Raw genomic sequence first — 72,089 nt, 5'->3', positions numbered from 1 at the left:
AGAAAATGATACTTGATGACTTATGGAGGGGAGAGCTGGACTCTGACAGAAAGACAAAAAGACCGTGTTAGATCTGTGGAAATGGATGGACTAAGAAGGAGTGTATGCATATCCCGCCTCCAGAGGGTCAGAAATGACACGATTTTGGAAAAGTGAAACATGCTAGAAGATGTGATCGACTGTTTGGAATGTCGAAAACTTCAATGATTTGGACATGTTCAGAGGATGCTCGAGGACAGATGGCCTAAAAAAGTTTTGAATTTGTCACCCCTAGGGAGGAGAAGAAAAGGACGGCCTCGACTGACATGGAGAGGAGGAGTTGCTGAGGCCATGGAAGCTAGAGGGTTGGAAAATAGATCTTGGGATGACCGACAACAATGGAAAAGGGGAATAAAAGGCAACCGCTGAAAGTGGAAACGCCTATAAAAGTAAAAAGTGAAAATATTACGTATTACTCTGAAGTTTACGTTCTTATTTTACTTTCAATATGGCAACATATTTGGTGGTATTTAAGGCAACGTAATATTTTATTATACAAAATCACAGAGTCTTTGATATGGACGTAAAAGAAAAATGTCGGAATGAAAATGGTAAAGACAAACACATTACTCTGAGATATATTTCCCTGAAACTACTTTGTCTATCATACATATATCTCAAAAGATTTGAAGTAAATTCCCAAAGGAATTATTTATCAAGGGAACATTTCACAACATTAGCTGAAAGTCAGTGTTCGGAGTATGTACAGAGAAAATGTAAATGAAAAGTGATCTTCAAGAACGTGATTGCCAATACAAACTGTAAGACTGTAACCGACATTTGAACTGCAAAGTTCATTCAGAATCAAAATTCAACGTTGGTGAAATATGGCTGTTAATTTTTTTCTTAGGGTCCTCTATGAGAACTTTACGTCCCTTCCAGAGCAAGCCATATTATGAATTTTGTCATCCTTTAAAATTTCTCGTCCTCAACCGGGTTTGAATTCGTGAAAATCATACTCGTGGGATAGCATAGCAACCTAACCTAAACCACTGTAGACTTGGCGTTAGTGATGCTTGACATCTTACTATACATTACAGTAAATGCGGATGTGTATAATTTATAAACAGGGCCGGATTAGCAATAGACGCGAAATGTGACTGAAAGATGCACCAAGAAATATAATATGCAGGTTTTATCGTAAATGTGATTGGTATATTGTAACAATAAATTTGTAGCGAATTTTCAAAAAAAATTGTTTCTGCGAAAAATAATTTTCTTCAGTAAAAAGGAAAACAGGATTTTTTAAAAATTATTTTAAAGAAATACAGTACAGTCTTAGAAAAAGGTTTTGTCGCACAGATACTTTGTAAGTTCCAGAAAGGAGGCAGTGCGCATGATCAGACATACAACGAAACAGAACTAATTTTATTGTCTCAACTAGTCCTCCACTTGTGAACCAGGTCGCTCGTCCCCTGATCATGCGCACTGCCTCATTTCTGGGACTTACAAAGTATCTGTGCGACAAAACTTTTTTCTAAGACTGTGTATTAGTTTTGAAAATGTTAGTTGCAAAAAATAGGGAGACAAATCTTTGGAAATTCTATTCTCGTTAATGGCCCACAAAACCATAAAGATTGACTGGATTTTTGTATAAAACACAGTTTAGTAAAAATAAGGCCGATTTACAAAGAGTACATTTGTTATTATTATTATTATTTTTATTATTATTATTATTATTATTATTACTTACTTACTTACTTACTTACTTACTTACTTACGGCTTTTAAGGAACCCGAAGGCTAATTGCAGCACTCACATAAGCTCGCCATCGGTCCCTATCCTGAGCAAGATTAATCCAGTCTCTACAATCATATCCCACCCCCCTCAAATACAGTTTTATATTATCCTCCCATCTACGTCTCGGTCTCCCCGCAGGTCTTTTTCATTCTGGCCTCCCAACTAATACTCTATATGCATTTCTGGATTCGCCCATACGTGTTACATGTCCTGCCCATGTCAGACGTCTGGATTAAGTGTTCCTAATTATGTCAGGTGAAGAATACAATGCGTGCAGTTCTGCGTTATGTAACTTTCTCCATTCTCCTGCAACTTCATTTATCTTAGCTCCCAAATACGTTCCTAAGCACCTTATTCTCAAACACCATTAACCTCTGTTCCTCTCTCGAAATGAGATTCCAAGTTTCACAACCATACAGAACAACCTGTAATATAACTGTTTTATAAATTCTAACTCTCTGTAGCCGATGGTAGGCGATAATAATGATTGGGACGATTAAATGTCAACGTGAGCTAGTAGTCCCAATAAATTTGTGTAGAGCACTCTCATTTAGCAAGAGTTCTTTCAGGAGTGTAAATCAATAGTATAGACATCTCAACTTTATTGCCTTTCGAGGAAAACCATGTTAAATACTTAATGCTCTTTGAACCATCGGACTTGGCATAGTTTGAACCCACGAATTTCGGACTTATCTTCAAGTATGATAGCCACTCCACTTCAGAATAAGTTTCGATGTCAATTTTCGCGTTTACGATTTAATTTTTTTCCTCGTGTACCTATCTTCTTTGATGGGACGGAGTGAAACTTCAGACACATTGCTAGGATTGTGCTCCGACCGTTTTATGACTGAGAAAATGATTTCCATTACCCATTCACAAGAGAATGTACAGTTAAAATAAATTTCTTCATACATTCTTGCGAAACAGCAGTTAAAATGCAATAGGCATTCCTCTCCTATTACTTAACTTGAAGTTCAGTATTTATTAGCTTTGTCACGACTGAGTATTCTGGAATTTTATTACAGGCTCATACTGAACATTAATGGTCTGAACTTAGAGTCCTGTTTTAGGAAATGACACAATTACACAGCCGATATCAGTTTGATGACGTTTCTACAACTGTATTACGGGAATAATGCTTTAAATGGTGCTGAAATCTGGAGTGCATATTTTAGCCATTCCGTTTAATACTCTGTGAGTCATACAAACTAAGTGGAAGTTAAGTAAAATTCTTACGAATATTTTATCTCGATTTGTGAGGATTACATAAGTTATGAGTATGGCCATCCATGTTTACAAATGCTAAATAATTATCATAGCGTGCCCATTGCTGCGAATAAATACCGATTTTGTGAAAGATAACTTACTACATCAGGCTTTAACATGGGATAAAATGGATTCTAATAGTGTCAGATCATAAGAATGGAATTTGTTATAGCGAGGCTATAAAACTCCAGAAATATCTTATTTTAACTTCTCTAAAGGCACAACTAACAAAGTTTTAGCAATTATATTGAAAGTTTATAAAATATATGTTAATATTATATACATAATGTGTTTACTCTGGTATGTCTTTACTTTTATAAGAATGAATTCACCAATTAAAAATCTGGAGTTGGAAAAATGAATACTGGTATAGAAATCGCTTGTGGGACTAATAAATTATTAATTTTATTTATTTATTGAAGACTTCCTACGATTGTAGGATGCCTACAAAGACAAAAATATAAAATAACAAGGAATACGATAATTTACTATGGAATTATTCAATATACGTATATACAAGTATTCTGACAATTTTTTATAAAAATGAAAAGTAATAACACAAATCAATTTATCTTTAGAATATTAAACTTAAAAAATACAAATAAACTAACTCAAGTATTCGAAAACTGATAACAGTTCTCAAAACAATAGGAAAAAAAGAAAACAATATATTATAATAATTCTTATAAATTTGGAGCGATCCTTTTATGACTAACAGAACTATAGTTCTTAGTTCCTGGAGGTATAGGTAGAAAAGTTTCCAAATCTTGACCAGGTGTTTCGTCTCTCGCTCCAGTTAACATCTCGTAGATATGAATCCTTCTTAGTGATATGTTTCAAGATAATATGGAGTTGTAGGCTCATATATTTGCTCGTGACATAGTTTTGTATCCTATTTAAAAATTACGACACTGAGATAGAAAGAATAATTGGACTGGCCTGGAGAAAATTCTGGAGCTTAAAGGAAATTTGGTAAGATAAAGGACTCAGCTTGAAACTAAAATCTCAAGTAATAAAAGGACATGTTATTCCAATACATATATGGATTCCAGATATGGTGCCCCACAGCAAGATAGACAAAAACCATACAAACATTCCAGAGAAAAATAGAAAAACAGATCTTGAACATCAAATTAAGGGATAGAGAAAGAATGAGGATATCAGAAGAAAAATGGACATGGAGGACGTAGCAGCACGATCAAATCAGCTAAAATGGAAATGGAGAAGGCAGTTGACAAGGATAGACCAAGGAGGATGTGCATACGCATTAACAATGTGGGATAACCGACTGGGGAAGAGAGGAAGAGGGCGTTCACGTTGAATATGGTCAGACAAATTTGTAAACTCAGTGAGGAAAAGGTGAACAATACCAGCCAGAGCTGTGCATGATGGAAACACAGGGGAATGATCTAATCATATACCGTACACAGTGCTGTAGAAGAGAAAACTATGCGTAAAGCGAGAAATGTTATAGTAAACAGTGTATAGGAAGTGATGTCAAAGACATTAATGTTAATAATAGTTTCATAGCCAATGTGTGTGTGTGTGTGTGTCTCTAATGCCTACCTACTTCACTTTGCATGATTCGGGTTCCGCATACTGCGGATAAATGGCAGGATTGTGACTAATTTTCAAATTGTACATCACTTCGGCGGTCCACGTTATGCATGATGTGTATCTGTGAAGAGTTAATGTCGTGTACTAGGGTGAGTGCATGTAACTGTTCGTGTAAGTGTAGTGTAGGGAATGGGTGAGAATGATGATGGTGAGGAAAGGGAGAAGGGGAAACCCGGTGCCGGCACGTAGCCTACTCCTGTCGAATAGCACCAAGGGGGCCGCCAGGCTTAACGTTCCCATCCGACGGCCGAATCACTATCAACAGTGATATATGCCTTCCCTTCATATGCACTGCGGAGAGATTTGGGATTTAATCCAGGCATATTGGTGCACAATTTGGTGATTAGAAGTTGTGTACCGCCATCGCTCCTAGTTCCGAGGCAGAAATTTTAAAAGAAAAATTTCTGATCCGTCGGGAATCGAATCTGGGCCGGCTAATCTGGAAGCAGACACGCTACCATAGAGTTAACTCGGCGCATTTCATAGCCAATGTTAATAGATTAAAAGAGTAGACAGCACCTTCCATGAATTGGCTCACCATGGGAGATCAAGGAGCCACCCTACCTGAGCAGGAGGCCATTGTCCAGTAGGAATCAGATCATATCTCGTTTAACGACGCTATATCAACTGCGAGGTTGTATAATGTCTCATAATAAGATGGTATATTATCGAGATGATTCCATGAATTACTAGACATTCACTTTACAGTTGGAAGAAGCGCCGAAAAAATTCACTCGTGTAATGAACCCAAGTTGGATTCGACATATATTAACCTCGAAACACGAGTCCCGCTGCTGATCGTGCATCTTATTATATCAGCAGTAAGATCAGATTCTATACTTGTGACCCGTTGCGAGAAAAGGGACCTAAGGTCGTGAAAGGAAATTTTACAGGACAACAAAATAACGAATTTGCGGTGTAAAAACTGCATTTCTAGTTTTGACATTTGCGCTACCTGTAGGCTTTTTTTACATACTAAACTAGGACGTAGTTTTAGATAGCGTTTCTTAAATACCTAAATCTTTCTTATAGTTGCTAAGAAAACAAATGAAAACTTTAATTTGCATTTTTCTCGAAAAGTACATAATGTAATATCAATATTCAATAATTAATATATTAAAACTATAGCGCCTAGAACCATGAATTTTTTTAAATGCTCAGTATTTCATCCTTTTTTGAAACCACAAAAAACAAAAAAATGAAAAATCTGACTTTAGGTCCCATTTCCTGCAACTAGTCACATTTCAAGATATTTTCTAAAATAAAAAAAAAAACTATTCAAAGTAGATGAAAAGATTGCAATGGCATAATGGAGCAACGGTTGCATGAGAAGCGAAGGAAAATGCAAGTAGGCATTCATAAATTCCTATCGTACAGTTGCTTAGTCAGCCGTAAGTCTCGCATGCTTTACAGAAATCGAACATCGATTGTCTTTAGCGAAAGCTGTCAATGCGGCTAGTTCTTCATTTTTATAGACCTGAATAGTCTGTAGGCATTAAAGAAATTGCAGTGAAGTAAAAGTTTCTCTTCTTCCTGTGAAAACTCCTTTTCTTTTTATCTTTGTTTTGTCACGAAATGGAAAGTCCTTCTCCATTGTGATCGTACGGCCTGCTCTGCTTACTACCCCCACTCAGCGGATCCTCCAAATTCGCAGCCACTCACCGAGGTTATCTTGTAAATGGGAACAGTATTAAATTCTGAAACAAGATATCTAAATATAAATTTAGTTAAAATTCTCTTTACGTCCTTCGAAAAGATTCTTGTCTGACGTCATAGAATTTAACAATCAGCTCCCCTGCATGCGTGACGTTCCGTCCAGTGATACAGTATTCCTAGTGGATTTTTACAGCTTTGGATGCAGTGATGTATTCCTTGCTGTGTCACGCTACCTTTGACGAACATCTTACATAATGACCTTATTTTGGAACGATTCTTTGAGGTCGTAATCGATTTTGACTGGACATCGTCTACTGACAGTGAGGTGAAATGAATACGTTGATACTCAACATTCTTTCACTCGCAAAGTGAAGATAGTACATACATTTAACAAGCAAGGGAAACAGCATTTATGTGATTGTTGTTTATTGTTAGTAAAATAACATGTACAAAAATACAATCTTAGTTCTTCCCTGAAGGAGTAAAAACTCGTGCTCAGGGAGATATCTAAACACAAAGATAAACACAAACAAAGATAATTATTTGACACAAACTGGGTCAAGAAAAAAAATACAGGAATAGATTAAATTTAAAAATACAATTTAAATTTTAACAATTTAAGTCATACAAATACATATACATATCAAATCAATATATATATTCTTTAAAAATTAAATTCCTAACGCTATTTTTTAAATTTCTGATACTAAAGTTTTCCAAATTTGGGTATTTATCAATTATTTTATTGTATAGCCTTGGACCAAAGTAGGTACCATGACTCAGACCTGTGCTTGTGAAACACTTTGGTTCCTCTAGTCGTATAAAATGGGATCTTTTAGTTCCATATTTATTATGATACAATTTGAATTTATTACGGTTTTTATGTATGAAGATTAATAAGGCAATATAATAAATCTGTTTAATTTTCAAAACATTAAAATCAGTGAACAAAAGCTCGGATGAGTAATCAGTTGGTTTATTAAAGCATATTTTAATTATTATTTTCTGAATAAATATTAGTGGAGTGAGATTAGAAATACATGCATGTCCCCACCCTAAAATTCCATACTGGAGAATGGATTGAAATAAAACTAAATTAATGAGACGTAAAATATTCATTGGTAAATATGACCGAAGTATAACAAAGATATAAATTGTTGTACGTAATCTATTGCATAAATATGTAATGTTTATTCCATCGTAAGTGTTGGTCGATTGTAATGCCTAAATACTTAACTTCTGAGGATTCGGTTAATATGGGACATTCACAATTTTGAGAAGAACAATCTGAATGATAAATTTTGAGCCTAAAAAAAGATTGAGGAGATTGAAGACCATTGGACCTTGGTGAAAATGGAACAACAGTTGTTTTGGATGTGTTTAAGGAAAGACCGTTTGAATCAAACCACTCTTTAATTACCTGTAATCCATTATTCGCATTAATATACAGTGAAACCTGTCTAAAGCGGCCAGTTACCTTGTAAAATGGCCGTTTTGTCAGGTGGCCGCTGGATTAAAGTTGCGGTTTTTTTATGAATCAGCAAGAAAATACTGAATTTTACTGACTTTTTAGGACTGTGCGCGTACAACAATCATGCATATTAATGTCAGCCTCTTCCATTCTTGCAACTAGCCTTTTCATAACTCGCTTGCGGTACCTCAGTTTAAATGACTGGATAATACCTTGATCAAGGGACTGGAGGTGTGATGACGTATTTGGAAGAAGAAACACCAATTTCACGGATCACATTGCGATTTTGTTGTTTAATCTCAGAATTGAAATCGCATAGCTAATTCTCAAACAATGATGATGTCATCCAAGTTTTATTGTTGGCAGTCCACTTCACTCCCAATAAGCCCATGTCAGTATTTTTCAAACATCTCGGTTTTAATGATTTCCCTATCATTAAGAGTGGTTCTATTTCTCCTGCAGCAATAAAACAAAAGAGTAGGGTTATTCTGTCTTTTGCTAACTTCCCCCCTTTATACTCTTTTTTTCTTAAAACTTAAGTTTTGTTAGGGAGGGTCCTGAATAAAAATCTGTTTCGTCAACATTGTGAATGTCTCTGAGTTCATATTCCGCAAGAATTGAAGGCAGTCTATTTTTTCCATTCTTCAATAACATTGGTTGCATTGTTACCTCCTTCAACCACACACAGAGCGAAATTCAATGTTATGCCATTTTCTAAAGCACTCTAACCACCCATTACTAGCAACAAAATTTCTTACATTAAGTTCTTTGGCAATTTCAAGAGCTTTCTCTTGAATCATAAGCCCACTTATTGCTAATTTCTTCGCCCTTGCACATTTGAACCATTCGTAAACGAAATCATTCACATTACTAAACACAGATTCTCTCTTCCTCCCACTCTTTTAATATTTAATCTTTATTCTTAATTATACCGTTTATTTGTGTCCTTCCACATTTGAATATTTCTGCAATTTTTCTTGCAGATGTTCCCTTCTCACTTCCTTCAATCATTTTTCGTCTCACCTCTAAACTTAATACCACTCTAAATTTATTGTTAGATATGATTTCTCTCTCAAACTAACTTCACAGTTCCTCTGAATCAAGTGAATGAAAAGAAAAATTCGTAAAAGCTGGTCCATATAGAGAAAGATAGAAAGAGGAAAAAAATATATAAAAAAATTCGAATGGTTAACTACCTAAAACATATTGTGACATTTTCGATACAAAAAGTCCGTGTTTCAATCCTTAAAAAAGAGTAAGAATTTATAGCTGTGCAGGATCGGAGTGGAAAGTGACAAAAGAGTCATAAAACAGTAACCAACTAACCCCAAGGTATGGAGGGTGTACTGTTGTACACTTAGCTGTTGTCCCCTGTCCTCTAACCATCGAAAAAATAGGTCAGACAGTATCCGTGAAAAGATTTTTTGTTGGACAGTGACCGTTATAGTCAGGTTCCAATCGAAATAGACCCCGGGCGCTGGCCGGCGCATGAGGTGGCCGCTGAATAAAGAGAGAATTTGTATCGATCTTATGGAAAATCCAATTGGTTCCAGAGAAATTGGCCTTTTGGCCAGGTGGCCGTTTAAATGAAGTGACCGCAAAGGCAGGTTTCACTGTAAGTGTCTTTCCAAGATTTTTCACCAAAACGAATTACGGTATCATCCGCATATGAATATATAACCCCATTATATTTGCGTAAATCAGTTAATAACAAATCATTTATATAAGTCAAGAATAAAATTGGACCAAGAACAGTGCCCTGAGAGTCCCCTACTTTTATGTTTTGAGTAAAACTAAATTCATTATCAATTTTAGTTACATGATTTCTGTTATTCAAATATGACTCAAATAAAGTTAGAACATGAACATTAATGCCTAACAAGTTTAATTTCTCTAATAAAATATCATTGTTAACGGTATCAAATGCTTTTCGAATATCCAAAAATATACCCAAGCATTTATTCCCTCGGTCTAACTCACATATGATTTTGTTTGTAACACATGAAATAGCATCATCTGTGCCAAGTTTATTTATAAAACCGAATTGATTTGAAGAAAGTACGTTGCATTTGTCCAAATAATTTAATAGACGACTTTCTATGCATTTTTCTAAGAGTTTAGATATACATAAGAGTAAAGATATTGGTCGGTAATTGTTCATGCATTTTTTATCTCCTGATTTGAAAAGAGGGACAATTATAGCATTTTTCAATTTATCTGGAAATTTAGCATATAAGAAGCACAAATTAAATACATGAACAAGCGGTTTAGCCAACAAAATACTGAACAGTTTAAATAAAGAATGACTTATGAGTTGTATTGATTATTTCGATTTTTAAATTATGGAAATGATTCCTTCACTCTACGCGGTTTTTTTCCTAGATTTCTGAATATGAAAATATCTAATCTCCAATTTTTTCTAAGCCTTTACCTTTTTCCTTTATTTCTGATAAAACCAATATACAGTATTTCTATATCTATTTTTCATTTCATTATTATTTGCGAATAACCAGATATTGCTAACAGAATCTGAAAGTGATCTACAAGAAAATGTTACAAAACTTAATCAAATTTTACAATGCTATAATTGAATATACTCACTAATAAAACCAATATTATGGTAATGGAAGATAAACATAATAACAGAGCTAAAATATTTATAAATTATAATAATATTGTTATTGTTATCAGAGAACAGGTGAACACTTTTAAGGTATTACAGTGTGAAAAGCTTATATCGAGATACAAAATCAATCAAGATGTAAAAACTAAATATAATGTTGTAAATTGAGGTTTTAAAAAGTATGTAGCGAATACAGTGAGGGATGAAATCACAAAATTATATCAAAACTAATTTTACTGTACGGAAGTGAAACTTGGGAACTGTACCAGAATGGCAAAAAGAGAAATGGAGCGTCTGAGATTATATTTATGAGGTCTAGGTTTAACTTTGAGAGATAGGGGAGAAGCGAAAAAAAAAAGAATATCGATATAATAATAGTACACTGTAGCATAGATTATCAACAGTAATCTCACTAGAGGTTATGATTTATCTGAAGAAAATCAAAACTCGAATGGGATTTAATTGACTATTACACAATTAGAAGAAACTATATAAGGATTAGAAGAAATAAAGTACTCTGATACAATAAAATATTAATTGACTTACTGAAATTCTATTTCACTAATGTTAGCTTCACGAAAACGTTTGAACGAAGCAGCCATTTTCAGTTGACTGTCTGTGCTGTAAACAAATGACGATCGCAAAACATGTTTTATAGTACCCTCTTTTTTATCTTCTCAGATAGTACCGTAAAGAATTTGCAGTTTGAAATGTTGGCAAACAAAGAAACAAATGGTAGGGAGGTGATAAAAACAGAAGAAAGAATATGAAGATTATAAGAAATAAAGTATTCTAATACAATAAAATAGATATTAATTGGTTTCACTAATTCTATTTCACTAATGTTACCTTCACCAAAATGTTTGAACGGAGCCGCCATTTTAAGTCAACTATCTATAAGGGAAACAAATTGCGATCGCAAAGCATGTTTTATAGTACCGTAAATAATTTGCAGTTTCAAATGTTGGCAAACAAGGAAACAAATGCTAGGGTAGTGATAAAAACAAACAAATGCTAAGGAAGCGATAAAATTAAACAAATGCTAGGGAAGCAATAAAATTATGCGAGAAGCAACCATGATTAGTTGAAAGACGTCCTTTGCTACCGTTTTATTGGTCAAAAGTAGTTTGACGTAGTAAAAGAGTAATAGTCAAAATAAATGTTACAGTCACATCTAAAGGATGACACCTGATCGCCTACCACGGCAAGCATTTTATCATAAAGATGTTAAAAAATGTGATATTGGACGACCGAGAAAAATATGGAAAGAACAATTCTAAAGAAAGCTATCGTTTGGGAACGGGACAAAACCATATTCTCGGAATGGAAGAAGAAGGAAATTATGAAAATAAGTTGTTTTAATCTTAATCTCCGGCAGCCGCACCCAATTCTCAGACAGAAGCGGGCGAACGTTTTACTGTTTTAAAAAATGTGTTCTCTTAAGTAATGAGCAAAGAGCTATACGGAATTATCTTAAAATGTTTGCACAAGCTACGATTGATATGATTTTATGTTTCTGGTTCTACAACAATAAGGCTTTCTTCTTCTTCTTCTTCTTCTTCTTCTTCTTCTTCTCCTTCTCCTCCTCCTCCTCCTCCTCCTCCTCCTCTACGGATATACAATAAAAGCTGTTCCAGCCTTATCCGTCCCACTTTCATTCAATTGGAGACACAATTCTATGACAAATTTTCGCAGATTTTTTTTTTAAATCTCTAGTTTCGTAGCAGCCACAGTTAAGGGGTTAGGTACAGCTTACAGCAGTAAAATGCATTATTTCCTCCATTACTGTATCTTATAAAGTAATGGAAATTGGTATGTGAAAAACACTGTCCTTCTGCTATATGAAAAAAAATATATTTTTACGATTAAAAAAATATTTATATATATTTTTTTTTAATTCAAAATGGTGGCAGTTTACTGTGCAGTGATGAAGCGTTTCCCTCATAACTCATAAACTTGTTAACTTTTTGATGTTCTCTCTCTTTTATTTTATTGCTGAAACTCATGTTTACAATATCATGCTCTTTCAACTACATTCATTAATAAATATTTTTTTTTTATTTTGTGTTAAAGAAGATACTGATATTTGATCATTTTTAAATAAATTTATTTTTTATCAGACAATCTATCAAAGACAGAGAAGTGATCTTGCATCATATTGTAGATAACTTATGACAAAAGCTTCATCACTGCACAGTGAACTGAATTTTGAAAAAAAAAATGTAAATAATTTTTTTAAATCATAAAAATAGTTTTAATATAGCACGACAGTGTTTTACACATACTAATTTTCATTATTGTGCAAGATACAATAATGGCGGAAAAAATGTTGAATATTTCCAAAATTTTACTGCTGTAAGCTGTACCTACGTAGCCCCTTAAGTAACGTTTATTTTCACATCAGTTCCTATTACAGTTTTCAAGATAATTTAAATTGAATTTTTTCCTGGAAGAGTTTCTCGATCGAACTATAATAATAATAATAATAATAATAATAATAATAATAATAATAATCATCATCATCATCATCATCATCATCATCATCCCACCAGTTTACAAGGTGATTCTTCTAACTGCGAAGATCATTCTGCACTTCATATTTACTGGCAATCTAATACATTTCTTTCCTTCTTCTATGCTACCCGTGGAGGACCAATTATAGGTCTATGTCATTTTTGGCAATCTGTCCTCAAGCATTCTCATATGTCCATACAAATTCTACTGTCCTGTTAGTAAGTCCTTCAAAACTTTTAGTTAAACATCCATTTTATCTCTAATGATGTGGCAAAATATTCCATATCACCTATTAAATAAAAATTAGAAAAAATTAGGCGTATCAAACCTATATTCGTTCATAATATTTCTTTGTTTATGAGGCTTCACAAGCTTTATACTTCAAGCTTCGATCCTTTAAGAACTGTCTACGATAATTTCTCTTCATTTAAACTTAAAAAAATTGTTATATTCTTAAAGTAATTTTATCCTCATGTAATCATCTCTGCAATCCAACTGTACTTACATATCCCAGCGTTAAATTAAAAAAAAAAACTATCATTGTTTTGTCACATTGTACACATTGACACGGAAATTGGTCGCTATTCAGAGAGTAAGACCCTCCTTGGGATTGCTCGGGAATCATAGAATGCGCTGTGTTTACACAGGAGATAGCTCTATGGCAAAGCTATAAAGGTTTAGTATGTATGTCTTGACTGCTACGACTTGACTTCTTCCTCGCATCTCGATGCTTAATATTTCCCCTTGTTGAATCTCGCGTTAATCCGAACGACACTAGACAAATTCACGCTACAGGAGAATGACCATTTTCCGTGTCAGAGGGTGTATATTTCAATGTGTAAGTTATTCTGGAAGTATGTTAAAGTGTTACAAAGTTGTTGCAATATGACGTTCATGTTACGCGACACAATTTTGGTTTTATTTTTCAAAATTTATATCCATTTTTGCTTACCATATTCAAACTTAAAATTCGTATTAAAAATGTCACTACAAATATTTTATATTACCACGAATGTAAACGTTAATGTTGTATGTGTTAATAATGTGTCCCTCGGAAATTTTCATGAAGAATTTATAAAGTGCTAGCTAATTTAAAATTAACGTCGAAAGAACTGTGTGAGAAAACCTCCTGATTATCCATTCCGAGGTTCGATTCTTGCTGAACTTAGATTATTTACTTAAATTCTTCATGTTTTCGCTAAATTGAAGCACAAAATTAATCTGTGAATGAAAACGAGGTTAATAAGATAAGAAGTTTCTGCACAAGTAAATAAATATAACGAGAAAATAAAGAACTAATTATGTGAATGAATAAATGAATAACCGAGGAATAAATGAGTAAATAAGCACACAGATTAGCATATACGTAAATCAATAATTAGATAAGCAAATAAGTAAATGAATAGATAAGAAATGAGACTTTTCCGGCGTTGGATATTGAATAATTCTTCTCGGATTTTCAGCCAGGTGAGTTGGGTTGTTGCTTCCAAGTTTTCGATGTCTAGCTCTGCCATCTTCTTCAGGAATGAAGATGACAGAGTTAGTCATCAAAAGCTTGGAAACAACAACCCAACTCACATGGCTGAGAATTCGAGAAGAATTTATTCTATATGTATACAGAGTGAACCGCAAGTAATGTAATTCATTTCAGGGGTTATTATTTGAAATATTTCAAACAAAAAGTGTAATACAACTTTGCTCATTTTGCTTCTTTCGAGATATTTTTTTATGAAACATTTCATAGCGTGTTTTGGAAAAGTAATTTAATTCCCAGTGTAGGCTACAGAGTCTTTCATAATAACGAGTCTATTATTTTGAATATTTTTTTGAAATGATGTTCATTCTCACGAGAAAGAACACTTTCCGGTGCCGTACAGTCGATTTGGAAACAAACACTCCCTCCCCCCGCCGTCAGAGGAAGCTACTTATCCATGTGTTATGTACATTTGATGCCAACTTAAAATGTCCTAGAGCATAGCCTTCTGTACGCCAAGGACTTAAAATGACCTGGAACATGGCCTCCTATACGCCAAGGATAATGGCACACGGGCATGCCTATACACGTTGTTGTGATAGACTGGAATGATGAAATACCACGCAGTCGCTTAACGTTATTGCAGAAGGGAAAAATTGCTGCCTGGTTTGAACTTGGAAACAGTGTCGCTCAATTTAAGCGTTTATTCCATAGACGAAGTGTTTCCAGGCAGGTGGATCGGTCGCACAGGCCCAATCCGTTGGCCTCCAGGATCACCTGATTTCACTCCCCTGGACTTCTTTTCTGAGAATTCATCAAGGTTCGTGTCTATGCCACTAAGCGACGCACCATTCCTGAATTAGTGGAACGAATTGAACACACGATACAAATGGTTACGCCTGACATGCTCACCAGAGTCCATGAAGAGTTGATACGTCGCTTACATTTGTGCATTCAGCATTCAGATATTTTGAAAATTGTACACCATAATTTGTCAACAATTGAAACTGTTTTTACATTTACGTGTTTTAATAAAGGTTTAAAACGTCATTCTTATGAATTAGTGTATAAGTAAAGGTATGAATTTGGAAGTACAATACATAAATGCATATAAATACATGTATGGGTAAATAATGAACAAATAACTTGCGTAATAGGAGAACATAATTATGTAAATAAATAAACGAGTGCGTAAATAAATGTTTCGTAAACATGTGAAGAAATGAATGAGTATGGAAATAAATAAAGTATAAACAAGTAGGCAAGAAGGTAAATGAATGATCAGATGTGTAATTATTTGCATTGTAGTCATGATACATCTCATTTCTCACAGTAACCTTGAAGCTCCTGTCTCTGGAGCAAAGTTCACACGAACTGTAAGCTTCTTGAACTACCTTCCACTTTCTATAAGGAAAGGTCTTGCGTTCAGAGCAGCGGCAATTGCAGGATTCCGGTTGACGGATGAAATAACACAACGTTACGCAGTAAATGCTCGGCGTAATGCTCACGTGATAACGTCATGTCAGAAATGTTAAATACTTTGGCACTTGAATACGGCTGAGAACGCGGCACACATCTTAAAGAATACTGACAGAGAAAACTCTTCAGATGTTGAACCATTGTGATGATGCAGTCATGACCTCATAGATCAATGTTCACTGTTTTCCTCTAGCAAGTTGTTATCCTCTGTAATTTCATTAACATTTTTGTTAAAACTCTTTCTAGGGTAAAGGTCGGTAATATTGTGATAGTTCTTTTTGAGAATTCATTACAATTTTACTGAGCGAGAGGAAGATCGGTTTTTTGCATCAACGTATTAAAGTCTTGGTTTTTCTGAACCGTCGCATGCGAGTTGCGAGGCCCGCCTCGCACAAACCCGGATTACACGAGAAATAGTGAGTGGTTTCTATAACAGCGAGATGCGCAGATCTCTCGTGTAGTCCGGATTTGTGCGAGGCCCATCTCGCAACTCGCATGCGACGGTTCAGAAAAACTAAGGCTTAAGGGAATGTTCGCGGACAAGTTGCTGCACATAACCGGTCCTTCTCTCGCTCAGTAAAATTGTAATAAATTCTCAAAAATAACTATCACAATATTACTCGCATCACTATATAACCAACATTTACCCTATATATTCTCAACGGCTGTATCTACAAACAGCAGTCCTGAGTTCGATTTGCCAAGAAAAAATTGGCAGGAGATTTAAGGAAATTCCAATGATTGCTTGAAACATCTATATTCAAATTAACATAATAAAACACAGTATCGTCCCTGCGTCTCCAAACTCCACTATACAACTTACAAATGGCTTTTAAGGAACCCGGAGGTTATTGCCGCCCTCACGTAAGCCCGCCATCGGTCCCTATCCTGTGCAAGATTAATCCAGTCTCTATCATTATATCCCACCTCCCTAAAACCCATTTTAATATTATCTACGTCTCGGCCTCTCCAAAGGTCTTTTTCCCTCCGATCTCCCAACTAACACTCTATATGTATTTCTGGATTCGCCCATACGTGCTACATGCCCTGCCCATCTCAAACGTCTGGATTTAATGTTCCTAATTATGTCAGGTGAAGAATACAATGCGTGCAGTTCTGCGTTGTGTAACTTTCTCCATTCTCCTGTAACTTCATCCCTCTTAGTCCCAAATATTTTATTGTCTGGATTCGTAACCAGCTTCCTCGTTTTAATCGTAACGATGCTTTTTAGTTCTTTTAAGCATTCAGATTATTGTAACTGACTGACTCTGACTGACTGACTGACTAACTCACTCGTAACAAGCTGTTTTTTTACGGTGATGGGTTGTTAGCTCTTCGCCCAACTCCCAAGCTAGAGGACCACCCTTTATCGGCTGTCCATGACTGCTTATTCAATATATTCGCAGCTACCCTCCATATCTGGAGGCCGTCTCCTCTATCCGCAACCTAAATGCATTTAAATAGATTTTTCAGGAGAAAGGAAAAAAAAAAGTTATTACTCTTAATTCCCTTGATTTTCAAAGCTACTTTCTGTATAATTTCATCATTTTTCGTATAATGATTGAACACAACAACGTGTTGATTTCGCCCTTCCATTCCTTGCAAGGGTAGAAGTTCCTGGCTTCGGGCCTTGGACCATCCTGTGGAGTAACGAAACGTACTTAGCTTTTGAAGGTGGGGTGAGCACTCAAAATTGTACAAATATGGAGATTTATGTCTCTAGCGAGATTCAACAAGTTTCTTCGCATAGTGAACGAGTCACTTTTGGTACGTCGTCACTGGTAGTTTCATCAATGGCGCCTTTTCTTTTGAAGAGATGTGAGCCCAAGGCTAAGGACGTGTAACAGTGACGGGAGAACGTTATTGCGAACTCCTACGCCAACGTGTGGTCTCAGCTCTACAGGAAAGAGATGCTTTCAACACATCTGTTCTTAAACGTCCTTTAATGGAGTTCCTTGCCTATTCATTTCCCTTCCGTATGCCCTTTAAACTATTCACATTAAGTTTCGCGATCCTCCGATAAACAATAATTATGGAACACTTCTTATAGCTTTCCTATTTTTAATTTCATGAAGACTCTATATATACAAAATTATGGGGATGGAAAAGAAATATTTTGAACATGTTTTTCATTTATGATAGGCTGTGGTAATAGGAAGAAGAACCAAAAGAATTTAGCCGATTATCATCAGTATTTCATTTCCTGTCTTTTTGTAAGATTCGTGTTGACTCATCACATGATAGAACCACTGCTATTCAATTGTTTCGATTATTTTTTGTCCCTGTATTGTCTATAAGTTAGTGGTAAATTGATTTTCTCTTTGTTAAGTACACATAGGCTACATTGGGGTCATAAATTGGAAGTAAGTTTTATAAAATAATACTTTATAAATGTTTAAAAAATATAATTTTGTACGTTTTGAGACCTTAAAAATCCAAAAATGGAAAAAAAGCAAAAAATCCTTGACAGTTTTTATAAATGAAAATCATAGTTTTTGAAAACATTTTCAAAAGTATTTCTTTCTTCACTCCTATAAATTTTGTATAATCTAGAGTTTTTCATAAAGTTAAAAATATGAAATCTGTAAGCACTATTCCATACACTTTACTCATCTCATAATAATAATAATAATAATAATAATAATAATAATAATAATAATAAAAGTTTATTTATTATAATATTAAGTCCATCACACCTTCTCTTCCACTTAGCCAGAAACAAAAGAAGTTGATACAATTTGCACTGTTCAAATACTTTGCCCTACCACTAGAAACTATAAAACATCACTGACAAACACACTTCACTGACACAGCACACTTCTTCGCTGATACAACACACTTCTTCACTGATACAAATCTTCAAATAACAAAACATCAATTACACCCTTTAAATAGTGTGCATAATATGCTACCGGCTATGAATGAAGTCCTTAAGCCTATTTTTGAATACATTGATATTATTAAATGCTGATATCTGAATGATTTACAATACAGTACATAAATTCTTTAATGTGCAAGAGAGAGAGAGAGAGAGAGAGAGTGTGTGTGTGTGTGTGTGCGTGCGTGCGTGTACACTGCAAGTGGGCAAGCACCCCGTGGCAGTGGTATACACAACATAAACAATACACAATAAAATTTACAATACACAATACAATAAGAATACACAATACAATTTAACACAATAATAATAAAACATAAATAAAATACCTAATGTTACAATATAACCTACATAATTATGTATAGGCCCTACATAAGTTTCAATAGCCTTTCACTTTACTCACTGTAGTGGCACTATGACGCATTTCACTGACAATTTAGCACACATTTCACTGACACTCTATAATACATTTCACTGACACTCTATAACAAATTTCACTGACAATATAGAACACATTTTATTGACGCTATAAATTATCACTGATCGGAACTATTCACTGCACTGTAAAACCATAACTTCACTGACTCACCTCGCTTCACTGATGCAACAGTTCAAATAAGTCAAATAATTACACCCTTAGGCCTATGCATACTTTATAAACAGAACTACATTTAAACTAAACATTTCTAGTCTAAGGCCCTCTTACACGCAACTTTTAAATAATTTACAATTCAAACCAAGGAAGTAACTCGTCAGGCTAAATAAATACATGCCACCTTAAAAAATGAAATGTTAAATGTCACCTTAATTTTAATTTGCATTAATATGTATAACATCTTACTAAAAATCACATAGAAATGAAATGTGTTTCGTGAGTCGTAATGGTTACTTAACTAAGGCAGTCACCTTGTGAAACAGGTCTGATGTTGGGATGAGTACATGACCGCCCTCACTGCTGCGGAAGCCATGTTTTGAAGTGCCGCTGAATTTACTGCGATGTTGCAATTTTTCTAGAAACAGTTGGATTTCCCTCTAAATACAGTACAGTTTTAGAATTAGAATTAGCTGCGAAATCCAATGAAGGGCAAGGGCCTCCTGACTATGTAGGGTGGCTTGTCAAACAGTTCCCGGTTAGCCACTCCTGGAATGATGGTCACTTTTGTAATGTCATATCTGAAGGGTCCACTGTTCACTAGTCACTGTTTAGGTTGCAAGTCACTTTACAGTACAGTATTAAGAAATAATTCAAACTGTCAGAGGAAAGTTTTGTTCTATCTTAAGGCTCTACTTTGTGAAGTTACTGTCTTTGAATACCTTCCATTCTATATACAGATAAGGGTAAATAATTATTATAAATATTAAACCTTGTACTATTTACAGCCAATTACAATTAGTAACGTCGTGACCACTCCCCGTTGCACTACAATTACATCTTAACTACCTATTCTTCGTTTACTGATATCTTAGCCACTGGAAAGGGGTAGTATCTGTACGGGTTGGAACCAGTGGAGCGTATCGGCACAATAAAGCAAGCGCGGTTGCAGCAAGCTACTTGAAGCGGCTAATTAATATTCTTCGTTTACGAACAGAAACTAAGTTTTGTGTTGGGATTAGGTGGTTAAAGTGTAAATTATGTGGCGTGCTTGGGAGTCTGAGTCTCGAAATATTGATAGTGATGATGAAAATGAATTTTGTGTGTCACCAATTAAACGCTGTAAACTCACACATACAGTGTCAGCTAAAATAATTCAAAATGTAGGCATATATATAATATGCTTTTTAAGGACAGAGAAGGAAAATGACTTGTGTAACTTTTCCGACCCTTACATAATATCTTCATCGCTTGTTCATAATATTCTCCATCGCCTTATTTATTTTCTTCATCATCTTGTTTATATTTTCTCTAGTCTCATTCAACTTCATCACCTTATTTAACGGCTTCGTCACCTTTTTCGTCTTCTCCTACACATTATTCATCTCCTCCACAGCCTTCTTCTTTTTCTTCTTCTTCTTCTTCTTCGTCATCATCATCATCATCATCATCATCATCATCATCATTATCGCCTTCTCCATCGCCATATTCGTCTTTTCCACAACCATAATCTTCTTCATAGTCTTATTCGTCTTCTCATCATCTTATTTTTAACATCTTCATCGCTTTATTAATATTATCCATAGCCTTATTTATCACTTAACCATCTTACTCATTGTCTCCTTCACTTTTTTCAGCACATTCTATTGAGCCTTAATCATGGACTTGTTCGTGGCATTTTCACCTTTTTCACAATCTTCTTTCCTGCCATCTTCACCTCAATGGCATTAATCTTTTCATAGTCTAATTTTCTTTTTCTTTGTTTTATTTCTCTTAGTTATCATTTTCCTTTCATATTTTTGCCACCATCTTATTCAGCATCATCTCCTTTCCCTCCTTGTTAATTACCTTCTTCTTGGTTACGGCACTTCGATCGCCTTTTCTATTTACTGCAGTCTTTTTTCCTTCTTCGGTGTTATCGTTTTCAATATTAGCCCATATTATTTTTCTCAATTTCTTCTTATATCATTTTTCTTAATTTCTTTTTAGTCATTCCATCTTTTTTATCAATATCATCTTCATAATATATATTTCTTTCATCATGATTATCTTTTCTACCTTTCTAGAATGCTTTCGGCTTTATTGGTATGTTTCCTGTCGAATTACAGCAAACTGTTTACTTTTACTAAACACTAAAGAATTGAGAGAATCAATTGCTGTAAGGTCGGTATGGCGCAAATACTTCGCAAAACAACTACAACACAGTAACATGCAGCTCAGTCAGTCAGCTGAAGCGCTTGCTTGCCGATCGGGAGTTGCGCTCGAGCGTAGGTTCGATTCTCGTTTGGCCTGATAACCTTGTTGAGTTTTTTTCGAGGTTTTCCCCAACCGTAAGGCGAATGTTGGATAATTGTGGCAAATCCTCCGCCTCATCTCTCCAAATACCACCTCGCTACCACTGATCCCATCAAATCTAAATAACCCAGTAGTTGATACAGCATCGTTAAAAATAAATTATGGTTTATTTAACGACGCTCGCAACTGCAGAGGTTATATCAGCGTCGCCGGTGTGCCGGAATTTTGTCCCGCAGGAGTTCTTTTACATGCCAGTAAATCTACTGACATGAGCCTGTCGCATTTAAACACACTTAAATGCCATCGACCTGGGCCGGGATCGAACTCGCAATCTCCAGCACAGAAGACCAGCGCTATACAGACTACGCTACCGAGGCCAACGCGTGGTTAAATAACCAATTAAAAAAAAAAACATGCACGTCGAGTTCCGATGGAAAAATTCAGTATTTCTGCAGCTAGATACTTAACTTATAGTTAAAGGCATATCTCAAAATATGACAGAAGAAATTAGTTTTCCATTGAGTGTTGGTTATTTTTCGTCTGTGGAGTTTGAGAGGTTAAATACAACGCAGAACCATAACAAGATGACTTAAGCCTGATAAGCCTGAGCCTTTCCGGGCTCCTAGACTAATGACAACAATTTGCAGCACAGTGTCATCACATTTCACGGTCTGGCACTCATGCCTGTTGTCTGTCCCGCATGATAAATATCTCCGACTTGCTAGATGATACAGCATCATTACATAATTAATTTACTGTCTTTCCCCTTGCGGCTGGTGAATCATTTGTTACACTTGAGAGAAAGATGGCCTCTCTAATGCGGCACACTCTATAGATAGGTGTAGAAAATAACTTTGGTCTGTCGTTTTTGTGTAGGATATAAATAAGGCAGGGATTCTGTGCTCCATAGGCGGCAACGTTGCGCGGACCTGCCCAGAATACATTGCGTGACGTCATGGCGATTGTGACGTTTCGAGTGCGTGGCACACAATACCGCCAGTTGTTCACCTGTTTCATTAAAAGCAAAAAAGAAGAGAGAGAAGAAGAGAGGAATAAAGAAAAGAAAAACAAAAGTATACTTTCAGTTAGGATCAGTTTTTTTTTTTTTCGTAGCATCCTCTTTCTTATTACCTTGACTTTGGGCCACGAAGTAATATTTTATGACGTTTATTTTAGTTACATAAGTTTCCTTTGATTTCTAAAGCGTCGCAGTGAAATCAGCATCCAGACGGTCTTTCATCTAAATATTGGGCCTACTGATGCCCATAATGCACCGCTAGCCGAACGGTATGAATGTCAGATTCAAGCCGAAAATCCGAAATCAAATACCGGCGAATTCAAGTGGTTTTAGAGTAGGCTGACCAGACGTCCCCGATTTCCGGGAACAAACCCCGGTTTTGAGCACCTGTACCCGAGAAGCAAATGTCCCCGTTTTTGTCCCCGGAATTTAATTTTGTCCCCAGAAGCTTTGATTTTGTTTCAATAAAATTTTACACATAAATATTTAAGGATCGCCATGGAACTGCTGACCACAATATTTCATGTAAAGGTTTATTGGAACAGATACAGTAATTGTTGAACTATTTTTCAACATATTCTCCATCGGAACTGAGATATTTGTCATACCATGGGATCTACTTTTGTATCCCTGTGTCTAGAAGTCTGTCGCCTGGGATCGGAACCAGTGTGTGACAGCCGTCTGCACCTCTCTGTAGTGCCTGTGCAATAGTAACAATTTAAATTAAAAGTTTACAGCAAATATTGTAATTATTTTTATGTAACACACATCACATTCCTACTCTTGAAATCATTTCCGCGCGCGTGTGTGCGTGTGTATTTTTTTCCTTGGCGCTGGTGTTATCATACAGCAGCACGCGCCACTACTCTTTCTCAAGTCCACAAACCCCGTACTCACTTAACTTCAACGATTAGTGACTAAGAATCCGGCCTCTGCTTATAACTTAGATCAAAGAACCAATAAACACGGAGCTACAAGGCCTTTTCTTGTTAATACTACAGCAAGTATTCTATTTGGTGTGCAGCAGACCATTCCAACACAGTGTTTGAGGGCTAGGGCGCCCTGACGCTGCCCTGTGTCTGCCCAGGGCGGACCCCACTGCTCTCTGTCGCTGCAGCTGTGGTGATGTACGAATGCAAACGATCATCATCAACTCTTCTCGTCTGTTCGATGATATTCTGCAGGCATTACTGGATTATGCGTTCCATCAGTCATTCATCCATATGGTGTAAACTATCGTTTGTGCTTAACTGTTTTGAATAAGAATGAAGAGAAGTGCGTCGACAGTCGGTTCAGAATTTAACTCCTCTTGGGAGGGCTTGAATTTTGTCTAATATGACGACAACAGTGTTCAATGTTTAATATGCCATATCAATGTACGGGCAAAAACGTACAACATTAAGCGACACTTTGAAGTTAAACATTCTGATATCCACGCTCATATTATCGGCGAAGAGAGGAAGGCATTAATAACGAAACTAAAGATCGAAATGCAGTCTTCTTACGACGCAGTAAATATTTCAACTAATTAAGTACTCTAAGGGCAATATAATTAAATTAATGGTTAGGTTATAATACATTTATTTTGAACAATTGTATGGCAATTATTATAAAAAACGTTTGTTAAAGTAAAAGAATTTTCTGTCCGTTTAACTATGTAAGTATTATTTGTATAGTGGCAATATCATTAAAAATTCATTTTTCCCTTTCTTTCACAGCACATTGAGTCAAGTTCCGAAAGAGCTATCCATGCAAGCTATATTGTTGCCCTAAATATCGCCAAAAGCAGCCGGTCTTTTACGGAAGGAATATTTGTAAAGTAGTGCATGATTTCAAATTGAGAGAGATTGTGTGCTTTCCTGGTGACGTTATTTGAATCAATTAGTCTCTCTCCACAAACAATCTGTCGTCGCGTGTAGAAACTTTGTGAACATTTATATGACGCCCTTTTCTGTAGGCCTGAATATTGAGCAGGCTCCAGTTAAATTCCAAAGAGAATTGATAAGGCTTCAGTGTCACACAATTTGAAAGTTAGATATTACAATATTCCAGGCGGCCTCGTTGCGTTTTTTTAAGAACTTGGAACAAAAAATGTTTCCGTTTATCCACGCATTGACATGCAAGTTATTTGTTATGTTTGCCTTATATACCTTTGCGAAGACAAATTCTCAGCCATGAACCTGAATAAAACTAGGTCATGTTTGTTCAATGTTGCGTTGGAAGTAGTGTTACACATTCATTCTGCTCAAACAATTTTCCCTCATATAGCTGAAAGGGAAAGAAATCAAAGAAATGTCATTTGTCTTCCTAACTACAGAAAAAAGGACAATTTTATTTTGTTGTATTATTTTGTAATGGTAAATTGTTTTAATTCTTGAGTTCTCCCTATGTGTCATAAAATGTGTCATCCATAAATGTACATCACTGGCTCATTCTACCCCTTGCACGAGTGCAACCCTCTCACTCACTTTCTGTCTCTCTCTGGGGTTTGGTACAGCTCCTCCGAATCCAGAGCAGCCACGTGGCTTCACGAGGGCTGCCCACTTGGAATGGTCTGATGTACAGTGATTTCTGCACAGTGTTCAGAGCTCTGTCATAGAGAAGGATTCGTCAATTTAAAAATATCTGTTTCCTCTCGAATCTGCTATCAGATTTTCAAGATCTCTGTTGTGGGTATCTAGTCGTCGATTGGCTTTGAATGCTAAAGCTCAAATGGCACAATATGCATGCTATATTGTAACTTTGCCCTAATACTCAGTCAAATAAAAATTAATCTGTATTCTTTAAAATCTCTTTGTCTTGGAGTTTCCTCGAACCCTATTTTAAACACTCCGTAGGCCTATATCAAAACTTCGGTTTCTTAACTCAAATAATTATCTTGTTAGGGCTGCAGATTGAGGGTGAGGCGAGTTCATACTCTGACAAGGAAAGGGTTTCGGCTCGAACAGGAATTTTTGGTTAAAAATTCGTACAGAGGCTTACCTCACAATGGTGATGAAGTCCGTAAAAGCATTCATTTGTGTAACTCACCGTTTGGTTGGTATTGGTCAATACACTTCTTTAAAAATGTACATTAGGATTCTCTATAAAATGCATGAAACATCATGGAGCAGAGCAGTAAGCACAACACGCAGAAGCAACACCTGAACAATCTTCTGCACCACACTACAGTGCTGAAAAATCAAATACCACCTGAATTACATTTTTGAAGTCCAAGACTTGTTCAGGATTCACGTAACCAGCTGACTACCAGGAATACTGAAGCATAGGGCGGTATACTGGAGCTGACAACTGGTTATGAATAACAGAGTGCATTTTCATTATAAACACTCCATTTCCCAAGTTAAGTTCTGGATTCTCAGCAAGAGTCCTTATGCAATCTGTTAACCTCCGAGCATATATTTTGTATTGTCTAAGGAAATAGATATCCGGAGGCTGGAAATATTTAGTTTTTTTAGGTGGAATGATCGTACATTCTATGTCCTAGCCTTGGAATGATTCATTTATTAAGGTTGTGTCTTTGTGCGCATTCAATGTCTCACACAACATTTTTTATTAGCTGCAATATTTTCAGACAGAACGTTGGAGAAAAATGTTCTTAAATGGGCTTTAGACGTTTTACCATTCGCACTAGCTTCCAGGCTAGGCTAGGCTTACGGGTAGGGTGTCTCATCCCCTTAATTTGTGCAGTGCTCTCCCCACCCCTCAACTTGTACAGTGCTCTAATAGAAAAACCACACATTACACAAACGAATGCTTTTGGGAGCTTTACAGAGATGTAAAGATGGGCCTGTATACAAATTTTGGATACGAAATTCCTGTTCGAGCCGAAACCCTTTCCTTGTGAGAGGTCACTCCAAATTATGACATTGACTAGAAATGCCCTGTAAATTTTGTCTGGACCTGTCTCCCTTACGTTTTCTCACGTGCCGTAAATCTGACGGGAACCCAATTTTCCTTCTTTCTCGAAGGAAACCATTCTAAGTAGGCCTATTTTCTTCTGCCTTAAAAATCCATCGATCTCGGCAGGGTGAAAAGTTTGTCGACCACTTATTTTGCCATATTGTCTTTAGCACATTTTTAAATTTTTGAAACGATACACGCTTGATGAATCACATGTAATATTGCAATGTGCCACAACCATTAAAGCTCATGCATGACCTGTCCTATAAGCGTCACTCATAAATTGTACAATTACTGTACAAAGAACTTTGAAAAGCACTCTTTCTTTTTAAAGGCATTTTATGATAATTAGGATGGAATTCTCATTTATTTTAACATCAATAACATGACAATAATAATAATAATAATAATAATAATAATAATAATAATAATACTAATAATAATTGATAGTGTAGGCGGTTGAGATTGAGGTGGGATTTTATTGACATATCAACTTACACGTTTCGTTGAATTTTACACGTGTTTATTTATCTAATTACACAGCTATGCAACCAAATAATTGACGTTCGTAACCTGTCCTGTGAGGATAACATCAAGCAATTAAAAAAAGTGTTGAAAGGACTCTCTTTAATTACGTTTCGCGATGATAAAGGAGAAATACTTGTATTTTGTTTATGATAATAATAATAATAATAATAATAATAATAATAATAATAATAATAATAATAATAATAATAATAATAAATGTGGTTGAGGTAAAGGGACGATAATACTGACATATTATAAATTCATAGATTTCATTTAGGCTAACGTTTAAACGCACGTACTCATTTTATTTAATTCACATTTTAGCTTTGCAGTCAAATCTATTTTCGAAAGAAGCTGTCACATGTAGCGGTATACGGTACAGTAATTCATTCATAATTTTCTGTCCAAGGGCAGGTCTTTCAGTGCAAACCCAGGATTCTCCAATTTACCTTCTTGTTGTCTATCATTTGATATCGTCTTCTGCCCCGAACTTCTCTCCTATTCACCATTCCTTCCAATGCATTTTTCAGTAGGCGATTTCTTCTCAACCAGTGACCCAACCAATTACTTTTCCTCTTCCTGATCAGTTTCAGCATTATTCTTTCTTTACCCACTCTTTCCAACACAGCTTCATTTTTTATTCTGCCTGTCCGTTTCACACGGTACATTCTTCTCCATATCCACATTTCAAATGCTTCGTTGTAATGTCCATGTTTTTGTTCCATACAATGTCACACTTCACAGGAAGCACTTCACTAGTCTCTTCCTTAGTTACTCTTCCAGAGATCCGCAGAAGATGATCATTTTTCTATTAAAAGTTTCCTTTGCCATTGCTATTCTGCTTTTGACTTCCTGGCAGAGCTCATGTTACTGCTTATACTGGGTATTCAACTCAAAGTGTGTCATGACGTCACTGTTGTGAGTCAGCGATTTGAAGCGAGTTTCAGCTTTTATGTCAGAGAAGTTGCCTATTAATCAAGGCGTTCAATCTGAACTTGAGAACGTGTACGGTATAACTTGAACGTCGTAGCAACAGATGGCGGTCTGTACTGTCTGTGTACTACCATAACCTCTTTCGAACTGTGTTTTGCGCGGGCAAGTCGTACGTAGGGTATTTGTTATCATCGATTGCGTAGGGCAACATTCCACAACACAAATCAAATGCTCCGTGTCCATGTTGACCGTTGAAGTTAATGTCAACAAATACGTAAGTAATCGTCTTAATCCTCTCCACATATCACGACAGTAAGAAAAAACCCACCTCAGTATATGTTTCCAAACAGTTCACATTCTTGCCACTACCGGCGTTACTGTACGTATCGGTAAGTACTCTTCTGAATGAACGCCGTACTTGCTAGGCAACTTCTCTGACACATAGGTAATACACCTCTGCGGAAGTGTAGGAAGATTGAATTCTCTAAGCTCATTGACTAGCCACATGACGGCATACAGCGAGCCATGACACACTTTGAACTGAACACCCAGTAGTACACCTAAGTATTTGAAGCTGTCCACTTGTCCTACTGACTCATTCCGAATTCGCACTTTTACCTTCTTTATTTTTCTTCCGATAACCACGTTCTTCGTTTTGTTTGCATTTATCTTCATCTTTTACTGCTCACAGTTGTCATTCAGCTCCAGTTGCATATTCCTTAGTATTACCGTAGACTATCTCTTCTTTTGCTATTAACACCATATCATCAAATCTTATGCATTTTATTTTTCTTAAGCCTAATATCACCCCTCCATGTTCTGAAAACAGTTCTTCACTGAAGTACCAGCATAATACATGAATAATCAGTTTTCTCAAGTCTGTCATTACAGTTGGAAGTAGGGACCGCTTGGACATACCCTGCCTGTCTGTGTGACGGATGTCAAGTAGAATGAAGCACAATGGTCATAACTCATAAGTTATGTCGCAGGGGAAAATGCAGTTAAGAGTCGTACATTCCTTTCTATCTTGTCAAGTGATCAAAGGATATCTGGAATACCTAATATTTTATTTACATTCTTCGTGACAATGCTACAAGGACTAGCGCAGGTCGATCCTTCCAGTTAACGTACAGTACATCCAAAGAAGCTTCAGATTTTACAGTTAGATCGATACATGCTACTCTTAAGCTGTGGTATTATTTATGAATTTCGTGACCAAATTCCCTGTATTTTAAATATTTTATTTTTAGTGGGGACTTGAAGTACCAGAATTTCATCAGTATAAAATTAATGATATGTTTAATTCTAGGATTATAAGACATATTTATTTTCGTACTATGTAGCCAGCAAAGAAGAGTGAAGAAAATTGGGACATTGTTCCTTGACAACAAACTTTTATAATGTAGGCCTATAACAACGACATAAACATATTTATGGAATAATTATAGAAAAACTAGTGATAGTACTTACTTCCTGGTTTTTAAGTAACCCGGAGGTACATTGCCGCCCTCACATAAGCCCGCATCGGTCCCTATCCTGAGCAAGATTAATCCGGTCTCTATCATCATATTCCACCTCCCTCAAATCCATTTTAATATTATCTTCCCATCTACGTCTCGGCCTCCCCAAAGGTCTTTTTCCCTCCGGCCTCCCAACTGACACTCTATATGCATTTCTGGATTCGCCTATACGTGCTACATGCCCTGCCCATCTCAAACGTCTGGATTTAATGTTCCTAATTATGTCAGGTGAAGAATACAATGCGTGCAGTTCTGTGTTGTGTAACTTTCTCCTTTCTCCTGTAACTTCATCCCTCTTAGCCCCAAATATTTTCCTTAGCACCTTATTCTCAAACATCCTTAACCTATGTTCCTCTCTCAAGTGAGAGTCCAAGTTTCAAAACCATAAAGAACAACCGGTAATATAACTGTTTTATAAATTCTAACTTTCAGATTTTTGGACATCAGACTGGATGATAAAAGCTTCTCAACCGAATAATAACAGGCATTTCCCATATTTATTCTGTGTTTAATTTCCTCCCGAGTATCATTTATATTTGTTACTGTTGCTCCCAGCTATTTGAATTTTTTCAGCTCTTCAAAGGATAAATTTCCAATTCACGTACCTTATATTTTAAATTGTACGTACCCACTAAAAAGTTTTCGCGTACCCCCCCGGGTTACGCGTACAGCCGGTGAATAGCACTGATATAAGTGATTTAGAAGATAGCATGAGAGTTTTATAATACATATTACAATTTTGTTGTGTAATCACTATAATAATTACGGAGATAAAAACTGTTAAAATATATAGCAAACACCTGTTGCTGTACACTATATTATTGTAATAATAAAAAAAGATATTGCAGGAAATGAAATACGACCAATGGTAAACTTCAAGAAAATATGTGTCCTTTCGTAAAACCGTCATACATTAACACGTGCTGCAGTCTTCTGTTAATGTATTACACCGTTCAGAAGACAATAGACGTTGTCTGGAAGCACAACAGACTGCTACCATCTATGGTCCTGCACACGAACATTATGTTATGGACAACCGAACTAACAACGACGTGGTAGTTCTTTTTATTTAACAATATTTCAGAGAAGAGATACTGATCTAAAAGCTTTTATATTTCATTTTCTAAAAATTAATCTTGGATGCACTCAATATGTGAATACCTTGTTAAGGACTAAAGCATAGAATTTCTAAGATATACATGATACGAGACTAATACAAATTGAAGAGCATGAATTCGATTCCCGAAGAAAGCCATGGAACTTTATCTCTCAGATCGTAACTTTGAAATCGTTCCTGAAGCCGGCTCAGCTTCCTATGAGAAATAAGTAGACCTGTTGGATATTTTTGTATATAATGGAGTCTGAGTTCGATGTTAATCATTCAAATCCTTGTAGCGCTAAATCAAAAGTAATGAGTTTTTATATTCATACGCCGCCTCGTCTAATAACTACTTGCACATCATACACATTTACTAAACATTATTTGCATTATACTTACACAGTAAATGCATAGTTCATTTTATATCTGTAGAGTATTAAAAAAGTCACGCAACCCATTGAAAAAAAAATGCTGAAAGTGACGTTTACCTTATTCCTCACGCAGCCAAACGCATGTTATAATGCTGCACGAAAGCCTAAGTTAAGATCTGTAAGGATGTCATTGACGATTTGTAGAATGTTAGACGGAAGTTTGTTCAGTGATCACGGATTATTCTGGCACGCACAAGCTTTTAAGTAACCACACAAGAAAATGTTAGAGGGAATGAAGTTGGGTGATCTGGGTGGACGCTTGTTTCTGAATATCAGGAGAACTGGAAACATCGATTCCAGTTAAGCCGTGAACTATCTTGACATGTGGGCCGTACCATTATCTTGTTGGAACCATATGTTCTGTAATTTATCTTCAGCCAGAGTGGTTACAAACTTTTGCAACTTGCTGACATAACGTTCACTATTCACTATATGACGATAAATAGTAATTAGGGTGAAAATATTTCAAACGTTTATCGGGATCTTCTTTGTTATTCATGGACAAAGCAGAATTTTTTCAGTGCTTTGTGGGTACTTCCGACAGATAGACCATTCTGTGACCAGATAGACGTTTCAGGTACTTCCGAAGACTTCTTTCCATGTACATATTAATGTCTGACAGCAAGAAAAAATAACTTAACTATGTGGAAATTTGTTTATATAGAAAGTACTTAATTATGTAGCTGCAACCAAACGGTACCTCTTGTTATAGGAGAAGTGTTGAGTGTTAGAGAAGGCCGTATGGCCTTAACTCTGCCAGGTTAAATAAATCATTATTATTATTATTATATTACCATTATATTATTATTATTATTATTATTATTATTATTATTATTTTGGTGAAGCAGAGACGTAGATGGGAGGATAATATTAAAATGGGTTTGAGGGAGGTGGGATATGATGATAGAGACTGGATTAATCTTGCACAGGATAGGGACCGATAGCGGGCTTATGTGAGGGCGGCAATTAACCTGCGGGTTCCTTAAAAGCCGTTTGTAATTATTATTATTATTATTATTATTATTATTATTATTATTATTATTATTATTATTATTATTATTATTATGGAATGTTCTCTGATAAACAAAGGTTTTCTCAACCGAAAGATAATTGTTTCTCCAGTTCTTTCAATCTAGCCTGTCTTCATCTGTCAGATTTCTTTTCTGCATAATCTTTATTTCTTCAGCCCATGTGGGTTGTAGTCATCCTCTCATCTTTCTTCCTTCTGGTTTCCAACTTATTGCTTCTCTGTTTAATCTATTTTCTCTTCTCATAACATGTCCGTACTATCTTAGCTGCATTTCTTCTGTCACTTTAACAATATTTTTGTAACACTTATTTTCTCCCTTATTGTAGTATTTTTTATTTTTTGCTTTCTTGAAACTTATGCCGAATTCCTTAGATAATAATAAATCTTTGTGACCATCAAACTGTTTATATGTTTTTAAGTGTCCAATCTTCGGTTCTATACAACAAAATGCTTCTGACTATTGTATTATATGTTAGTATTTTAGTTTCTTTAACAATATTTTTACTCAAAGGGATTTGATTGAGTATACTAATTACTTTTTGTTTCACTGACACTTCTTTCTATATCCTAATCAGATGATCCATTTCTTTGACTGACTGATCCCAGATACTTGAAACTTTCAACTGTTCTAATTTATTTCCAGATCATCAAATGGATCCGTGCTTAGATCTCTGTTTCTCCACAATTAATTTTCAGTCCCCATTTTGAATATTCATCCTCTATTTTTCTACTCATGTAATTGCGTCTTTTATATCCGAGGTAACCACAAATTGATTTGCAGCAAATCATGTATATGTAGATCCTTCTTTAATATCAGTCCTATTAGTTTACATTTGTTGATCATTCATTTAATGCTACATGAGTACATACAGTATTTTAAACATCATGCATCCTTGCAGTGAACCTTTTATATCTTTGATTCTTGTGATAAACCAGATCCTATTTTAACTCTGCATTTATTATTAAAGTATGTTAACTTGATCAAATGTATAAGTTTGCTCAACATTTGTTTTTTCCAACGCCTCCAATAGCAGCTTTCGCGAGATACTATCATAGACGTTTTCTAAGCCATAAAATATGAACCTCGAGGCGTGACATCTTTTCTTCTGAAGAATTATACTACCAACTTTGTATTCACGCCGATTTAATATATTTCATATATTTTATCTTTTAACTTAAAATTTAATATACATGTTAAGCTATTGTACCACTTGACATCCATTCTAATCAATAATTTGTGCATCGGAACATAACCAAAGTAATGATCACTGCCACACAGTTAATAATTTAACCATGATTGTGTCACTTTGTATAATCGCATTTTTATATGTTGTTCCAAGCATTAAGCATGATTAATGAGTGAATTTTAATGATCTGATGATGGCATTTAATGCTGAAAACGTTTATCATAATAAAAATGTTTGATAGTTATTAACACTATTTACCATTTTGATAAGCAGAAAGACGGCCCTACATACCCAAACTTAACATAAAATATGAGGCTAACATTTTGTTGTTGCATGTTGCATTTTCCTAGTATTTGCCTAATCGTGAAGATGTGGTTCATCGTTGAGTATCGTGCTGTAAATCCACTTTATTCCTCTCTACTTTTGAAATCTTTTTTATCAAATTCTTTATCAAATTTCCAAGTATTTTTATGAAGGGGTTTGTATGGCTCAATAAACAAGAGATTACATTATATTATGTTACGGTATATTATGTTGTGTTGTGTTGTGTTGTGTTGTATTGTATTGTGGGTCCACCACGGCATGGCACGTCCTTAAATTGCGGATAAAGGAGACGATTTCAAGATATTATGTAAAGTAGCTGCGAATACATTGAATAAGCAGTCGCGGACAGCCGATAAGGAGTGGTCTTCCAGATTTATATAAGAACATAAAAGGCTAATAATCCATCACCGTAAAAAAGAGCTTGTTATGAAACCCCGACATAGGTTATGCCTCGGAATGGGACTGATTCTTTGGCACGACCACAGCAAAGGAATAAGGTTATGAGATTTGGTACTTGGAACGTAACGAGTCTTTACAGAACAGTAGGGTTAACATTAGTAGCAAAAGAGCTAGCTAGATAAAGAATAGACTTTGTGGGAGTACAGGAGGTTAGGTTAGATAGAAATGGCATATTACCAATAGTAGATTACTTGTACTATGGGGAAGGAAACAATAATCGCCAATAAGGAACAGGATTCTTTATTCATGTCGAATTTGTCAGTGACAGGTTATCGTATTTAGTACTTAAGGATAGATGGTGCGATATCATACTTATAAATGCTAAAGTAGGACGGGAGGATATTTTTGAACTGACTATTGGAGAAGAGAGTCCCGCGCCGTGGTGTCGCGGTCTAAGGCATCCTGTCTAGGACTCGCGTTATGGAATGCGCGCTGGTTCGATTTCTCATGGGGGAAGAAATTTTCTCATGAAATTTCGGCCAGTGTATGGGACCGGTGCCCACCCAGCATCGTGATAAATTTGGGGAGCTACGATAGGTAGCGAAATCCGGTTGCGAATGCCAGCTATAACGGCTGGGGGGATCATCGTGCTAACCACACGATACCTCTATTCTGGTTGGATGATCGTCCACCTCTGCTTCGACATGTGGGCGTGAGGCCAGCAGCCAGCTGGTCGGTCTAGGCCCTTCACGGGCTGTAGCGCCACGGATTATTATTATTATTATTATTATTATTATTATTATTATTATTATTATTATTATTATTATTATTATTATTATTATTATTATTATTATTATTATTGGAGAAGAGAGCTTACACGTAACTAGTAATGATAATGGAGTTATGTTAGTCAACTCTGCCACATCAAATAATTTAATTTATTGTGAAAAGTACAACATTCCCCCATAAGGATATGCAGAAAATAATATACTTGGACTTCTCCAGATGAATTACCACACAATCAAATAGATCACATCTTGATAGATAAACAAAAATATACTAGTATAGTAGACATGCGATCCTTTAGAGGACCAGACTGTGATTCTGACCATTATTTGGTAATTGGAAAATTAAGAAAAAAATATTAGTAGCCAAGCGAGTAGAGCAATAAGTTAATATTAGGAGATTCAATATTCCGAAATTAAAAGACGAGAAAACTAAACAATTTTATCAGGTGGAAATTTCAAATAGGTTTGCCACTTTAAGAAGTTCCGACGAAGTTGAGAAATAGATATTGATAGCATGTGAGAAAATATCAGAGATAATATAAAAATTGCAGCTGAACAGAATAAAGGTTATTGTGAAACTAAAAAAGAAACCATGGTTTGATGAAGATTGTTTCATAGTTCTATGTTATATTATATTGTAGTATATTATATTGTATTATATTATATTACTAGCCGTACCCGTGCGCTCCGCTGCACCTGTTAGAAATGAATATAAAGTAATTACGTAATTAAAATAGGACGTTTCATCCAGGGAACATTCGTGTTTGTTAGAAGGATAAATCGTTTAATATGTTACTGAATTGAAATTGTATTTAAATAATTAAATTGCGATCATTTTGGTCCAGAGACCACTCATTTGGTGCAATGACAATTCCTTTAACATGTTTCTTATTTGTTATTACACGCAACTATAGTTTAATGAAGATTGACATATCATTTAGTTTTATTGTGTATACTTTATATTACTTGCTATATGGTTCCATTGAATTATGATAATAATTTAATTTTAACCCTTGTTTTCTACGTCTTCAGTAAATGGCGCTTGGCCCACTATGGTTCTGAAACCTTCAGATAACTTAAATAGTGATACAGCATAAACAGTGATATGTAATTATATTTTTTCTTTCGAAAATGTAAGAATTCACGATCTCTTATGTACCATTGCCATGGAATGAATAAATGTGTTTTTCCTTCCCACTCAAAAATTTTATGTTTTGCACATGGGAATTACTGCAGGAACAACAACGCTACAATCTGAGGCGGCGGTGAAAACGTATTGTATTATTATTTTAAAAGTCTATCAGACCTACCAAATTTTGCATAGAATAAAACTTATCGGAAATCATTTTTAAACAAACTTTTGTTATGTAACATTTTTCACAAAAATCAATAATAAGCGAGATATTTCTATTTAATTCAGGCCCCGTTAAATGAAGTATTTTGAATGCCTAAAATCTAAATTACAACGAACTTAACTTATATTTCAATTTTCATCGAAATCCGTTCAGCCATTATCGCGTGAAAAGGTAACAAACAGACAGACAGACAGACAGCCATACAAACAAAAATTTCAAAACAGCGATTTTCGGTCTCAGGATGAATAATTATACATGTTAACACCAATTATTTTTGGAAAAGGGAAAATTACCAGAAAATTTTCGGCTACATATTTATTATTATATTATATTATATTATATTATATTATATTATATTATATTATATTATATTATATAAAAAGTGCGTTGATAACGGATGTACTCCGATAAGAAAGTTTTTAATTTGTTGTGGGGGCTCTTGAATCTCAGAAGCAACAACCTTTACAACAGCGCAACATAATCTGCTTGGCTCATTGCCCAATTTTTTTTGCATTGCATTTATTGCATATATAGTCTATTTTATGTATTTTAACACGATTCAATTGAGCATAGTTAAAATTTGAATTATAAAATAATGGATTGCTAAGCTAACGTACTATTACTGCATACTAAATCAATACACTTTCGTTGTTCATTAATTCTCTGAGATTAAAATGAGTGTGTACATAAATATTATTTTAAGAAATACAGAAAACGAATGTACAAAAAAGCCTATCAAATTTTCTGTGCATAGGAATAGTTTAATAGCTTTCGATTGTTGCTGTCCAAGGCCCCTTTTTCGATTGTTGTTGCCCAAGGCCCCTTATAGACGAAGTCATTTGTTATTTCATTGCACCGTCTTAGATGGCGTTATTTTAATTTTAAAACTCATTTATCTCATTAAATATCAGTCCTATCAAAATTTTGTAAAGAGTAAAACTTATTGGAAATCATTTTTAAAGGATCTTTTGTTATGTAACATTTTTCACAAAAATCAATAATAAGCGAGATATTTCTATTTATTTAATTCAGGCCCCCTTATAACCCCCCTGTTAAATAAAGTATTTTGAATGTCATATAGCCTAAAATCTAATTTACAACGAACTTAATTTATATTCCAATTTTCATATAAATCGGTTCAGCCATTATCGCGTGAAAAGGTAACAAACATACAGACAGACATACAAACAAAAATTTCAAAAATGCGATTTTCGGTTTCAGGGTGGTTAATTATATATGTTAGGACCAATTATTTTTGGAAAATCGAAAATTACCAGAAAAATTTCGGCTACAGATTTATTATTAGTATAGATAAGATACCTGTATTATATTATATTATATTATATTATATTATATTATATTATATTATATTATATTATATTATATTATATTATATTATATTATGAGAAACATCCTAACTAAACCATATGAATAAATGTAAAATATACACTTGAAATATCGCATTTCCTTTTAGAAAAGATTGGTATTCAAATCCTAAACCTGGCAGACAAGAACCAAATGCAAGATATCCTTATAAAGAAGTGATGATTTCTTGTATAAACATTAAAATGAGACTTATCCGAGCCTCATCTCTTCATTCGAATGCAAGGCAACTTTTCTCCTCGCACATCACATATGCTGCGAAGTAACACCTTGCATATAGATTTTTGTCGCCAAGAGCAGCAAGCCCGATGCATATACAACAAACAGATCACGCGAGACATCTGTTTGCTTGTTAGTCAGGAATGGTACTACCGTCCTCTCACGAAGAAGCTTTGTTAAACACTCGAAAAATCATTTAACTTTGTGTTGTTTGAGTTACAGCTGATTGTGTTTGAAAACAATATGCTGCTTGCTAACATCCCCACATAATATGCTCGATGAAGATCTCTTTGCTGTCTATTAATTTATAGTGTGGGAAATTTAATTTCTGAGTTGGAGACCTCTGCAGAATGGCGCATGGAATTGATATTACAGTCGAGTTAAATTTTTATGTAGGTAAGAATTAGTACGAAAATTTGACCTGCAGATTTCTCATTGGTATCATAAATTTTAGGAACCTACCTTACAACTGTACTTCACTTCCTGAGGAAACCATGCTCAAGATTTTATCGCCCTTAAAAATCAACCTTCCTAAGTCGAATTTGAACCCATATGTCAGTAGCCTCTGCCTGCAAGGACATAATTATTACGCTCAGAGGTACTGCCGAGCTGGTTACCATGCTAGTCGATGGACCTGAGATTCCCGGGTTCAAAGCCGGCTATGGGCGATGTACAGGGACATCATTTTATTTTTACTAACATTTCTAATATTAACCTGGCTATACCTTTGGATTAACGGTTGAGAACCGGAAACACGGAACCCTTCCACGACTGGAGTTCGATGATACTGGCGTAAAATATGAAAACAAACCACTTTAATAGGTATAGGAGGGAAGAAAGGTAGTTCATCCATTTATGTAAACTAGGAAATATCGCGATTTTAAGTTTGATAATTTTCATTAGGTTTTTCTTTAATCAAAATTTAGTACTGTATTAACAATAAGTGTTTTTACTCACGAACTAAGCTATCCATTCGAACTTATTCATTATGCAGTGTATATTATATACTATCTACAGTACATTAGCGTACAATATAGAGAATGAAGTTAAATTGAAAAATAATCATAATATGGATATTTAAACACATTTTTGAAAATGGTGGCCGTTCATTTCGATACAGGCTTCAGTTCTTTTGTGCATATTATCGCACTATAGACTATTGTACCTAATTCCAATTATCAGTTTCGTCCTTCTTACCAGTAACTCATGTTGAAATAATTCTGTACCTACTCTATAAAAGAGTACGTTACGTACTGTAAATTTAATCTTCACTTCTGCCCGATCCGAAAAGATAAAATTACTCAGACATGTTATCTACTGTCCGTCCAAGTGGTTTTGTCGCAGGGTCTTAGAAAGGGAAATTACGTGACAATTATTATTACTTAACGAGGCCCTTTTATTTAAGTTATTTTAAACACTTGTATAATATTAAATACATGTCCAATTCCTAACAGAAATTAATGTTTTCAGAAAAGAGCTGAGACAGCCTAGCCACTAGCCTTTACAGAAGGACGAACGGAAGCGCGTGGGGGAAACCGGGATGCGACGTAGGCAAACGGACGACACAACCTGTGCGAAAATATGATTCAATATTGAAAGCTCTTTCGTCACTGGAAAACGCGAACATATTTCTGGAACGTACTATACTCACTAACTCAGTACTGGTTACTTGGTTCTGTGTGGTGAACGGTTGGAAGTTTACTAGTAGAGGAGGTGGGAGTGAAGTACATTAAAAAACTCAGGTACAATAAAAATTGAATTGAAAATAAAATGATGTCCCTGTATTTTAAACGACGTTAAGTTTCTTAATATGGAAAATAAACATATCAGTCCCGTGTTATAGGCCTAGGTTTATTTACAGAGCGTAAATGAAACCTTTCCTTGTTAGAGTGCCGGGAAGAATTTGTCGGCCATTTTTCGCCCGTTGAATTTAGATACTGAATAATCTCTAAGTTCAAAGTGTCATTAATATTTACAGTAGAACCTCAGTAATTAGGACCAATTGGGAGAAAATTCAGTCTTAATTACCTAAAGCAGTGGTTCCCAACCTTTTTTGACTGACAACATACTTTACTGAACGCCCACGATATCGCGACACACTTATTTGTTTTTATTAATAATAATATAGCAACCAGTGCTTTTCTTCCATAGAAAAAGGTGGTGGAATTCTGTGTAGAATATTTTACAGCTGACGGGGAGATGATTACTGTCGTTTTAGTTTCCTTTTCGTCCAACTAAGACTTTTAAGTCCTAAACGGAATTCAAAGAAAAATTATATTAAAAACATAGTTATTCACTCATAATTCGGTTTCGTGATGAAAAATACAAGAAGGTGCCGGAACGCCATTCAAGCGCCTTCCGCCAGAAAAGAACCACTGATAACTTATTTGTAGTTAGAGATGGCCGATATTTCACAAACCGATATTTTGTCACAGGTATTTTTTGTCACAGATAAACCTGTGACTGATGATGCGTAATATCTGTGACAAAATACCGGTATCGCCATCGAAATCTGCTCCGTATTCAGTACTCTGTGACTGATATTTACTCCTCTAGTCGTAGGTTTGCGCGTGCGCATAATACAATAACAGCAATCGGGCGGTAGTTTCTCCATCTTATTATAAATGATGTAGTTATTACAAGATTTAAATAATAACACCATTGGTTACCAGTACTTAATCTTGTGTAAAATCCTGTCTGAACAACTGTTTTGTTTTGTAATTATTTTCCAATGTTTTTCCGAATACCGGTTCTCATGTTTCATTAATTTTTATTCTATGACTCAATATTATAATGTTAATGCACGACTTAAAATAATTTATCCATTATATTATATACAATAAAAAGGATCAATTTTTAAAACGATTAGGATAATCATATAACCTCAATTTCTCCATACCCAACTACATTTAAAAATGATCAACTGGTTCAATATCTATAATACCGTATAACCTCTTGGTACATGAGGTTAACTTTTGACATGTTACTGTTCAGTTAGGTAAGTATTTATTTGTTAATGGTACATGTACATAATTTCTTTGTTGGATTTTCCCATATAAATTACTGATGAGTGGTGTGTATATAGAAATCGTATTCATATTTCACTGCTCTTCAATATTCCCTGCTAATTTTTATCGGTGTGACAAAATATCGGTGTAGTTCATGCTACGTATCGATATAAAATAACGGTGTGACAAAATCACCGATAAAAGTCACAGATATTTAATTGTCACAATCACAGTTGTCACAGATACTTGAAAATATCGTTTAAGCTCATCTCTATTTGTAGTGTTGGACATCCAGCGTTGTAGATAGGTCGATGTTAACACGCAATCGAAAATTCTAAAAAACATGCAGCAACTTGAGTGGCATTAGAAAAAAACAGAGGCATGTGTCAAAAATCCCAATCTATGCTGGATGTCATATAAAACTTTTATCATCATTTTTTAAAACTCGCCTATTTAAATTAATGTGAAGTCTGCGCTTGGTGGGCTGCACAAAGTTTCTTTATTCGTGGTCTTTTGGTTGACAGGCCAACACGTAAATCATCTTCAAGATGCAGCGATCTGTTCCTTTGTTTAGATTTCGCTATTTTCATGGTAGAAAATGCTGATTCACACAATTATGATGTTGAAAACGGCAGTTATAAATATTTTTTAGTTTATTCGGCACCATCGACTGATTTGACAAAACAATTCTGCATATATGACACTCGAGATATTGTTTATATTCATCGCCACGCCATGTAAAACCATATTGCAAGAATTAATCACTATATTTACGAAATGGCAGTATGTTTTTGTGAACCCTAAAGGTAATTTTCGCTCACATTATTTGAATTAGCGCTGCTGTCATCTAACGCAGAACTTGATTCAGATTGTCTTTTTCGAATTATTTTGTCCATGATAAAATAATAAAGCACTTTTCGATAAAATACAGTAGTCGCATTATCATCTGCTCACACGTATGTACTGAAACTGACCAATATGTTCTAACGATTCTAAACTCTGTTTGTTACTAAGTGGGAAGAGTAAACGAATTAATGGACATTGTTGCACCGTTCACTTCCATTCGAATTATCGCCAGGCAGAAAAATTAAATTGAACATTGTTACAGGTGCTCACGTTTCATTGATAAAGTCTGTCTCAAAATAAAATATACCATATCAAAACTTCGTTGTAAACAAAAAAATGCGTTGTAAAGAGACTTTCTGGGTGGCATAAAATGTATTTTTCAATTTCAAAACTTTGCGACACACTCCATGGAGCTGCGCGACACACCGGTTGAGTACCCCTGAGCTAAAGTGCGAATTATAGAGAATTTACTGAAAGGGGATTATTTCGAAAAATAATTATGTATTGTTATTTAATTACTAAGTTAGTGCTAATCATCCTATTTTACAAACCTAAGGAACTCAAGATATTAATTAAAACAAGAAAGAGTTTGCAGTTTTTTTAGTCCAAGACAATTACTGCACAGAAAATAATAGCTTTGGAATTTTCAGGCAATAATATAAAGAGAGAGATAAGTGTTGTCTGCATCTGTTTGCGCTGCTGTTCTTTATGTACATCATGACGCATTTCTTGTAAGTCAAGATAAAATTTCTGATAGTTCGTATTACAATCCACAAATTCAATTAATTTGTTTAAAAGAATCTTGTTGCATAATTTGAATTTTATCACCACATTTTTCACTCTCTGGATTCACTTCTACCTCAATGTGTGGAGTATTAATCTCTAACTACCATGTGCAAAAAAATAGCTGTCCGAATTTTCATAAATTCGTAATTAGTGAAGTTCGAATTGCCTGGGTTTCACGGTACCGCTATTAATACTATTACAAAAAAGTAGAAAACATAAAACAAAAAACAAGCCCAAAAATTAAATTCAAAACTAGCAAAGAGAATCTACATTTTTAATTCTATGATGCAGTCGAACATGTACTATTGGAACATTTTAGGTAATTCGAAATCGTGGATAATTCTAACTTTTCGCGCGGTGCCTTGACTTTTCTATACAACGCAATGTTAAAAAGATCGTCTATATTTAGATTTTTTTTATAATTTGAAGTCAAATCCAACAAAATTCAGTTCCGAAATTACGAAAATCTGCCCGCAATATATAGCGCAAGCAGATTGTCTCACTGTCTTCAGATGAAGGAGAAGGACCAGAACATAGGCCTACACAGAAACCATTGTCTACAATCGTCAAACCCATGGACTACATCCAGGATCTAAGATGCTCTGTTGGGCAGCAGTAGGAGTGGGATTGGAAGCAGTAGGAGTGGGATTGGAAGCATTAGGAGTGGGATTGGAAGCATTAGGAGAGGAATAGGGAGCAGTAGGAGTGGGATTGGAAGCAGTAGGAGTGGAATGGGGAGCAGTAGGAGTGGGATTGGAAGCATTAGGAGTGGAATGGGGAGCAGTAGGAGTGGGATTGGAAGCAGTAGGAGTGGAATTGGGAGCAGTAGGAGTGGAATGGGGAGCAGTAGGAGTGGGATTGGAAGCAGTAGGAGTGGGATTGGAAGCAATAGGAGTGGGATTGGAAGCATTAGGAGTGGGATTGGAAGCATTAGGAGAGGAATAGGGAGCAGTAGGAGTGGGATTGGAAGCAGTAGGAGTCGGATTGGAAGCAGTAGGAGTAGAATGGGGAGCAGTAGGAGTGGGATTGGAAGCATTAGGAGTGGGATTGGAAGCATTAGGAGAGGAATAGGGAGCAGTAGGAGTGGGATTGGAAGCAGTAGGAGTGGAATGGGGAACAGTAGGAGTGGGATTGGAAGCATTAGGAGTGGAATGGGGAGCAGTAGGAGTGGGATTGGAAGCATTAGGAGTGGAATGGGGAGCAGTAGGAGTGGGATTGGAAGCAGTAGGAGTGGAATTGGGAGCAGTAGGAGTGGAATGGGGAGCAGTAGGAGTGGGATTGGAAGCAGTAGGAGTGGGATTGGAAGCAATAGGAGTGGGATTGGAAGCATTAGGAGTGGGATTGGAAGCATTAGGAGTGGAATAGGGAGCAGTAGGAGTGGGATTGGAAGCAATAGGAGTGGAATTGGGAGTAGTAGGAGTGGTATTGGAAGAAGTAGGAGTCGGATGGGAGCACTAGGAGTGGCATGTGGATCAGTAGGAGTGGGATTGGGAGCAGTAGGAGTGGCATGGGGAGCAGTATGAGTGGGATTGGGAGAAGTAGGAGTGGGATGGGAGCAGTAGGAGTGGCACGGGGATCATTAGGAGTGGGATTGGGAGCAGTAGGAGTGGGATTGGGGACAGTAGGAGTGGCATGGGGATCTGTAGAAGTGTGATTGGGAGCAGTAGGAGTGGCATGGGGGGCAGTAGAAGTGGGATTGGGAGAAGTAGGAGTGGGATTGGGAGAAGTAGGAGTGGCATGGGAGCAGTAGGAGTGGCATGGGGATCAGTAGGAGTGGGATTGGGAGCAGTAGGAGTGGCATGGGGATCAATAGGAGTGCGATTGGGAGCAGTAGGAGTGGCATGGGGATCTGTAGAAGTGGGATTGGGAGCAGTAGGAGTGGGATTGGGAGCAGTAGGAGTGGGATTGGGAGCAGTAGGAGTGGCATGGGGAGCAGTAGGAGTGGGAATGGAAGCAGTAGGAGTGGGATTGGAAGCAGTAGGAGTGGGATTGGAAGCATTAGGAGTGGAATGGGGAGCAGTAGGAGTGGCATGGGGAGCAGTAGGAGTGGGATTGGGAGCAGTAGGAGTGAGATTGGGAGAAGTGGTAGTGGTATGGGAGCAGTAGGAGTAGCATGGGGATCAGTAGGAGTGGCATGGGGATCAGTAGGAGTGGCATGGGGATCAGTAGGAGTGGCATGGGGATCAGTAGGAGTGGCATAGGAATCAGTAGGAGTGGGATTGGGAGCAGTAGGAGTGGCATGGTGATCAGAGGAGTGGGATTGGGAGCAGTAGGAGTGGCATGGGGATTAGTAGGAGTGGGATTGGGAGCAGTAGGAGTGGGATTGGGAGCAGTAGGAGTGGCATGGTGATCTGCAGGAGTCGCATGGTGATCTGCAGGAGTGGGATTGGGGACAGTAGGAGTGGCATGGGGATCTGTAGAAGTGGGATTGGGAGCAGTAGGAGTGGGATTGGGAGCAGTAGGAGTGGGATTGGGAGCAGTAGGAGTGGGATTGGGAGAAGTAGGAGTGCGATTGGGAGCAGTTGGAGTGGCATGGGGAGCAGTAGGAGTGGGATTGGGAGCAATAGGAGTGGGATTGAGAGCAGTAGGAGTGGTATGGGGAGCAGTATGAGTGGCATGGGGAGCAGTAGGAGTGGGTTTGGAAGCAGTAGGAGTGGGATTGGAAGCATTAGGAGTGGAATGGGGAGCAGTTGGAGTGGGTTTGGAAGCAGTAGGAGTGGGATTGGAAGCAGTAGGAGTGGAATGGGGAGCAGTAGGAGTGGAATGGGGAGCAGTAGGAGTGGGATTGGAAGCACTAGGAGTGGGATTGGAAGCACTAGGAGTGGAATGGGGAGCAGTAGGAGTGGGATTTGGGAGCAGTAGGAGTGGTATTGGAAGAAGTAGGAGTGGGATGGGAGCAGTAGGATTGGGATTGGGGGCAGTAGGAGTGGCATGGGGAGCAGTAGGAGTGGGATTGGGAGCAGTAGGAGTGGCATGAGGAGCAGTAGGAGTGGGATTGGGAGAAGTAGGAGTGGGATTGGGAGCAGTAGGAGTGGGATTGGGGACAGTAGGAGTGGGATTGGGGACAGTAGGAGTGGCATGGGGATCTGTAGAAGTGGGATTTGGGAGCAGTAGGAGTGGGATTGGGAACAGTAGGAGTGGCATGGGGATCTGCAGAAGTGGGATTGGGAGCAGTAGGAGTGGCATTGGGAAAAGTAGGAGTGGCATTGGGAGCAGTAGGAGTGGCTTGGGGATCAGTAGAAGTGGCATGGGGATCAGAAGGAGTGGGTTTGGGAGCAGTAGGAGTGGCATGGGGATCAGTAGGAGTGGGATTGGGAGCAGTAGGAGTGGCATGGGCATCAGTAGGAGTGGCATGGGGATCAGTAAGAGTGGGATTGGGAGAAGTAGTAGTGGCATGGGATCAGTAGGAGTGGCATGTGATCAGTAGGAGTGGGATTGGGAGCAGTGCGAGTGACATGGGGAGCAGTAGGAGCGGGATTGGGAGAAGTAGGAGTGAGAATTGGAGGAGTGGGATTGGGAGAAGTTGGAGTGGGACTGGGAGAAGTAGGAGTGGGATAGGAGCAGTAGGAGTGGCATGGGGAGCAGTAGGATTGGGATTGGGAGAAGTAGGAGTGGGATGGGAGCTGTAGGAGTGGCATGAGGATCAGTAGGAGTGGGATTGGGAGCAGTAGGAGTGGCATGGGGATCAGTATGAGTGGGATTGGGAGAAGTAGGAGTGGCATGGGGATCTGTAGGAGTGGGATTGGGAGCAGTAGGAGTGGCATGCGGATCTGAAGGAGTGGGATTGGGAGCAGTAGGTGTGGGATTGGGAGCAGTAGGAGTGGGATTGGGAGCAGTAGGAGTGGCTTGGGGATCAGTAGGAGTGGGATTGGGAGAAGTAGTAGTGGCATGGGGAGCAGTAGAAGTGGCATGGGCATCAGTAGGAGAGGGATTGGGAGCAGTAGGAGTGGCATGGGGATCTGTAGGAGTGGGATTGGGAGCATTAGGAGTGGCATGGGGAGCAGTAGGATTGGGATTGGGAGCAGTAGGAGTAGCATGGGGATCTGTAGGAGTGGCATGGGGAGCATTAGGAGTGGCATGTGGAGCATTAGGAGTGGAATTGGGAGAAGTAGGAGTGGGATGGGGAGCAGTAGGAGTGGGATGGGGAGCAGTAGGAGTGGGATGGGGAGCAGTAGGAGTGGGATGGGGAGAATTAGGAGTGCGATTGGAGCAGTAGGAGTGGCATGGGGATCAGTAGGATTGGCATGGGGATCAGTAGGAGTGGGATTGGGATCAGTAGGAGTGGCATGGGTAGCAGTAGGAGTGGGATTGGGAGAAGTACGAGTGGGATTGGGAGAAGTAGGAGTGGGATGGGAGCAGTAGGAGTGGCATGGGGATCAGTAGGAGTGGGATTGGGAGCAGTTGGAGTAAATGGGGAGCAGTAGAAGTGGGATTGGGAGGAGTAGGAATAAAATGGGGAGCAGTAGAAGTGGGATTATGAGCATTAGGAATATGATTACGAGGAGAGGGATAGGATTAGGAAGAGCAGTGTTAGGATTAGGAGTAGCGTGGGTAGGTTAGCAGCATCAGGGATAGGATTAGGAGCAGAATGGGTGGATTAGGGTAGGATTAGGAGCAGGTGTAGGTTTAGGAGTAATAGGGATAGGATTACGAGGAGTAGGAGTAGGGAAAGTAGGAGTAGGAGTAGTAATATTTAATTTATCGACTTTTTCAGCTGCAGTGGTTATTCAGCATTAACATTGAAAAGTGGCTAAATTAGCCGACACATTTTGTTGGCAGCCTTCTTGCAGAGGCAGTGAGCACGTGTAGTAAATTTACGACATGAAATCACCACTTTTACTTCTTCCTGCGAGGAAACCTTGCTAAGAATTTTATTGAACTCTAAAATTCATCGCCTCCGGCCGGAGTTGAACCTGCGACCCTCGAACCCAGCGGCCAACATGGTAATCGCGAGATCACTTAGGACGACAGTTTAATTATCACGATGGGGAAGTGATTGTTTGAGAGACATATAAAAAAAATTATATGTAGAAGCAGTGTGTGTCATTTCCAGCACACTGGTTTCTTTGTTATTCTACTGGCTCTTAATAAACATTCTTATACGTTTCATTTCTGCAGTTCTGTTTTTCTAATTAATTTTTTAATTGTACAGTACTGTAAACACAGTGAAAATGTTTTAATATTGTGTTATTAATGTAGCCTTCTTTTCTCCCCATTATAACGATTTTCTCGTTGTGTCATAGGTGTTCTGCAATTTACGTAACATAGTATGCACTTCCTTAGTTCAACTGCATCCAAAAAAGCACTCCTCTCAGTACGTCTGTCAATATTGGAAAAAACTCACCTTGCCAAATAACATCGGTAAAACATCCTTTGCGTAATGCATTTTAAGAATAACAAACTCCTTTACCACTAATTACGAGTCTTCGCCTAGACTTGCATCTACACTTACTTTCCTTTGTTAAGGAGCGAGTCTGAACAGATTTTGCTGACTTCCAGTAAACTTTCTGTTTGTTTCGTCCCCCGTATTAGCCTCGTGTTTGGACAAGAGGAAGGTTGTCTAGGTGGGGCACCATGTGACGTCACTGCACGCATGTTGTTGATTCCAGGGTGGGGTACGCACATGAAGAAGAAAAAGAAGATGCGCTCCAAATATGGTCGAATCTCATACATCTGCCCCTCACCTGGGAGAGTGGTACTAGTAAAACCCACGGCATCTCCGGGGCACGTGGGTGTCAAGACCGTTGACTCTAAACAACCATGGTACAGTCAATATAACGAGTATTGAAATCTGAATGCACGACATAAATTTTAAATTTATGGGTTGGAATAAAGTTACAATCAACCAATAAGAACCGCAAAAAGAAAACTGAGAAACAAAATTCAGACATTTTATTATTTAAAAGTTGAGTTGAAATTGGTAGGCCTAAATGTGACGAAACTATTGGCATAAGTTAAATATAGATAATAACAAATAATCGTATTAAGAAACCAAAGATATTCGCACTGTAGGACGTCGTCTTTAAACAAATCTTTCAAATTTGTCTATCTGTCCACATTCTATGACTGTGTGTGTGTGTGTGTCGGTTATATTTCAATTTGCTTCTTTAATCTGTCTTTTATGATTTGTATCCGAGTGTTTGTGATCTTTCCCACTGACGGTGTAGCGTATAGTTCCTGAGTAACTCAGTCGGTAGAGCATTCGTACGCTAAGCGAAGGGTCCCGGGATCGATACCCGGCCCCGAAACAATTTTTTCCTTGAAATTATTCAAATCTGCTTCTGCTACCTGAAAGCCAGATTTGCATATTTTCCACTGTTTATTGTCCAAAATAGTATACATCTGTTTTAATTTTCTTGAAGAGTGTAAAGTATTAATTAATTATGTCAATGATATTAACTATTTTATTTATTTATTTTCCTTACCTATTTTATTTCTTAATATATCCCTTTTTGTAATGTCTTCTATTGTTTTCAAAAATATTATTTCAGTTTACTTGCAGACAAAAGCCTCAAGTGTTCGTCCTACGAAACGTTGTTATAGCAAAGCGATTTTACCAAATATCGCAATCAAGTAATAATACCTATCACACTTCATTGTCACAAGGCCTGTGCCATAAATCTAAGTTCCAGGCCAAGAACAAATTATCAAACCCGGTCGAAAGTGTGATAATGGAAAAATATAAATGCCCAATTTTCTAAATGTGACGAAGTTTGAATGACAACGTTTATCTTAATGGTATAATTATCTTTTGGTGTAAAAAAGTACGTTAATTCTAAAAAAAGAACGATCCCGCCGAGTAATTATTCCATTTTACCTGACTTTCAAATTATTTGTGAAGAAAAAGCTATTTGTGAGAACATCTACACTTGTATGTCTTTGTCTACAGAAATTCAACTTTCAATTTTGCTGTATTCCGTAGCACCAGAGTTACCTTCTTCAATTTTGCAAAGTTATTCGTTTATATTAAAGATATTAAGCCAAAAAATGTTAGTCTGAAGTAGCCTTCAGTTGGTTGCATTTTAAAAATAATTGTTTTTGACAGAAAAATAGAATTACTTTTTAACTTTTTCCGTAAAATATTGGAAGAAGGGCTACTACGTTAATTTTAACAACTCATTTATATGTTTAAGTTATTAAATTATTTGTTAAAATAAATTTTCAATTTGTTACATTCAGTTCGATGGTGTTCTGGTATAAAGTCATTTTTTGTGCAAATTGAGTTTTGTCCCTCAGGTAAATACACAAGTTAAATTCTACAAATGGATGTGCAAAAACCAAATTAATACTAGTATGTGATGTGTTTTATTTGTATTGAAAATTATTTATAAGGGTCCGAAGTTTAATTTTCATTTATCTCAAAAGTCCTTTCTATGACATCTCCCTTTACCCAAACATCATTGAATTATTTTATTACATTAATAATGAGATGCCAATATAAGACACAATCAATTTACGTACATTTATGAAAGTGTGCGGGATGTTACACCATTGTACATGAATTTCTATAATAATTAAAATTAACTGGGAGACAATCGAGAGTTTTATTTTGAGGCTATGTAAAACATAACTGGAAAAACAAACGGTATAGACGATTAAATGCTGTGTTTTGTTTAAATATGAAGAAATCAAAATTTAGAAAAATGACTCATTTCACATTTATACAATTGCTAATGCTCCTCATTTCAAAAAATCTATTAAAAATTGTTGTTAACAGAGAAAATTTAAAGTTCAATTATTGTGATATGTGTTTTTTTCTTCTTCTCTTTTGCTTTTACTACTTTTTACTCTGTTATTCAATAAAATGTTTTAACATGAACTTATGTGGAATGCCCCCTGAGCACGAGTATGTAATTTACTCTTTCTGGGGGTGCTAGAGAGTTCTTATATAAAAAAAATCAATATGTATCTTCTTATTATTTTTATTATTATTACTTACTTACTTACTTACTTACTTACTTACTTACTTACTTACTTATTGGCTTTTAAGCAACCCGGAGGTTCATTGCCGCCCTCACATAAGCCCTCCATTGATCCCTATCCTGAGCAAGATGAATCCAGTCTCTACTATCATATCCCACCTCCCTCAAATCCATTTTAATATTATCTCCCCATCTACGTCTCGGCCTCCCCAAAAGGTCTTTTACCCGCCGGCCTCCCAACTAACACTCTATATGCATTTCTGGATTCGCCCATACGTGCTACATGCCCTGCCCATCTCAAGCGTCTGTATTTAATGTTCCTAATTATGTCATTATTATTGTTATTATTATTATTATTATTATTATTTTTATTTTTATATAATTCCGGATTGAATTCGAGTGTAACATTGAAATGAACAAGTTATGTCCATTGCTTTACACATACCGACGCTATGACTAGAAGTCAGGGATGCTGGAATGATGTATTTCCGTAAACACATCTCAATATATTATTTTCAGCATTATGATACTTCCTGTTTCTCCTTCATATGGTGAGAAATAAACAAGGCGATAATTCACTCCAGTGAATCAAGTAATAACTACTTTTCGTTATTAAATCTAGACAATCGCTACATTAATACGCACTAAAAACCATACCAGGATTTCCCAACCCACTCGTTGCTCGAGGATGTTGTGAAAAAGAAAATATTGATGACAGTAACACGGAAGTTTTGTCCATATTGCTGCGGATATCCTTGGAAAAAATAATAATCAGATCTGCTAGGAACTCATAACACACCGAACACAAACTCTTTGAAAAACTACTAGGTGAACAGAACTAACATTGACGTCAGCATATCAATATTATGGTGCGCCTTTCATTGTTTACTTATGTCCATTTCTTAGTGTTTGTTATGAGTAAGTTATACATGACATTGGTAAAGTTCGTTTAATGCTACACTCGCTCTTCCACGACAAAAAGGTACAGTAAATCCTTGCTCAGTTGACTTGTGATAAAAGATATTTGTGTTTGGCTACCGGAAGAATGTGGCTTTTGTCGTGGACAAAATTGTTTTGAGATAGTACTCTCCGAGTACGTATAGTACTGTTTTCTCGTTGTTGTCAATTTACGTTACTTCATCAATCCTGTATCATAATTTAATAAAATTGTTTTAAATGACCTTCGCAGTTTAAGACTGGAGCTGCCACCGGCGTAGCTCAGTTGGCTAATGCGCTTACCTGCCGTTCCGGAGTTGCGCTCGAGTTCGGATTAGATCGCTGCTTGGGCTGATTACCTGGTTGGGTTTTTACCGAGATTGTCCCCAAACCGTAAGGCGAATGTCAGGTAATCTATAGCGAATCTTCGGCTTTATCTCGCCAAATACCATCTCGCTATCATCAATCTCATCGATGCTAAATAACCTTATATTTGATACAACGTCGTTAAATAACCAAGTAAAATAAAAAAACTGGAACTAGCAGTACCTATAAAAAACTGATATTTTTAAGTCCCCACACTTCAAAGCCTCTTTGATTTTGACGGCACTAATATTGAATAGGCCTATAATAAGAAAGTTTAATATTATTACAAATTGAAAACGTGCAACAGTTATACCTGGTAAGGTTTATCTTGTCTCAGTAGCAATAAAACCAAGTCCCTTCAAATGAGGGTGGAGATTATAGGAGTGTTGTAAATTTTCAGGATTACTTTCAAAATCTTGTTATTGTACAGGCTGCCAGAACTCAGTTTCTTGAAAGACAAGCTCAGTGACGGAACTACACAGTACGAAGAGAGATATTTTGTTATTTTATTTTGCGCTACAGAATGTATCAACTAGTCCCTTCCGACACTGGATGGATGGACGGCACCGCTCCACTCCCCCATCGCCATAACAACACAGACGAAGTAAGACATATCTCCTTTCTCTCTCTTTTCACAGTGAGACAAGATACATCACACAGCTTTTAATTGAGTTTAACTTGAGAAGAAATTAGAGTAGTACCACAGTCTAGTATACACAGTCACGAAGCTTGAGTTGTGAGGCTGCTAGGAACAATAGACTGTGCCGGTAATATTTTGCATTGTCAGTAATGAGGCGATATTAGCGATCGTAGTGGTTAGCAACTATCTATGGATGCATATTTACTACGTATGAGCTTCGTGACTGTATATACTAGACTGTGGTAGTAGGCTTACCTCATGCGGAAGTTGTTCACATTTTAGGGTATTAATTTCAGTTCATTAATACTACAGTCACTTTACATTACTTTTCTTCTTTATTGTTTCTGTCTTTCCTTATTTTCATTTATATTGACCTCTTTCTTTCCTTTTTCATCTTCCTCGTTTTGTTATTCTCCTTCCTAGCCTTTTCCCTCATGTTTCTATTTCCTTCCATGCATTTCTATATTATTTCTTGTTTTCCATTTTTCTCGTATTTTCGTTCTTAGCCTACCGTCTTCACTACGTACCTTCACTTCTCTCCACTTCAATAACTCTCTTCCTATTCTCTTTTTCTCTTTATATATTTTATCTTCCTTTATTCATGTCTTATTATTTTTTATTCTAATTTTTCTTTTCTTTTGTTCTTGATTTCTCTTATTATTGTTTACTTTTTTGTGTTCTTGAGTTCTTATCTCTTGCCGCATTTCTTCTTTTCTTCTCCTTTAAATTCTTTCTTGTTTTGTTCTTAATTTTCTCCCTTCTTTCTTGTTTTCTATTATTCCATATTGTTTTGCCTATTTTAAATTTTATCTTTTCGATATTTATAAACTTCAAATATTTTTTTTTACTTCGAAATGATGGTATTTTTCTTCTTCTTTTTTCTTTATGCCAATTTCTTTTTCTCTTTTTTATATTGTTATTACTATGCTTCTCTTTCAGTTTTGTTCTTTACTTTCTTGTTGTTTTCCTTTCTTGACTATGCTTTCTATTTTTCTTTCTTTATTCTTGTGCCATATTCAATTTCTTTTCCTGTTTTCCTTTCTTCTGCTTTCTTATCTCTTTTTGTATTTTTCCCATGTAGTTTTTTTGTATTTAATCTTTCTTTTCTGCTTATTTGTTATTTTTTCCTATTAAATTTTCCTTTTTCTGCCTCTCTGTATATTTCCTGTCATTTTGTACTTATCCTACGTTTTGTTTCCTTTTCTGTTTTATGTTCACATTTACTTCTTATTGCGTATTTTCTGTCATTATCTTTTTCCTATATTCTTTTCTTTTATCTGTCTTGTTATATTTTTCCTCATTACATTTTTTTCTTTATTGCCCTTCCGTTTTATTACATTTTTTGTATATCATTCTCTTTCCTGTGTCTTATTGTTTTCTTTCTGTCATCTTTCTCTTCTTTTTGTATTTTTTCTGTCTTAGTGCCTGTTTTCTCTTTTTTGTCTTTTTCCTGTCCTTAGTCTTGTTTGTGTTCTGTTACCTTCTTTCTGTCATGGCATTTTTCTATATTACATTTTTCTATCTTGTCGCATTTTTCGTGTTTTTGATGTTATCGTATTTTTCTGCGTTATTATATTTTTCTGCTTTATTATATTTTTCTGTCTTATCGTATTTTTCTGTCTTACTGTATTTTTGTTGGTCTTACCATATTTTTCTGCCCTATTGTACTTCTCTGTCTTATCGTATTTTTCTGCCTTATTATATTTCTCTGTCTTGTCGTATTTTTCTGTCCTACTGTATTTTTGTTGGTCTTACCATATTTTTCTGCCCTATTGTACTTCTCTGTCTTATCGTATTTTTCTGCCTTATTATATTTCTCTGTCTTGTCGTATTTTTCTGTCTTACTGTATTTTTGTTGGTCTTACCATATTTTTCTGTCCTATTGTACTTTTCTGTCTTATCGTATTTTTCTGCCTTATTATATTTTTCTACCTTATCGTATTTTTCTCTCTTACTGTATTTTTGTTGGTCTTACCATATTTTTCTGCCCTATTGTACTTTTCTATCTTATCGTATTTTTCTGTCTTATTATATTCTTCTGTCTTATCGTATTTTTTTGTCTTACTGTATTTTTGTTGATTTTACCATATTTTTCTGCCCTATTGTATTTTTCTGTCTTCTATTTTTGTGCTTTAATGTACTTTACTCTCATATTGTATTCTTATTTCTTAACGTATTTTTCTGTCATCATATTTTCCTGTCTTATGGCGTTTTCCTGTCTTATATTTCCTATTCATTTTTGTTTCCTGTTTGTTTTCGTTTTCAGTCTAAATCTATTTTTGTGTCTTTTTCTCTTCTCTTATTTTTCTATTTGTGTAAATGTTTTGTGTGTTTTCTTTCCTATCTACAATTTTTTCTCTATATTTTTGTATTACAGTCAGCTCTGGATATAGTGAACATTCGGCTATAGTGAACCTAAGTCGTTGGTCCCAACCTACATACATTAAAAAGTACATTCATATTTTCGTTTATAGTGAACCCTCACTTTGGTTATAGTGATTCCAAAAGTAGAACTTTTCCGAGAAAATGTAATTTCAAAATGACCAAAATGGTAATTTAGGAAACCCTTTATCCTATAAACTTCCAAGAATAAGTTCAGAACAAAATGTCAAACCGTCTACTTCTTAAGTGCATTGAAAGACAAAGGATTCGTTTAACTTCCTGGACAGTTTGAAACATGTTAAAGAGAATAGTGTATGCAGTGAGGGATAAAGGAAGGATTAGTTCTGACCCCTTTAAAAGAGGTTATGAGAAAAATAGAAGAGAAAGTGTTTCCTTTTGTAAAAGAGATTAGAGTGATAATCAAATGGTAAATACAAGAAGGATTACAGTATAATGGTCCTCAAACCTTCCTCCCGCGTCTTTGTAAAAGAGATTAGAGTGATAATCAAATGGTAAATGCAAGAAGGATTACAGTATAATGGTCCTCAAACCTTCCTCCCGCGTCTTTCTAAAAGTGAACCCGGGGAAATTCCAAGGCCGAATACACAGTAGCATCCCTCTAGTGGGAAGAGGTGCGAAATCGGTCAATGTCAACTACCTACATGGCCAAAGTAGATTCAAGTTTTGAACTGTGAACATCAGGATGTCGAAGCGTAAAGTGTTTAAGTTGGAAAATAAAGAGAACATTAGGCCTACTACTGATATTGTACCTGATCTGTCCCAAACGGGCATTAATACCGTTTGTATAGCAACGTCAGTAGTATAAAAATAGACACTTCGGTTTTAGTGAACCTCAGATATAGTGAAAGAAATATGCTTGTCCGTAGAGGTTCACTATAACCGAAGTTGACTGTATTTGTTTTCTAGCTCTTGTATTTTTATTTTCTCTCATTTTCTTCTCCTTCTTTTAGGCCTATATAATATTCTCGTACTGGGTCTTGAACTACTCCTCCTTCGAAAGAAACGTTTTTCACTTACTTTATTATAAAAGACAGAGATTTATTAAAGCCTATGCAAACGTTTTAATCATCGATATACTCAGTTTTCATCGAAATGTGGCAGATTAATATAAGAGATTGAGAGTACAATATTAATTCTTCACTCTCACTTGGACATTCGAATCAAGTTGTAACTGCATATCATGCGTTCTCGTTGAAAATATGCCAGGACTGAACGATTTAACGAGATTTAAACATTGGGGTCCTAACAGCATGTGGGTGGCAAGTTGCAAGACACAAGGACACGGAAAATGTTGAGCTTGACATTTATGAAAGCCAGTTTCAGCGTGAAAGTGTACGTAACACTTCCACATGTATGACTTTTCAGAGTAACATATAAAACTGCTCTAAAGGCAGTTATGTGTTCCTGGGTTCGAAATTCACATATCTCCACATTAGCCGTCTCTTGTAATGCAGTCAATTTACGCTTCATTCCCACGAAAACATTGATTATTCTTTTCAATGTTTGTTGTATTAATCTGTCGTGTTGTGTTGTTGTTTAGTCAACTGTCCGAAGACAGGTTTGAACCTTATAAGTGACACCAATAAGGCATCACTCATGAAACAACTAAGCCAGGAGATAATGGGTTAGAATGGCTAGTTCCTTTAACTCTCCATAGCATAAATCACTGAATAGCAATATATTACACTAATCAGACTTCAGATGTATACAAACAATGTTCTTTCTCTGACATATGTTGCCAAATGAAAAGTACTGCCTGATAAAACGAGTAGATATACAGTAGTGGCAAAAAAACTGACCGACGGAATATCAAAGTCCCCAAATAAGCCACTGCGCATGCCACGCCCACATTCACAAGATAGCGAGTAATCTATTGAAATTGTTGTAGTTTCGACTGCTGACGTAGCCCATTTCGAAAACCATTAGAAAATAAGGTGGTAAAATTCATGTTCTGTGAATAATAAGTTAATTAAGTAACTGAGCCATTCCATGAAGACGAAAACAGTAACCAGCTGCGTGGCTGTTGTTCAACTGTACAGGTGGTTTCGGGTCCAAGGAATATGCACCGACGCTCTGGAGTGAACAAGGCTCTGAAATCAGCTACAAGGGTCGGTCCGGTTTTTTTGCCACTACTGTACATACTGTATCAGCCAGAACCTCAATTAGAGGTATGTCCTATTATATCTTATACTATTCCGTTGTTTTTATTTTATTTTATATTGTCATATTATGTTCAAATTTGTCCTGTCTTATTTTATTTTCATTTATTTTGCACTATTAATTTCTTTGACAGCCAACTCTGTCTTAATCTTTATTGAATTTTTATTCCCGGAAGAGGAACTGAGATTATTTTGTATTGCAACACTAAGGTCAATTTATTTGCAGACTCCTCTGAGAGGAATGAACGAAAAGAACTTACAGGGCTGGATTTATAATCTCCGGAATAGTACAGTCATAGCTAGACGGTTTATTAACAGTCACTACCCTGGAAGACCAATTCAGGCTAAGGAATCGGTTCTCGCTCTACGCGTTTCCGACAGGCATTGATCCTAGGTCATAGCATCACGGAAAGAAGGTTGTATCATCTGGCTGGTTATTTCAATCTGATATCACTGGGGCTCATACGCCCCCATGTACTGTATTTTTAATGATATGAATTTGTATGAAATGGGGAGAAAAATAGGTCGAAATAAAAATCCCGAGAAAACACTAACCCTTAATTTTATTGGTCATAAGTATCGACCCAGTCAACGCGGGGAATCAGAGTTGGCGGAAAGATAAATCTGCACTCTGGCAGTGAATTGCTGGAGGAGGAATCATTCTATTCGCAATTTACTATTTTATGTTCTCAGTCACTCTGTATTATTCTGATTTCCCCTGATGTTTTATTTCTAATTCTTTTCTCTTCTCTACTTTACTCTACTGTTCTCTACTCTACTCTATTTTACTCTACTCGACTACACCTGTGGAGTAACGGTTAGCGCGTCTGGCCACGAAACCAGGTGGACCAGGTTCGATTCCCGGTCGGGGCAAGTTACCTGGTTGAGGTTTTATCCGGGGATTTCCCTCAACCCAATATGAGCAAATGCTGGGTAACTTTCGGTGCTGGACCCCGAACTCACTTCACCGGCATTATCACCTTCATCTCATTAAGACGCTAAATAACCTGAGATGTTGATAAAGCGTCCCTTCCCCACCCTACCTCTCTTCTCTTCTCTTCTCTTCTCTTCTCTTCTCTTCTCTTCTCTTCTCTTCTCTTCTCTTCTCTTCTCTTCTCTTCTCTTCTCTTCTCTTCTCTTCTCTTCTCTTCTCTTCTCTTCTCTTCTCTTCTCTTCTCTTCTCTTCTCTTCTCTTCTCTTCTCTTCTCTTCTCTTCTCTTCTCTTCTCTTCTCTTCTCTTCTCTTCTCTTCTCTTCTCTTCTCTCTTCTCTTCTCTTCTCTTCTCTTCTCTTCTCGAAGTTCTTTCGTTTTCCCTTGTTAGGATTGTACATCATCTACGTATCATTATCATTTCATAGCATTTTCCCAAAGTTGACTGGCGAATTGCAGCCAAGTCTGATTCGGGCCGAATACACAGCGAACTTTAGCGCAGTCATTTATTATGGTTTGAGAATACGGCTAGCTGGGGGAATAGTACAATAGACCGGGGATGCTTTCCATGGTGTAGGACTCAAATACCAAGAAATTAATGAAAAAGCTAGCCTTGTCAGTTAGTCATAATTATACAGTATGGAAATATTTCTATTATGTAATTGAATGGGTCATTGTTAAAAGGCACTACTTCATTTTATTCTGTATTGAGATAATCAAATAAAACTATTCTACTTGCTTAATAATTAAGTTATATTTATGTTATGTTTAAGCGTTACTGACGGAATATAGTAATTGGTTTCTTTCATCCTCTATTAAAAAATACATGAAAATGTCCATGTCGTCAAAATTTACGTTGTTCCTTTTAACAATGACCGATTCAATTATACTTGATACCTCCACCACGTCTCTGCTGCGCTACTGCGATTAGAGACAAATAAATAATTAACTATTTTAGAGTTTTTTATTGTCATTGCCTTATTCTTCTACTAAATCATGGAATACAAAACGGTTAATTCACGCAGCTTTACCGTAATGTTGCTTGGAAGCACGGTGATAGCTACTTGTTAATATGATGTCACGTGTTGCTTTTCAAAGAACCGAACTTAATGTATATGTTACAATCAGAACACAAAATCCGTCAAAACCCGAAGTCTCTAGAAAATTCTAGTTTTGACGAATTTCTTTAGGAAATTCTAGTTTTCACTTAGGCGATTCAGTTACATCTAGAAGTAACTGTGGCTCTTTAAGAAATTATAATTTTGACTAATATAATTAAGTTAGATCTAGAAATAACTGATTGTTATTAGTAAAACCCGTTGTAACGATTTCAGAAACCCAAGGAAATTCTAGTTTTCACTTACATAATTCAATTACATCTAGAAATAACTTATTACTAAAATAACTTTAGGAAATTGCTACTTGCACATGAACATTATTATTACTATTGTCGTTGTTGTTGTTGTTGTTGAAACAGAAAATAGTTTTTTTACACAAATAATTATGTTATGGGAAGCTTAAACATTACAATTTTTGTTGTTGAATTACGAATAATTAGGCTATGTTACAGAACTCAATATTATTATTTTTTGTCTCACAAGTCACTTGTTGCCACAAGGCATGCTATTGTAACATTTAGAGTTACAGAGAATTTTCTTTTTCACACACAAGCACCATTTCGAAACACAATTTTTTTGTAAGCACAAAGGACGAACCCTTGTTCGCTTCCGATGACTTCTTTCTTTGGTGCAGTCCTCAGCGAAATTTCTGCATCTGACACCTGTTCTCGTGTGAAGAAAATTTGAAGACGTACTACATCAAATTCGGATCTGAAAGAAAGAAATTGTTATGTACCGGGTGTTGATGAAATTAACTACACTATCAGTTTTTAAAGTTCAGTGAACCTACCTGCAATATAGTTTATTCAAAATTTCATCCTTTTTTCCAATTCTGTACAATTCTTCATTTCACGCAAGCACGACTCTTTTGAGGCTTCGCAAATCAGTCTTTCCCCTCGACATCCTGAATGCTTATCATGATTTACCTCCTATACCAACTGGAGGATGCGTTGCATCTTACTTGATATCGTTACCGTCAAATGGGCAAACTTGGAACAGTGTTTTAACTTGGAACATTATCATAGGGTATTTTCGTTTTGTCACAGTAACACCAAACTGTAATAGAACCAATGTGCTGCACAACACAAGTGAAGATTATGTTGCCACTGTGACAAAACGAAAATACCCTGTGATAATGTTCCAAATTAAAACACTGTTCCAAGTTTGCCCATTTGACGGTACAACGGGGTTTTACTAATAATTAGGGAGCGGATTTTTATGTGCTAAAAAATTTAAATATATTTATTTTTTATGTGCTAGAAAGTACGAAAATATTTGCTATAAGTAAAAAAAATATTTTGTTTTAAATATAACAAAAATACCTTACTTAGCTTGAAAAAAAAATGTTATTAGGTACTCACCAATCACACTTGAGTACTAGTAGTTGGCCGAGAATTGCAGTGAACAACAAAGGTCATCTCCAAATTCTCCATCATAAATGCATGCCGATTATCTCTGAACAACGACTTATACTGTGAAAACGATCTTTCCATAACACAGGACGTTAGACGTGCATATTTAAAGAGAGGAATGTCACAAACATAAACACCGTCAATTTCACCTACAGGCACACCCTCCAATACTTGAGCAACTTTACACATTTTTTTATATCCACTGTTTTTCCCAAACACATTGTGGAATTTGTCCCTTAGTAATTGTACTTCTGAACCTGGTAGCGAGTCTAGTTTAATTTCCACGGCACGCACTTCCCTGTTTCAGACAACAGGTTTTTGGATGTTTCGAGTTTTTTTATGGTGTCACACAAAAAGCTTAGATTTGCTAATAGGAAAGCCAAATCGTTTTTTAAAAAACCATCTTTCAGTATATCTTGAAGGATATCGATTGACGAAGCCCGATAACAGGGAATCACAACAAGACATATTGCCTTACTTGATGGACATAAGTGAGAGGCGAGAGATTTGTTTAAATTAAATAATGTTCATACCCGAGCTCTTATTTGTTGTGTTTCACAAACAAAGCGTGGAATGAAATCATCTTCAGCAACAATAAACATTCCTAATTATGTGTTGCAAGATCTCTGCTCCTTGTCCATGTTAATTTATTCTCTAACAATAACACTGATATGCTGCCTAGCAGTTCTCAGTACTTGAGGCGATACTATCTTTGTAAGTTCATACACTTTGTAAGTTCATACATATGTATGTATACTTTTTGCTGGTTGAGTAGAAGAGAAGGCCTTACGGCCTTAACTCTGCCAGCTAAAATAAATTATTATTATTATTATTATTATTATTATTATTATTATTATTATTATTATTATTATTATTATTATTATTACAAACATGGATACACCACACAGCGCTTAGAAACACAAAGCAATCAAGAATTCCTAAAAAAGATAACGTACTTCTGAGTGATATAATTGATTTAGTTTTAAAATATTTAAAAGTTCTTGTAAAAAAATATTTAAGTAAAAAATCTCCAAGATTTATGTATTTATAATACATTTCCTGAAAATATGTATTTACATAATTTTTTGTGAAAATATGTGTTTTTATGTGAAATAAAATTCGGGTTTTAAACTTGAAACTTCATGTTTGGAATGTTTAACTTTGTTAATTGTATTTATTATATATATATTAATTATATATCGTCGTGTGAATGCAAGAACTAGGTAACTTGATTTTTCATATTTTGTGGCATTGCCTATTTACTTATTTATTGCACTAAAGGATATGTCTCGTTTTCATTTACCTATTTGTTATATTGGAAAATAGATGTCGCTGGTATCGTTCGATCAGTTACCAAGTTCTTGCATTGCATTTTGTGCGATTTTTGCTATGCTATAAAAGAGGTACCTAAAAAACGCAAATTTCGAGTTACCTAGTTCTTGCATTCACACGACGATATATTATTTTAATGTACCGAAGTACATATGATATTTCCATGCAGATATTCTGCGTCATCATACGATGTAAGAGTAATGGAACGGAGAAAAATTCTCTCCGGCGCCGGGATTTGAACCCGGGTTTTTAGCTCTACGTGCTGATACTTTATCCACTAAGCCACACCGATACCACCCCGGCGTTGGACAGAATCGTCTCAGATTAAGCTCCAACTCTTGGGTTCCCTCTAGTGGCCGCCCTCTGCACTACGTCATAGATGTCTATGAACGTAGGACCGAAGTCCACACATATGCTGAGGTGCACTCGTTATGAGTGACTAGTTGGCCGGGATCCGACGGAATAAGCGCCGTCTTAAATCACGAACTGATTTACACATATCATATATATATATATTATTTTAATGTACCGAATTACATATGATATTTCCATGCAGATATTCTGCGTCAACATACGATGTAAGAGTAATGGAAAAGAGAAAAATTCTCTCCGGCACCGGGATTTGAACCCGGGTTTTCAGCTCTACTTGCTGATGCTCTTACATAGTTTGTTAATTGTGTTTTATCACAGGAAAAAAGAATATTTATTTACATAAGAATCCGCTTCTTGCTAATAACAATGTTATTTTTAGATCTAACTTAATTATATTAGTAAAACTAGAATTTCCTAAAGAGCAATAGTTATTTCTAGATGTATCTGAATTATTTAAGTGAAAACTAGAATTTTCTAAAAAAAAAAAAAAAAAAAAAAAAACTTTGTCAGAACTAGAATTTCCTAGAAACTTCGGGTTTTGGCGGATTTTGCGTTCTGGCTGTAACATTTATAGAGTGTATAATGTGGTTGAAATGCCTGAAAAGGTAAAGGTTCAGACTGGAGTATGGGTAACATGCGTTAAATAGAGCTAAAGACAGAAGGAGAGAATTATTGTCACAAATAATTATCATTATTACTGTCTAAAGTCAGGATTTTAGACCATGTGGCGTGTCAAGCTAACGTATCATCTCTAAAACTGTGTTAAGTTGATGGTAGTAATCTTAACTGCGATAACATTAATAATAATAATAAAAATCATCCATATTAGGTAATCCCTACGGCATGGGACGAGCCGTCTGCAGACGAAGACTGCCTCCAGTGATGCTTGTTGAACCCGCCTAACTGACGCCTCTGAAGATCTACTGGTTCTCGTGAGTACAACTTGTAAACACACTTCTGAAGTTCGTTTCGTTTTAGTACCTAGTAGCTCGTTTGTATTTACTCCGTGTTGCAAAGAAAGAAACTCAACACTTCGAATTATCGGTTACCATTCAGTATATTTACGTTTTATAATTTCTCTCTGGCCACCAAACTACTGTTAGATTTATTGCAACGTCATTAAAATAACTTGATAGACAAATATAATAAGCGATTACATCACCTACATTCGCATATTAATTTCATCAGACTGGTAATTCTATTTACTCTTCCTAACTCTGACTCAGTTTCGGATTTATTCCTAAATTGATTTTATTCATTATTCTTTCATCACGAACATACAAAGTTCTATCGGTGGAAGTGATATAATTGTGGAGATTGAAGGGGCAATAGGATACATTAAAGTAAATAAAAACCTATTATTTGTTTTGTACTTAAGTAGGACATTCGGCTAAAATTCTGCGTAATTTATCAACCACGCGTCGCCAACTCACGTACGAAAGCATATGAAACGTTAATTGTTGAAACCAAATAAGTCTCTTTTTTTTTTCATTTTTCAGGAGAAACAAAACACTGAATATTTTTTTATACCAATGGCACCAGGTTGTCTTTTCGACATTTATGGTCTTCTCTCCTGGCATTGGCTTAGTTGCAACCCACTTCTGAGGTTGGTGCACCTGGAAGGCGGAGTTACATTACCCCGATGACAGGATAGGATGATTATGATTATGTGGTGCCAGAAGAGGTCTTAAATCTAATCTTAACCTAAATTCCAGACCATGGACGAACAGAGGAATAATCCCCTTTAAGAAAAAATTCCTGTGCTCTAACCGAGAATCGAACCCGGAACCTCATGAACTATAGCCAGAAGCTCTGACTATGAGGCTGGTCAAAACACTGAACATTGCCGTTGTATTATTACTATTGAACTGAAACTTTTTTTGTTGAAAGAGAACTTTCTGCTTATATTCCAAGAGAAATAATTAACCTTTTGCGTATAATTTCCATTTTAAACGTTTAAAAATATTTTGACTTACGTGTTTTCAACAATTTACCAATTTTTTAAGTTTATTTTTTCCGATTTATGATTTATGATTTTAATTTTATTAAAATTAACAAAATAATCTGCTCTCTATGAGGGTGAGCATAAAGATCCAGAACAAAAGCACTACAGAATAATTTAGAAAGACAAAAAGATTAAATACAGGAATTGTTTAGTAAAAAATCCAGATAAATTCAAACCCAATAGAATCATCAGTGGCCAAAATATAAATGGTAATGTAATATTTGGATTGAATACTTCAGAATATTCAATAAAATTTTTTGAATGTCAAAAAATCGGAGACCGAGTGCTTTTAAAATATTACATGTGAATTTAGGAAGTGTGCCACGTGCACCAAACAAAAGACCAGAAACACTCCACTGACTAGTGGGAAGGTTATATTTCTCACTTAGGTATGGGATGCAAGACTCATAAATGGATTTCTTCTCATCAACGTGTTGTGCCTGCAAAGCATCCCTCTCAGTTACCATGTGACACAACAGTTACAAATTATTTTATGACAATAATTGAGATCATTGTAGGAATAATAATAATAATAATAATAATAATAATAATAATAATAATAATAATAATAATAATAATAATAATGTAAACGGTTACTCAAGTAAAACACAGTGGATACCCAAACGATTTGTGCAGCCAGAAATAATGAAGAATTGTTACAGATTAGCCGGGTCCAGTGTCGCCAACTCTATTCTTAAAAACCCGCTATGAAACCGTGCAGAAACCGCTAAATTGTTATATTGCTAATGTAAAATTAGATTTATTTGCCGCTGTGAGTGCTAAAAGTACCCGCTAATCCCTATATCACCAAAACAAATTTCATAAATTTTACCCGCTAAAGTAACACTGAAAAACGCTAGATCTAGCGGGAAAACCTCTGAATTGGCAACCCTGGCCGAGTCTCTATGTGATTTATACCACCAAAAGTATATTCGAGAACAGGTCTGCCAATATTGGCTAGTACTGTATACACAGAGTTTCCGCGCGAATATGGGGAAATAGTGCAGAACTGAAATAAGTCGGTGACATATTTGATTTCAACAACAAACAGGGAGAATCTCTCCTCTGTTTTCACCTATATGCATGACAGTGACTTGTTTCATTTTAACACTAATCGATCGGCTATAGACTGAAATGTGATATTCAGTGAAGAAAAAATCGAAAATTTTTACTTATTTGGTTCAACAATTGACGATTCAATGCGCACTCGATCTGAATAGCTGAGTTCCGTCCTTAGTTGCGTCAGCAGGGTTGCCAGACTTCGTCATGGCTGGGAATAGTGATACATGTTGATCTTTTTTATGTAATTTATAAGAAAGCCGTCCATTTCATTGAAATGCTGCAAAAATAAATAATTTTTATCAGTTTCCCTAATGATACGAATAAAAATCAAAATTGTACGGATTGTACTTACAGAGTAAAAGAGTGTTAACATTTAGGGAATTTTTTCTGTGAAAAGTATTCATTTGGGAATAATATGGTATTAGAATTTTTTGTTGAACTCTTCGTAGGAATAAGCTGTTAAACTCTGCACAGTTATAGAACTACTATAAGTAAGTTATAAGAACAATTCTATAACATTAATTGATGGAATGACGGGAGACGTATATGGATAAAAGCCTGCCTCAATACGGCTTTGTTAATGAAACTTCATTGGAGATTGTTTCCGTCGTGGAAAGTCGATGCGCTAGCTATTCGGCTAAAGGTGCGTCATAATCAGTAATGTAGAAAACTTAACATCGTTGTATAGGTAGCCTCACTACAAAATATCAGAAAAAATTAGTAAGAAACAATGTATTAAGCATGTTGAAGTACACCTATAATAACGAATACAGCATTTGAATACAATAGGCCGGATATTGCTTTGGTGAACAAGGAAAAAATTGTAACCTAATGAAAATTGCTATACCATGAATCCACAACATGAAAAATTACCCTCGAAAAATAATGAGGTATACATTATCAAAATGAGTTTATGAATACACTGCAGCAGAAATACCTATTCATTGTAGTTTCCACACAGGCCTACTCTTCGTCTGTAATAATGTGCATAATTTCTGATTGTTAAAAACTAATATGTTGTCGTTAGCTCATATTTTGTACTGTCAGACTTTTCTTATTTATTCTATCATGTACAATTTTTTATAATATAATGTGAGGGAAGTGGGGGAAAAAACTAGAGGCGGTATGCTACCCAGTCACTAAATTGGCGACAATGGCCACCACAAGCTACAGACCGTCTTCTATACTTGAAATGCTACCGTTGTAAGCACTCCAAGAGTTGACATCAAATATACCTGTCTAAATACATGTTGAATACAGTTCCAGAAGGCTGTAGCTTAGATCTATGAAGCAAACAGTTAGTACTCTTTGGTGTGAAAGAATGTATAAAAAAAATTTTACGGATCACATTTTTTCAGTGACGGTATGTCATTTTTCACAAACGGTATGTTTTCTGGCCATAGAAACCAGTGACGGTATTCTATACCGGCTCATACCGTCTCACTTCCCACACTGAATATGGTCAAGTTTACTTCACAATGTTGATTATTGAGAGCACTACATGCGAGTAGAGAATGAATTTATTAGAGGGATGTTGTAGTAGGTCTTCAAATTTTGCAAACTTCTAGGGTAGGCCTACATGTATTTTAAAAAATTATTTGGTTTCTTTATTAAATGTTTGTACATTTGTACTTAAATGGAAACAAAAGTGCAAAATATAAACTATTTTTTGCAAAAATCTGACATGACGGATAAAATTGGAGGTAATTTAATAATGTGTTGAATGATGTTGACATGTAAATTTTATTCATCATTTAATCTTGTGCATATCAAATAATGAATAGTGTAATTGTTCACATTTCTGCGTGATTTTCTAATTATTTGTAATGCTGAAACTATATTTGTTATGCCCAGAAAAGCTGTACCAAAACCTGTACAAATAATATACTAGAAAACGCATTACATTCTCGGGTCTATACTTCTCAACCTTTTCTGTAAACGTACCCTGTTAGGGACTTTCAATATATTTAGTACCTTTTATAAGAAACATAAAAATAGGCGTATAACAAGATAATTGTAATTCATAACAACCATTACTAAATGTAAAGTTCCTTTTATGAAAGCATTAACGTACTCGTTTTATTTTTGTAGTAATGCAGGAATCAACGCAATGAATACCAAAATATGAAAGGTGAAATTGACTATGATTTTTTTTATTAAAATACACGAAAAATGTTCGTTATTGTTATTTAAAACCTATATAAAACTAAGTGAAGAACATTTCGAAAGACAGTGGAGTGTAAAAAATTAGGCTGCGTTTGTGGCTCGGCGCTGATCTCTATCGAGAAGACCTGGGGTCAGTTTTCGGCTTGGTCGTGATGGAATTTGTATTGGACAAGCAAAAGGTTTTTCCCCTGGATAGGCCTACCTCCGTTTTCTTATTTCCTTCCACCAACACTTTCCACCTCTTCTTCATTTCACCTATAATTTCAATGGTTAAAAATTGACTAGTGAAGTCTTGGGACTAGTATGGGTCTCCAGTGCTGATGTAGAATTGAAGAGCTTGGGGCTTAGGCCCTGGAATTTGTCAGGTAGCCTGCTCGTCTGAGATAGACTGGACATTTCGAGGGCAAAACCGGGGACGAATCTTTACGTTTTGGCTTTCTTTTGGCAGTTATGCGTTCTATACATGTGATGCTGATGTAGGAAGGACTTGGAGATGAGATCTGGGTCTGCCAGTGGCTGAGACAGGATGGTCAGTCTGTTTGCATCGGATTCACAAATGCCTCCCAAGGCACGCGTCAGACGTAGACAATTATCAAATCTATAGGGCACACAATGAGTGCATAAGTGCGTGAAAACATCTTTTCAAAAAGCCAAACCAGGCATATCTTTATATTTAGAGGTCGTAAATTTTAGCAACTTGAAACTAAAAATCTAGCATTTTAGAAATCGGATTTAACATTTGCACGTATTCTAACAGAGTGTGTTTAATAAAATATATTATTATATTTAGAGGCCGTAAATTTTATCAATTTGAAACTAAAAATCTAGCATTTTAGAAATCAGATTTAATATTTGCACGTATTCTAACATTAAAAGTGTAATATTAGAATAGGTGCATTTTCTAGACTTTCCAGTCAAAATTCATGAAAATAATAAATAAATGAACGAACGTGTAAAGAATTACAGTGAAATTGTGAACATTAAGAAATATGCTGAAATATATTATTTTACCTCGACCCATCTTATTACTCAATCACAAACGCCCTCTAGTATATATAACTTGTGAGTGAACACTGGAGCTCAAGAGATTGCACAGGCAGTTAATATTCCACCACCAGCACCAGACAGATTAGTTGAAAACTCGAGACAACTCTACAGATAACAATAAAGAAGGTATCAGATAGATCATATATACCCAGATTGCTCTGCGTTATTGGCTTTGACGGTAACAACTTTTGTCAGGTTTACTATGCTGCCATTTAGTTGTTACATAAGGAGTCACGTCATAACTCCCATTTGAATTGCATTAGCGATTGTATTGCCATTTCATGTTCGTTTACGGCGGATGGGTGGCGATCCTAGCGGTTGTTCTCTTCAAAGTGCAACCGATTTTAACATAGGAATGAGCAATCTATATGTGATTTGGGGTATCAGGTAGGTCCCATTTCTCTACTACTGATACTGTAAAAGCTGAAATGGAGGGGTTAGCAAGCCATTTGAAAAATATAAGAACCTTTATGTGATGATGGAGCCTTTAGCTAGATTCTGTGTGTGTGTGTGTGTGTGTGTGTTTTCTTTTTTTTTTTACAAAAACCCAAAAAGTTTTCATAAATGTAATTTCGCCTTTACTTCGTAGAAACGCATACATTTCGCATTTTGTATTCAATTTCCCATTTTATCACGGATTAAAAGTTACATTAATACACTTAACATTCATTTTAACATAAAATTACTTATTTTGACAGCATTTGGTCAAATTTCGCATTTATCATGCTTAGGGAAAATCTACCATCTTTACTTATCTCGCAAGTCTCATGACAGAGTAAAGGTTCACGGAAGATGGAAACTCAACTACTCTCTCCAAATACTCGCTTTGTTTTTAATACAACAGTCCAAGTAAGTAGTTGATTTCTTATAAGGATTTATGTATTGTGAAGATCTGAGGGGAAGGTTTGACATATGATTTGATTAAGAATTCCCTTGTTAGATGAAATAAAAATACCACAGCCTGCTTTGTCAACTACAAATGTAAAATGATCTTTCCCAGATCGAATCTTCATCCCTTTGTTGAAAAACTATTGGGTAGCGGAGTTGCTACTGGACCTTGTCGATACAGCATCAATAAACAAATGTAAAAATGTCTGTTCCCGGATCTTGGCTAGGGATTCATGATGTGGTTGCAGCTCTTAAGATTTATATTGCTTTCATGAGCCATAATGTCCGAAACGACTTTCACTCGGCCACTTTTATAAAACTCAGCCAAGGTGCAGTAACAGTTGCCTAACAGAATGAATGCTGGATGACAGACGTCGCTGAAGGTCTTTATGCAGTAAGGGGATAGAACGAAACTGGTCTTGAAAATTACAACCGAATCACGAAGAATTTGAGCAGTACTTTCCCACTAAACATATCTTTTCGCAGAATTACAAAAACCAACATGTTTTTTTTTTTTTTTTTTTTTTTTTTTCAATATGTTCGTCTTGTTATTCTTCAAATGACTGGATACTGTCCTTAACCTTTCAGCTTCTTGCTTGCCAATAGGCCTATAGGTCTGCTAGATCTAGTCGTTTTGCTTTCATAAATCAAGTTATTTGCATTGGGAGATTATTTCTTTTTCATTACGGAGGGTGTATATTTCTGCTGGCGTTGCTATTCTATTAAGATGTTTAAACAGTGTTGTTAATATAATTCCAGAAAATCGCTATAAAACAGTGCAGAAGTCGCAAAATTGTTATTGTATTGTATTTATTTGCATTCCATGCTATTCGTATATCGCTTCAAGCTAGAATATGGAACATTAAAAAAAATCTTAATAGTGCTATAAAGTCTTAATTATAGTTACAGTTTAGCTGAAATACAGAAGAGGTTTACAATATAGTCTACTACTACAACACAAAGGTTTAGTATCAATATTTAATACAAGACAAATATTCATATGCATTGTTAACCTACAGAATAGAAGGCATGAGAAATTAGGTACTTCTTTAATTTGTTCCTAAATAATCTTATGTTTTGAGTTTGATTTTTTATACCCATAGAGAGCTATTAAGAATTTACTGCCATATAATACACTCCTTTTTGATGGCGCGATAGACTTGCCGATGGAGTATGAAAGTCATTTTTGACACGTATTTATGCTAAGAAATGTTGAATTAGTTACAAAGTTTTCACGATTACCTACGAGTAAGTTTATTAATGTCAAAATATACTGACAAGCCATGGGCATTATTTGTAGTTTTTTTTAAATGATCCTACACTATTCCCTAGATTTGGAACCTACTATTATTCTAATTACTCTTTTTTTAGTAGGAATATACTGTTACTATCTGTAGAACTTCCCCAGAATATTATTCCAAAAGTCATTACCGAGTGGAAGTATGTAAAGTATATTGTTTTTAAGATATTGATATTCACTATCTCTTGCATAGATCTAATAGCAAAACATGCTGAATTTAGCTTGGGGGTAATTTCTTTAATATGATTTTTCCAATTTAACACATTATTGATTTGTAAGCCAAGAAATTTGGTAGTTGTTTTTTCTGTTAGGGACCTCTTGTTAATTATTGCACTAGAAATTTGCGAGGTTTAATTTGGACAGGATTTAAATTGGATTATGATAGTTTTGTTACAATTTAATACTTCATTTATTTTCTGAGAACCAATCACATATTTTGAGGAGTATTGCCTCTGTTGAAGATTGGAATGTGTTGGAGTTATTGACTGTAATTACTATACTTGTGTTATCTGCAAATAATGTGGGCTGACGTATATCTTTTATTAAGCGGGCAAGATCATTTAAAACATTTTTTTATCTTTGAGGTAAAAAGCCACGAAATCTTATGTCAATAATACGAATTTAATAAGTTTTACCTGATGAACTAACACGGATATACACCAGATCTCGCGGGGAAATCGTTTACTTGGCAACACTGTTCGTTCAAACTGTTTACACAAAGGATCGAATGGAATATGCCTCTCCTGAGGATGTATGACGATGTTATTGCAGAAGTGTGAGATGCATGTATAAATATTATTATTATTATTATTATTATTATTATTATTATTATTATTATTATTATTATTATTATTATTATTATTATTATATTTTCTCATTGTTAAAACATAAAATTTAATTTATATATTTCATAATTAGTATTGTAATTGGAATACTAAAATTAATTACATCTTAAACGTATTTACACGTATTTACTAAAAGATAAAATACTGGAATGCGTCGCCATTTCTCTTGCAACATGGCACTCAGTTTGACAATGGAAGTTGGCCTCATGTTTCGGTGGCTACTATGCAGTGGTATGCAGACAATAATGTTCTCCTGTTGGACTGGCCTGCACAGAGTCTTGATCTCAATCCCATTGAGCACCTTTGGGACGAATTTGACCGGGGATTGAGGTCTCGGGAGATGCGGCTAACTTCCATTGTCAAACTGGGTGCCTTGTTGGAAGAGGAATGGCGACGCATTCCAGTGGATATCCTGACGGGGTGGCTGCTGTTATAGCAACAAGAGGTGGTACCACGAGGTTCTAAAGGGGCAAAAACAGTGCCCAATTACTTTTTGGTAGATAGTGTATTTAAATTTTCAAATAATGTATGTTCCTTATTACTTTGCTCTTATTTACTGCTTCTGATCATTATTGTGCATGATGTATCTCAGACACTAATAAATTGTCTCATTTACACGATTGTGATTTCCCATACAATTACAATCCCTTACTTAATGTAACACTTTGTACATCCCTGTCAGAACGCTGTGTAGTAGTACAGTTATTATATTCAGTATTTTACACGAGTAGGCCTACGCGGCGTATCCAGTAACTTCAAAATATCATAAGTTGCCGTGCTGATTT

Source organism: Periplaneta americana, chromosome 4, assembly GCF_040183065.1.
Source record: "Periplaneta americana isolate PAMFEO1 chromosome 4, P.americana_PAMFEO1_priV1, whole genome shotgun sequence".
NCBI classification, from domain to species: domain Eukaryota; kingdom Metazoa; phylum Arthropoda; class Insecta; order Blattodea; family Blattidae; genus Periplaneta; species Periplaneta americana.
The sequence above is the reverse complement of the archived record's forward strand: the minus strand, read 5'-3'. Positions refer to the sequence as shown.